General features: G+C 40.9%; 1 protein-coding gene and 1 long non-coding RNA gene across 3 annotated transcripts; one reads left to right on the top strand and one right to left on the bottom strand.

Annotated features, from left to right (window-relative positions):
* Positions 1 to 18,835: 18,835 nt before the first annotated feature.
* LOC139440453 (uncharacterized) lies at positions 18,836 to 25,267 on the bottom strand. Of its 2 annotated transcripts, none has more exons than XR_011650699.1 (4): positions 24,501 to 25,267; positions 23,511 to 23,802; positions 20,142 to 20,218; positions 18,836 to 19,699 (listed from the first exon to the last, which is right to left on the bottom strand). It is a non-coding gene; the product is annotated as an uncharacterized lncRNA (long non-coding RNA). The 2 variants fall into 2 exon arrangements; XR_011650698.1 differs by having other exon boundaries at positions 18,836 to 19,124; positions 24,501 to 25,261.
* On the top strand, positions 23,945 to 60,928 carry SLC16A1 (solute carrier family 16 member 1). The gene is made up of 5 exons (XM_045203745.3): positions 23,945 to 24,131; positions 46,550 to 46,810; positions 51,986 to 52,129; positions 56,043 to 56,909; positions 59,043 to 60,928. Exons 2-5 carry the CDS (start codon positions 46,594 to 46,596, stop codon positions 59,312 to 59,314), a joined length of 1,500 nt encoding a protein of 499 aa, XP_045059680.1. The 5' UTR covers positions 23,945 to 24,131; positions 46,550 to 46,593; the 3' UTR covers positions 59,315 to 60,928.
* The last annotated feature ends 11,161 nt before the right edge of the window (positions 60,929 to 72,089 follow it).

Genomic DNA, 72,089 nt, shown 5'->3' with positions numbered 1-72,089 from the left:
ACAAAGCTAGGCTACCACTTTGGCAAGGCTTGCCTGACTGACTGACTTCACGTTTGTTGAGCACTTGATGATATAGAGGGAAATGGATGGGTCAGAAAACAGATTCGCGCCCTGAGGAGGCTACATGCTAATTGAGACATAGGAGCAAATGCAAATCACTGTAATTTACGGTGGGGATAGAAGGGCAGGCCGCGATTATACTCTCCAAACCTAGAAAAGTTGAAGGAGAGCATTTTCATCTACAGGCCAGCAGGCAGATGCCTGTTGATCTCTCTGCTGGGGTAGTCTGATTCTGTTTTTGCCTAAGAAGCCAAAGCAAGGTTAAAAACCAAACAAACAACCGTAACATATTAAGCACCAAAAATGCTTTGTAATGTCCTGTGTGCATATAACAGGAGCTCCGTGTGTTACCACTCTCTTTTAAATTAATACAATGCGTTGACTGCCATTCATTTCCCTTTCATAGCCAAAGAAACAGAAACTGCACATCCCTTCCCTGTTCCTCAGGCCAACTAACTGGAGGACAGGGTTCAGTACCAGGAATAAAGTTGACTCATACTCTTAGGCTCTCTCTCCTTTTAGAACATACTGATTGAAGACCTGGAATACGATAACATTCATTCTCACAGGGAAACAGATGAAGCTGCCAAGGGAGAGAAGTTAGGAAGGGATCAGGGAAAATGAGGTGAGGGAATAGGAAGCAGTCGCTAGTGCACTGCTTTTGACAAAGTCCCTTAATCTCAGAAGAAAAAGCTGTTTAAGAAAGATTATATTTTTCAGGCAGAATGGTGGAGATGAGTAGAAATCCTATATATATCCTGGGGAATTAGAGTAGATCTTGTGACAGCATGAATAAATATATATTTGTGGCCTAGTACCAGTCCAAGGAACGTAGGTTCAGAAAACTTAAAACAAAATCTACAAGAGCATGGGCTCTAACAAACAGAGTTAGTAGTAAAGACAGGAAGAGGACTTTTCCCCAGGCCACTGAGTAACCTCAGGTCAAGAGGTGAGAACCCAAAACTGAGGAGATGGTCCAAGGTACATGAGAGATTTGTATGGGACAAGGACATCGTATCTTTCCCACAGGTGCACTTCAGAATGACTCGAAGGAAAGCAGCTCCCGCACTGGGCACTCTCGGTTTTCTAGGTAGAAGGAGTAGGAATGCCATCTCACCCTCTAGTGAATTCTTCAAGACATTTTTTGGTAACAGTGCCCTTCTACTATTTATAACTGCGAGCTGTCTTTACCTACGATTTAAGTACTCATGCTTGCTCTTACAGAAGCTCGCCTATAAACTAGGTGAGGGCAGCGATCAAACCCTTAAACAATAAGACCTCAGTGCTATTGCAGGTTCAGTTCTAGACCACCACAATAAAGCAAGTATTACAATAAAGTGAGTTACCTTTTGGATGGTACAGGGTCTTGCCTTCAATTTGTAAAAAATACAACGTCCTGTGAAGCCCAATAAAGCAAAGCACACTAAAACAAGGTATGCTTGTACCTTCAACACCAACTAGCCCAGTGTCTTACTTAAGAAATGTTGTTTGATTTGATGTTACAGGCACATTGGACTTCAAGGGCCAACAACTGCAAGGGCTGGCAATCCATAGGTCTGGCCAAGAATTTCCATGAGGCAAGGCAACATTGGGCAATTACAAGGGCTTTCCAGTACAGTAAAGAGGAGTGTCAGACTTTGCAACAGTTTGTAAGTAAGATCGATTTTTCTGGAGTGGCTGAGTTCGCAGAAAAGCATGTGTTGGAGTGGCAAAAAGTCACCTGTGTTTTCACCTTTGTAATCATGTAAGATATAATCCTGGCCAGATTTAAATAGGAAGAGGTGACATTAATAAATTTTCTTAGCACTACTTTAGCATTATGCTAGATATAGCACATGCAGAATATTAAAAAAAGTAAGTATTACTACCCTCAAGTTTAAAATCTTAATAGGAAGTCAATGTGTGTTATACATAAAATTAATCAGAGAATATGAGTTTTACATTAACTTACAAATTGAATATTACAACAACGCTATTGGGGAAGGTGTCCTAAAGAAGGTGGCCTTGGGATACCAGGTCTGGGAGCCTCCCAATTTTGTGGGTCTTTGTCTCTCTAAAGCTTCACAAAGTCCTCTATCCTGCAGATATCTGAAATGTAATACAGTTTACTGCTTTAATAGCCCCCTCTTCACTCATTAGTATCTCAAGATATCACTGCAGATACCTCAGTATGATAATGTGCTTAGCTCTTAATCTCATATCCCTCTAGCCTTTGGGCCTGAATCAATATCTCTAACTTGTAGATTAAGCTCAACTCCCATTTAAAAACTCCCAATTCTTCCTGCTAGAAGAATGTGAGATTAGGTTATTACTTCAAAAAGTCAGTCTCAAAAGCAATCAGTCTTTGGGGAGGTTTCTGCCTTATACTCTATTCCCCAGAACTAGATTACTTGCTGGTAACTTGTCCTTCCATGAATAGAGTTACAGGTCCCAAAACTATATCCTTGTCACTGGGGCCTCTGACTTCTATGTTTAGATGCCAACTTTCTGTGCACCTAAATCTATTTAAATTATCTAGTGCTTATTTAGATTAACACCCTGACTGTGGGATTCATTTTGGACTTAAAACTTTCTGCATGGTCCTCAGGGGATAGTTTTGACACCAGAGTCACAGAGCGGGCAATACACAGGTAACCGAAGGGTCTCTTATTTTAAAGATTTCTGGCTACAAGGCAAAAACAATTAAGAGGGTGCAGCTCTCTTATGAGCTCATAGTCATCAACTTGTTTGTGATCCAAACAGTTACCATAGGAGATTTCTTTAGGGAGTGAGGCAATGAAAGGGGTAGTTTGTGAAAACGATTTAATACAGTATAAAATGAAGACAGCAAGGTGACGAGCTCAAGACACTATAAGCCTTCGAATTTATATCAGATAAAATAAGACACTGCATGCAAAGTGCCAAGCACAGGTCCTGCCACTCAACAAGTCGTAGTTCTCTTCCTTTCACACAGAGATTTCACAGTTCACAAAGTGATTTTGCACACACGAAACCCTCCCTAAAACCTTCTGAATGAGACATTTACCCCAGAGCAGTGACCTGGCCCCCAGAGTAGCCCATCAGAAAAACAGCAGGGCTGAGAGTCAGGCTCAGGTCTTCAGGCTCCAGAGCCAGTCCCCTTGCCCCTAAACTACAGGCCCTTCTCACTGTGTTGTCTCAGATTAAAGATTGTGATGGCCTGGACTGGAGAGCTAACAATGGCATCGAGGTCAAGGAATGATCGGTGAGATCCCAGGTAGCTGAGCTTAGGGGCTTGCTACATATGCTTATTTGTAAAAATCAAAGCACCAATACTTTATCTAGTCCAAATACGCATATTTTCGCATTTTAACATATCTGAAATTGAGACAGTTGATGGTGTTTTTAGTTGGTCCACTGCTCACCCGTTGACACGGCTGCTATCGTCTGCTCGTCTGTAAGTCTGGTTGTCGGTCCTGGTGGCATCACTGAACAATTGAAACCCACGGACATTTCAGTCAAAAGGATCACTTCAGCACCATTGATGCAAGGAGTCAATTCCAGCTGATGCCTGAAAACCTCCCACTGACACCTTCTAGTAAGATCAAGAAAGCACCAGCCTCAAAACTTGCCGAACCAATGATGGAAGCTTGGAAGGACATCTCAGGAAAAAGTGATGGCGCCCTCCGTAAGGAAAGGTGCATCACTAGTGTGCCCTGATGGCGCAGAGGGTGACCCTGTACTGAAAACAGACATCTGAGACTCAGTTCGAAAGTGGTTCAGAAGACAGACTCTGAATGTGAAGACATTTTGGACTACCTTACCTTAACTATTTCCCTTTCATTAACGCACAAGTGTGATATATGATAAAAAAAATCATTTAAACCTAAATAAGTCTTTTAATAAGGGCTGAGTGATAAGAAAGCACTGTGCCATGGATTAACTTGCTGCATTATTTTCTTTCTCAGTGGCATACAAAATACTGGTGGGCCCTACAACTGGTAGTCTCTTAGGTTCAATAAGAATGGTCATGCTGTATTTGTATAAATGCTTCACAGCTCAAATAGTTAACACGTTTTAGTCATTATCATAACCTTGTAATATTAGGAGCAAAATATTAGCCCGTGACTGTGGGAGCAGGGGGTGGGTGGGGCAGGGGAGAGCAACAGGGGAAAAATTGGGACAGCTGTAATTGAACAACAATAAAAAAAATTAGTCCAAATGTTATCTATGGGAAAAGTAAAGCAGATTAAATAACCCACTCAAATAGCCAGAGTCAGAGTAAGGACTGAGACCTCTAGAATATAACTAAAATCCTCTTTTCCCTCTAAGATTTCAAGGTTTGTATCAATCCTAGTGCTACTGTTGAGAGAGAGAGAGAGAGAGAGAGAGAGAGAGAGAGGGAGGGAGGGAGGGAGAGAGAAAAGATCTGGCGAAAATGAAAACAGTAGTTCAGGATGAATACTGAAAATGCCTCCCTTTTGGCAAGAATTGTCAGGGCTTTACCACAATAAATCACTATTACAAACAGCCTAGTATTACACCTAGCACATAAAAGGTGTCAAATAAATAGTAGTTGTTGTATTACTCAGAGTAGTTAATGATGGCTTTCCCAGTAGTCTAACCTGAATTCTTCTTTTTTTGTTTTTAATCCTCACCTGAGGACATTTTTTTTCATTGCTTTCAGAGAGAGAAAAGGGGAGAGAGAATAAACCAATTGGGTGCCTTCTTGTATGCGCCCCAACAGGGGATCAATACCATGACCCTTCAGTGTAGGGATGGCGCTCCAGCCAACTGAGCCACACTGACCAGGGCACAAACCTCGAAATCTTAGTGGCTTAACCAACAAAATGTATGTCTCCCACATCATATATCTAGCACATGTTGGCAGGTGGTGAAGGTTGGAATGTTCTACTCCACACCTTCACTCGGTAGCCAAGAAGACTCAGGATCCACAATCTTTTAGATGTATCATGTGGAACATGGAAACTTCAAGGTTGCTGTGAGGGGGAAAGAAGGGAGGCACATCAGTTCCTCAGCTTGAAAGTGATGCAAGTCATTTCCTTCACAAACCATTAGCTAGAAGTAATCACATGACCTCAACCTTACTGAACAGAGGCTGGAAAAAGCAGAGGAGCAGTGGAATATTTGATGAGTACCGTCTATACCACAGTGGTCCTATAACTATTCCCTTGAGGGCAAGAATTTACTGATATTCCCAATTATCTACAATTGTGTCTGGCTTATGTGTTCACTAATAATTATCCAATCAATACACCAATGAATAAATGGCATCTGAAGCTGGTTTTCCTCATTTCAACAATGAATCTACTCCGAAAAGTTTCTAGATCAAATTAGATACTCAATCCCTGGCTGGTGTGGCTCAGTGGATTGAGCGCCAGCCTGAGAACCAAATGGTCACTGGTTTGATTCCCAGTCAGGGTAAATGCTTCAGTTGCAGGCCAAGTCCCCAGTAGGAAGCGCATGAGAGGCAACCACATATTGATGTTTCTTTCCCTCTCTTTCTACCTCCCTTCCACTCTCTCTAAAAATAAATAAATACAACCTTTAAAAATTAAAAAAACCCTTAGATACTCAAGTTCAGGTTAGTATTTCAGAAATATCTAGAGTTTACAAGAAGGTATTTTGGTAAAAATTTATTTGACGTTGGTAAACTCATTCTCAAATGTAGTTAGATTACATGAAATCTTTTCTCTAGGAGCTTAATGATTTTTAAAATTGACTAAAATATGAGAGCACAAAACACTCAACACAAAAGCCAGTTTTGATTTTTGCTTTCATTTAAAAATGAAAACAGGCTGCAATCTTCAGAGAAATAGTTGCACAATTTTCCATGATGATAAGAATTTAGGCTGTGGTGATATGAAAAGGCAAGCACTAGTAAGGTATGGGGAACTGTACAGTAAATTACTACCTGAGGGATGAGGGAGACACAGAAAGTTCAATATTGGGTTTTCACAGAGGAATCTCAAAGTGATTATAAGATGTAATTCATCATTGATTCATTCATTCATTCAACAAATGTTTATTAAGCACCAAAAATGTGCAAAGCACAATGCTTGGTGCTAGAGATTCAGACAAGAGGAAATAATTCCTACCCTAATGGAACTTAGGGAAGACAGACACTTAACAACCAGCAGAATAAGCACGACATAGGGAAGTACCAGGTGCTATGGTATGATGAACTGGGGACTTCCTGGTTTGGAGTGGTACAAAAGTAGGGTCAGGGAAAATCTTAATAAATTGACGTTTCAACTTAAATCCAAAGGATAAGGAGGATTTGTCAATGGACAAGTGATGGGTAGAGAATTCCGGGGCAGGGAAGAGCTTGCACTCGCAACCCCTACTATGGAGTCACACAGGATTACATAATCATATAGCTAGAGAAGTGGTACAGGAAAGTGTTCAAAGGATGTTACCAAGTGGCTTAATTAGGACCATAGGCCATATTCCTTACCTTTTAGGGCAGGACACACCATTGTCTTAAGGTAGACTCTTTCCTGACCCAAAGAGTAGCTGAGGCCATCACTCCCAGAGCCCCTCAGGCACATCAAACAGCTAGACTGAGTGCAGAAGTGCAGAGCCCTAAATGGCTTTCATGAAGGAGAGGGCAGGGTGTAGGGTAGAGGAAGCTCATTGCTGAAAGCCAAGTGCTAAAAGCAGCTGCGTGTGACATTTCCATCAGCAGTCCTCCCTCCCTCATTGTGCATGAGACACACATCAGATGTTCTGGTTTATGATTTCAGCTTCAGAGTACATACTTTTGATATCCAAGCTCATGTATCTCTTTCTGGTATGGTGCCTGCTCATTAGCTGAACTCTAAAACTCTTCTGAGAATGGTAACAAAATGCTAAGAATATTAGCACCCCTTTCTCATACCCTAAAGTAAGTATGGAATCTTGAGGATTGGTTTAGTCCTAGGCCCAGATGCCTGGTCTCTGTACTTTCTAGAAGACAAAGCACAGGCTGCCAAAATCTGTCCAGATGCCAGAACTTTGTCAGGACACAAGGGCACATCCATGTAGCTACTGTCTTCCCCCATTCATATCAGCCCAGAGGACAATCTATTTTCTTTCCTTTGGAAGACAGTAGAGGCTATCTCATGGAGACCTCAGGTAAGGGCCACTTTATCCATTAGGTAGTCCCAACCTAGGCAAGGCCAAGCCTTTGCCTGTTCATACTGTGTTTGCCTCCCCAGGTAAATTAAGGTCGAAAAATCCATCATTCACAAGGGAGATAACAGAGGAAAGCCATGATGAACTTTTGCTTCTTTGATTCAAGAGCAGAGATCTTGATTTGATTGAGATTTCAGCAGTTGAATACACCATTGCATAACAATGAACAATCTCCAGCTCTGGCTGGCCTGCAAAACCAGCTGGGGGCGGGCAAGAGGCAACTTGATGTACCGGTGTCTCTGGCGCATTGAGGTATCCCCCTCTTTCCCCCCCTTCCCCTCTCTCTAAAGGTAAATATATAAAACTAAAATCTTTTTTAAAATCTCCCCCAAATTAAAAGTTCCTGCTGTTCTGATCATTTAAAAATATATTACTTTGGAGATTTCCATTAAGTACTGGTGCTGAAGTGTGTAACTTGCTTCTAAAAATGCTGGGTCATTTAACCTCTCAGATTACATCCCCAAATTATCTCATGCAACTATGAAAACCATTATAAAACCAATGTCAACGCGTTTTTCTTTTTAAAGAACAAAATTACAATAAAAAAGTCTGCTCTAGTCTAAATGACAGCAGTCTGTGAGCAGCACCAAGGCTACTTGCTTTATCATTTGCAACCACATTTATTTTATTTTATTTTTTTGTCAGAAATCTCTTCATAATCAGGCATTACACCCACTTTTGGGTGATGTGAATGATTGGCTGGCTTTGGAAGGAGCATGCTAAAATTAGTAGTGAGGTTATTTCAGGGCTTCTTAGTCCACTTATTCCTCAACTCCCACAAGTTTATGCCTGTTACATTTAGGGCATGTTTAGTTATGTTTAGGGCGAAGAAATCCCTGGTAAATTCAGTCTACAATATTTAAAGAAAATCTACTATATTCATTGTACTGATAAATAAGTCATGATTCCTGCCTTATAATATATAATTTTGTAGAGATTATTATACAGTAGACTGTGAGCTCCAAGGTCAAGTTTTGGGTGTGTTTCGATTACCACTTTATACCCAGGGATAACACAGTGTGTCTCACGGTAGAAGTTCAATAAATATTGATTAAATGTATGACTGTATGAACAAATACGTATCTGATCTTACCCTTCTAATACAAGTGTGCACTACATTCACTGACAACCACATTTTACTTGTAGATTAAAATTGCATCAAGCACTTCAACATCAGCCATCGATAACTCAGATTTTAGCTGGGCCCACAGTAAGAGTTGATTTAATTTTCACTTTTTATAATCAGTCTGTGGCCTTGAAGAAAGTTAATGGAACTGGCTGGGGGAAAAGAAAAGATGTAAAAGGAAAAAGTATTTAAATCAGCATCATAAAGTTGTATTTAAAGGTTTCACTTCAAATGGGCTATATTGAAAATAAGTACAAAGTATGTATTTGGGGGAAGGAGGGCAAATGCTAATTCAAAATAAGGGGAAAAAAGCTATGTGACCATGTTATGTAACACATAGTTTTCCTCTGTATCCTAAAAATTTTCCACGTCTCTTTTCAGACTTAAAAGAATACAGTTGCCAACTACTTTATTATCTATAAGGAGAAAGAAAGATGAGATAAAAACCCTAGAAATTAGAAAATCCTATTATTGCTTCAATTTTAGACACTATTTATGTGGCCTTGGGTAAGTTTGGACTATAATTTTTCATTAGTAATAAAAGGGAATTGGATTGAATTATTTCTAACCCATCCTTCAGTTTGGATAGTCTATGATTTCATCTGAAAGGCAAACCTTCCCCTTTGTTCCCTTATTGTTGTCTACAGAATGCTCAATCTTCTCCATTTTACTTTTTTAAGGCACTTACCACGTATGTTTAAAGTAAAATAGCTCTCTCTATATAGCATGCCCGCCTTATTATTTTTTTTCAGGTGGTCATGGTACCACTTAAAAATTATAAAAATATCCAAATATAAAGATATAAAGAAAACAAATGCTACCCTATAATCCTAACTGTAAAGGATAAACATTCTTACATTGAGTTATATCCTTCTAATATTACTTTTATGCCCATATTTTTATGCATATTTACTTAAAAATAAAATTGTGATCATTTTGTACTTAGTGTTTTGAAACCCACATTCTTTAATGTTACATCATATTTCCCATTTTCTAAAGCATGATTTTTTTCAAGGCTGCATTTGTAATTCCATCGTCTAGAAATACCAGAAAAGCTCACCTATTAGTACTAGACATCTAGGTTATTTATAGTTTTTGTTATAAACAATACTACAGTAAACAAACTTGTACAAGAATAGCTGATTATTTCCTTGGGATAACTTCTCATAAGAAAAATTACTCCTGCCCTGGCTGGTGTGGCTCAGTGGATTGAGCGCTGGACTGAGAACCAGAGGGTTGCTGGTTCGATTCCCAGTCAGGGCACATGCCTGGGTTGTGGGCCAGGTCTCCAGAAGGAGGTGCGTGAGAGGCAACCACACACTTATGTTTCTATCCCTCTCTTTCTCCTTCCCTTTCCTCTGTCTAAAAATAAACAAACAAACAAATAAAATCTTTTAAAAAAAAGGAAAAGAAAAATTACTCCTACAATGAATGTATGACAGAGATGGTTTCCAGACACCTTGAGGGTAATAAAACTGGCTTTATAATTTAAAGAAACTCCACATGAAAAACTCCTAAGGTTCTGGACTTTATAATTCAGAGAAACCTTTGTCGATATCCATGTTTGAATAATAATGAATATTTTCCTGTATTTTGCTTTGGTCGCCTGCACTCCTTTTTTGGTTAAATATCAACTCCATTCTTTTGCCCATTTCCTATCTGTTTACTCCCTTCTTTTTGAGATGCCTCAAATGCCTTATTATTTTTGATGGAGTATATTTTACAAGGTATCCTGCAGGTTTAGGGAGATTCAGTTGTATTTGAAGATCAAGATTACTGTACTGTAATTATGGTCCCAGACCAAAACTTCAATTAATGTCTTTTTAAAAAATTTTCCTTTAGCCTATCCACAAATTATTTTATGAATTTGTTTTGCTTTTTCAATCCTAAACCTACTAGTAAAATCATTTTAGAGCTCTATTCTAGAACACCTTTTCCATCAATAGTTTAATAATGAAATATTTTTATTATTTTTTTTAATTTTAATTTTGTATTGTTATTCAATTATAGTTGTGTGCCTTTTCTCCCCATCCCTCCACCCCACCCCAGTTAATAATGAAATATTTTTAATAAAACATTAAGACTTCACTAATTTTATGCCTGGAAACATGAATAAATCTTGAACATTGGTAGGCCAATATTGGATACATTGGATGAACATGAGCACACTGCAGGAATTCAATTTTTTTTCAATTTTTAAATGTACAGCCTACTAGGGTATATATATGAAACTTAGCAGCAAGAGAACAAAGCATTTACATTTAGTTATGTCCCTACAGTTTGATTCATCAGATTCTGGGGGGTAGACTAGCTAGGTAAATAAAAGGTAAACACCTTGGAAGTGGCTACCTTCATTAGAACTTTTTAACAAACAAAAAGCTTTTGTTCTGACAAACAGGATGCTCTTTAGAGCCTTTAGAAGAAATGCTAAGCTGAAATCCATGCAAACCCACAGAAGCCCCCCTCACTAGACTCTGGAACTACTGACTGGGTGGGTTATTATTGATAATTGATCATCAAAAGAGCAACTTTTAACATGCTGGCCATGTATAAAATAACAAAAGCACATCTTTTTCTTTTTAAAGGTTTTTTTAAACTAATTTTTAGAGAGAAGGGAAGGGAGGGAGAAAGAGAGGAAGAGAAACATCAACGTGAGAGAGAAACATTGATCGGTTGCCTCTCGCATGCCTCGAACTGGGGACCTGGCTGCAACCCAGGCATGTGCTCAGACTGGGAATCAAACCAGCAACCCTTTGGTTCATAGGCTGGCACTCAATCCAGTCAGCCACACCAGCCAGGGCACAAAGCACATTTCACATAGCTTATTTCCCCTTTACCTGAGCTTGTATCTATTCGTTTCTGAGCATGTTTCTATTATTTTCCCTTTAATTTTTTTCTTTACCTTTTGTTGTTGGGTTTTTTGTTTTTTTGGGGGGGTTGTTTCATGTGTACAACTATTTTTAGAATTTGTTTTTTTGAAAAGGTAAAAGTTGTGGTAACTCTTCAACTCTGTAACACTGTCCTTATTGATTTCCAGGAAATCACTTCTGGGTCTTTTCTGGGGAATGGTTTTAATTTTTTTAATTTTTAAAAATCCTCACCCAACAATATCTTTATTGATTTTGGGGAAAGGAGGCAGAGAGAGAGAGATAGGAGAGAGAAACATCGACCAGCTGCCTCTTGTATGCACCCTGACCAGGGATCGAATCTATAACCTTTTGGTTTATAGGATAATGCTCCAACTGAGCCACCCAGCCAGGGTGGGGAATATTATTTTAATTAACATTTTAATAATATTGAAATGTGTTGCTTATTACATTGAAATGTATGTAATATACCAAAAGAGCAATAAATATTAACTACTAGAAACAGTTAAGTGAAATAGTAAGAGGTACAGAATAGCATATACAGTATGCTAGCATTGCATAAAAAATCTATGTATGTATTTATACAATGCCTTGCGAAGGATATAACAGTAACATATAAACATGCTACTAGTAATATTTAGTTGACTCTGGAGAAGTGAGGTAAATGGCTGCGGAACTGGGATGCAAGATTTCCTTTTCAGTGTATATTCCTTTGTACCTTTAAATTTCTGTTCCATGTACAGGAATTAACAATTTAAAAACAGAATTATAAAACTCTTACTACACCTAGTAGGTATTCAATAACATGGACTGAATGGATGAATTAAGTAAAATGAATGAATGTCTTAAACCTGCCCTTGGATTAATAAAGCCTATGGAATCCATAATGTATAGTATGGTGTTGTTAAATGTGCCAAAGGTAGCAAGCTTTCTGTAAATGCCTTCAGAAACAACAGCTAAAGAAAGGGCTTTGACTGACAGAAAAACATTTTTATTATTGGTTCTAGGCTAGTGCTCTAAAAATTCCAAAATAAGCAAAGCCAGATTATCCTCCATCCTCTAAATCTGTGGGAGAATTACTTCTCACTAGCAAAAACACCTCTTGTGGTCTAGAAGAAAATGTACTAACTCTATTATTAAAATGTCAGGTCCCAACCGTACTGCTAAATAGTGAAATTTCATAATTGCATGAGACCAAATGGCTTTTTAAGAACAAACATAGCCTGGCTGCTGTGGCTCATTGGGTTGAACGACAGTCTGTGAACTGAAATGAAAGGCTGGCAGTTCGATTCCCAGTCAGGACACATGCCAGGGTTGTGAGCCAGGTCTCTGGTTGGGGGCATGCAGGAGGCAACTGATTGATGTTTCTCTCCCTCTCTTTCTCCCCCTCTTCCCCTCTCTCTAAAAATAAATAAGTAAAAACTTAAAAAAAAAAAAAAGAACAAAAATAAAGTCTGAATTGGGGGGGAAAACTACTATCACTTTCTTACATTTATAAATTGAACCAATTTATTACTCTTTTTACATGTAAGAGATTGGAAGTTTGAAAAAGATATGAAACTATATATACACACACTCCTATATTTACTGAGGATGCTGATCCTGACCCACATTTTTCTGAAAAAATTATGAAAGGTAGAGCACGCAGACTTGAAATTAACATTTTTATTGCATCTCTTATTTTGGTGAAGCCAATAAGGTTTTTACAAAAGTTACAAAGTGCAAAGTTACTTCAGGCTTCGCCTACCCCTTTAACTCCAAAGACTCCTAAGATAAGCAAAGCAGCTACCTGTCATAGTTTCCAGTCCAGCCTTGGAGACAACATGCATCTCAACAGTCACCGTTTCTTAGAGTCAAAATAATAAAGAGAAGACATTGGAATTCTAGTTATTCTTGTTGGGGAGGTGAAGGCTGAACTGTGGAATTTACTGCAGCGCAAATTCTTAGAGTTTTGCCAGAAAACTAAAGACAACCAGATAAAAGTGGTTTTACATTGAGCAACTCAGTAAAATGCTATGACAGTGCCTGGCATAAATGTATAAATGCCATGCTGGCCATGCTGTATAAATGTTACCTGCTATTTATCATCATTATTACTTTGACACTCACCATTTTGAAATGATCAACAAATTTTTATTAGCCATATATGTACACCTATCAAGCAGTATGCATGATACGAAGAAAAGAAACAATCCCTATTTATAAGTTTTTAGTGATACATTTTGAAGGAGAAAAGATAAAAAGTTAAATTATAAAGAGAAATATATTTAGTTTCTTTGAGGCAATATCCATTGCTAGTTCAGCTGGAGTCCCATATCACAAGTTGAGAAAAGTTCAAAGCCTACTCTTTCCCAATGTACCCTTCACCCCCTCCCCCACTTTCTTTTCTCATGTGGAAAATAAAGGAGAAATTTAATTTGTGGTTTGAACCTGAGGAAATTAGTCTATATGGAAAATGTATAAATTAAACCACGAAAGGTTTATATGGCTACCAATACTCTTAAAGTAATTTCTGAACGGTATGGCTTTTGCATTAACAGTTGACAAGACATTAGGAGTTTGGAATCCTTGAATTTTAAAGTACAGAGATTGCATACATTTTTGCTTGAGGTGCTTACTACTTCAGAAGGTCCACTAACAGCCATTCCCATGGGTTGGTAAGACTTACACATTTGTAATGTTGAGAGAGAGCGGAGCTCTGGTTGGTGTGGTTCAGTGGGCTGTGCGCTGGCCTCTGAACCAATGAGGCTGCAGGTTCCATTCTGGGTCAGGGCATGTGCCTGCATTAAGGGGCCAGTGGGAGTCCTGGTTGGGAGACTGTGAGGCAACCAATCCAATGTTCCTCTCACACACTGATGTTCCTCTCCTTTCTCCCTCCCTTCCCCACTCTAAAAAATAAAACCTTAAAAAAATAAGGGGGTGGGGGGAGAGAAATCTAGGTCTTCCAGAGGAGGTTGGGCAAGATATGGAATTTAATTCATAAACCAATGCTTTTCCCAAAGTAATCATGCACCGCCCCCGTCCCCCCCCTCCCCCCAAGGGAAGAAATAGAAAATGAAACATATTGCATTAAGTTTGGACTTGGAGGTGGCCTTCCTAAGCAATTTACTAAAGTGTAAACAATAATTATGTAGTAGAAAGAACTTTGTTAGTGAATGTGGTATCAGGAAATCTTATTAATTCACATTAGTAAGGAAGCTGAACTGGATTACAAGAGGTCTGAATAATAGGATTACTAAACTGCTCCCTTGTTAGTCTATCTGCTTCTTTCATCTCCGTATTACTCTAAACAGCTCACCAGGTAGAAGTGCTTCCAAGGGCTCAGGGCTGACACTATGAAATCCTGCATTTCTTGCCTCTTATCAATGTCCTCATCCTGATCTTTACTTATCTCAGGATTTTCAACAAAACAAATGAAAATAGTGTAACATTTGGAGAACAGTCTATTGTTGTTAAGTAGACCTAGGTTTAAATCTCTTATGATACTTATAAGCTAAAAGTGACCCAATTTATGACTAAGCATAAAAACTCAGTGACATACCTATAAGTTTGGGGAGATGGAATGGGATTTCCCCAGATTCTTGGTGGAAAACCTGTTTAAGACTGTGGCTGTAGCAACTGGGAGTCCCCCTAGTAACTCCTGGAGGTCACACCTCTCTATTCCTCTCTATTCTGAAGCATAGCTTGGCTGTGCCATGCATGATGTGGTCTCTCCTGGGTCAATCAAAGGAATGACTACTGAACCATAGGGGATACACGTGATGGGGCTATAAAGCTCCTAGATTAATTTTCTTTTCAATGGAAAAATGAGCAAAGACCCATTATTCAGTCTTGACTTGATGGAACATGAGGTGTAGGCCATAGCTAAAGCTAGTCTTCTACCCTGATGTGTTGCCCGTTCGCAATTTACAGCTTTGTGCCTCTTGCTGACCTCGTGTGGCATGTAGCTTTCCTCCAGATCCTGGTTCCTGCTGCCGTGGCTATGTTAAGTATACATAAGATCCAATAATGAGGTGTGTGTACTTGGGGGAATGAGGGAATGGTGTATTCAGAGCTTGGCGAGAATTACTACACTTTTGGCTTTGGGGCACTGAGAAGACCAGCTATCCTGAAGATAGGCAGCATGGAACAAAGAATACTCCTCTACTACAAGATTTTCCAGTTTCTTTCTTGTAACTGGATTATAGATGGTGAACAGTGAGTATATGTGCACCTGGAAGACTTAAAGGGGGCTCTCCGAAAGCAGAATAAAACCAAAGCCCTCAATGACCACAAGTTTGAAGACAGTACAGGCAAGAACTTGTCTATAAGTGGTAGGCTTGTGTCTGGGGCTGAAGTCTGTCTGCTGCAAAGGATGAAGTGGGCCATTTTGGTCACTGTGACCGTGGTGATGAAAAAGAGCCACGGGGTTGGGATGGAAGATAACCATGAATGAAGTTGTAAAGAAACCCACCGGGTCTCTCCAAATTGAATCCTGATCTGCCAAAGTGACAGGGAAGAATATCCACATAGGAACTGCCAGATCTTGTTACTAAGGCCCTCCGTCTGAGATTAAATTTTTCCTTGGGATCTTTCATAGATCACCACTGAGACCATGACGACGACTCAGGAGGGGGACCCCAACCCTTTCGCCTGCTCATTAAATACCATGGCAGACCAGGCTGGACCAGAATAGCCTGCTGCAGTATTTGCTGCCCAACTTCCCATCTGCCTGCTCACTCCTCACTTTCTTACCTCCATGACATTTTCTGCCATTGTTGTTTTTCCCTTTCACATTGATTAAAAAGTGTTGAGTTTAAAGAATTCCATTTTCTTTTGAATTATTGAATAATGTGTTATGTATAAAGTCTGTTAGTGCTGTATGGGGGACATTGGAAACTTGGATGCCTTGATGGGTATGGACTTCCTTTCACCATAATTGCCCATCAATCAATATTATCTTAAACTGGGCTGATTAACTTTTCCAAGTCCTTGAAGACTTTTCAGTTTGAATCCTTGAACTTGACAAATTCAGGGGGTAAATAGAGTGATGCAGCAAAAAACAGACTTATAGAACATGAATATTTACCTTCATTTCTGGGTCTCCAGGAAAACTTCTCTGCTTGTCTCCTACTAGGACAGCTGTGGGGTGATGGCTCCCATGTCAGTGAGGAGGGCTCTCCACACTCAACTCCTGCTAAGTCCAAACAAACCCTTAGAAGGTAAAGTGCCACCTTCCACCTATTACCATGTTCCAAGTTTCTCTGTGTTGAGGATTCTTCTTTGAATTATTGATAATAAGAACATCTACCCTGATTTGCCTAAAAAAGGAAGCAGGCTAGTCTGTTCTAGCTTGGTCTCTGCTGCAGTAAAAACTTTACAGGTTCCCCTAAATAAGGGGTATGGCCTTATTCTATGACAGCAAAAAAAAAAACCCACCCCAATCCTATCAGAGTACAATTCAACAGGCATAGCATCTGAACTTGTGACCTGTGCAAAAGGTAAGGAAGTGGGAGAGGGTGTCACTCTATTAACATATAGAGCTCAGAAGTGGGGTTGATAGCCCCTGGACCTCATCTGGGCATGGGTGTCACAAGTACCAGGTGGTACACACTGTGATAGAGTCAGGGTTTTCACAAGTCACTACAGATTGAGTTCTTCATTTAAGCCCTCCCTTGTTCCCCAGTGCAGCAGTATCAAGGTCCAGTTATAAGACCCAGGTCTGGCTTCCCAAGCAGGTGGATAAGCTAGTCATTATGATCTAAGATGCTTCCTGAGTCACACCAGGCTTGAGGTACAGCTGTTTGTGAGTCCAACTGCTTTGGACCTTATGAAGGTCATAAGGTCCAAAGTCTCACACTGAAAGATCTCACAACATGGAGTACAGACTCCAGAACGCTCAGTGAGCTGTTGGAAAAAGATGTCCCCCAGCTTGGTAGCCTAAGTTCACAACTATCCCATGTTCACATAAGCAGGCGTAGTTCCCTGAAGTGCACCTTTTGGTTAGCGGCAGCTTTCATGGCCAACAGTTTTCATAATGAATGTTTAGCTCTATCAGGGGCAGCAGGAACATAGAAGAGGGTTTTCCTGAGTCAAGATATTCTTCAAAGTCTATGGATTAGTATCCTATGGTATTAATAATTATAAACAATAATTTCTATTCATGTATTTTTGGTGAGAACTAAATGACTCCTTCTTGATGATTCCAGGCAATACTGACAATTTGACATTGGACAAGTTTCTTAACCTTTATGTTAACCTCTGCATCTGTCTGGAATATGAGGTTTATCATAGTGCCTGGTTTATAAAATTTTGAGTTAGTATGTATTAAATGCTTAGATCAATGCCTGACAAATAAGTACTTCCTAAATCCTAGCTATCATCAATTTATCCTTTTTATAAGCACTCCCATCTGCCTAAAATACTAAAGACAGGAAGGGAGGGAAAAAAGAAAGGAGCTCGAGGTTAGCCAAGGTCAAGGAGGTAGACAGGTCTGGCAAATATGTAGGCCCATGCTTAGAAGAAGTACTTGCTAGGAAAGATCCTACAGTGATATAGGTTACAAAAAGCATAGGCCAAACTCTCCCTGTATTAGCAGACAAGAGGCAGGACTCAAGCCACTTCACACTGAGGAATGGACTTGGGGGTATGGCCAAGGACTGTCACAGGTGCAGAGAGCCTCAGGCAATGTGTTTAAAAACAAACTACACCTTTACCCATATAGTCTGTTTTGTAACCTTTAAAGTCTTTAAGCATTACTGTCCGTTTATCATAATTTTTTAGTTCCCCCTCAAAACTTCTGTGCTTTTAAGTCTAAATTCATTTTAGATCTCATTTTTTTCAATCACCACACTGTTGTCCATGTCCATGAGTTCTTTTCCCTCTTACCCAATCCCTTCACCCCTCCTACCCCCCCCCCACGCTGTTGGCCTGCTCTCTATCTATGAGTCTGTCTTTATTTTGCTCGTTAGGTCAGTTTGTTCATTAGATTCCACATTCGAGTGGAATCATATGGTACTTATATGGTACTTGTCTTTCTCTGACTGGCTATTTCACTTAGCATAATGTTCTCTAGGTCCATTCATGCTGTTGCACAGGACAAAGTTTTCTTTTTTTTACGGCCAAGTAGTATACCATTGTGTAAATGTATCATAGTTTTTTTTTGTACTCATCTTCTGATGGACACTGTTGGTAGAAATGCAGACTGATATAGCAGACTGATATAGCCATTGCAGTGAGCAATATAGACTTACTTCAAAAAATTAAAAATGTAACTGCCTTATGACCCAGCAATTATATTTCTGGGAATTTATTGAAGAAACTCGAAACACTAATTCAAAAGAATATATGCACCCCTATGTTCATTGCAGCGTTATTTACAATAGCCAAGATTTGGAAGCAACCCAGATGTCCATCAGTAAATTCATTTTAGATATTTAAAAACCATGTAAATGTGCCTTATTATCAGTATTATAAATATTTTAAAATGTGAACAGTACGTACGGTATGATTCCTTGAAAAATATGTATTTGTACACAAAAATATTCTCAAAAACCCAAAGAAGCAGTAAAGCAAATTCTTGACCACCAAAATTATCAAACACATGAAAAGCTAGTGATTGGAAATAATCATTTTCGACTAATTTGTCATGTTGAAGAATTTTTTATTGCAACCAATTTGTTTTCTACCAAACTCTTCTGCCCATATTATCTCCTGCTAGCAGAAACCCAGAGAAGCCAACTGATTAGGATTATGGTGCAGACTGCAGGCCAGTGAGATTAAGGGAAGAGTCAAAACAGAGCAGGAAGAGGTCAGGGCGGGGCTTGGAGAGCATCACACCAACCCGGAGTGAGCCTTCCCTCAAGGACTGGGAGTTTATCTCAGGTCCAGATCCAGCCATTGGGAAGCAGCAGGACTACACTTGACAGGACATGAAACTAGAGAAAGACGTTCTGAATGAGAGTTCTGGCCTTTAAAGAAAGAATTAGCATTTTTTAGAATCAGCATTATCTTCTTTATCCTAGGTATCTGCTTGGCAATCTTTTTCATGTGAGGGGGGCCCCCAAAAAAAACTGGAATTATCTTCTGGAGGGCGAGCCCCTTGTAATACATGCTTCCCTCGTTAGGCAAGTTTTCTAGGAACGCATCTGTATCAGTGTACCATCTGGCATTGTTGTGAGAGGCTGTGTTTGGCTTCGGTGAATTTTTTTTTTGAAGACTCTTTCAATGCATTTGCCCATTTCATGGGGGGTGATTTTCGAGCGTAACTGCCCACACCATGCTGAGTATTCAACAGTTCTTGACAAAAAATGGCATAACCCCCCACCCTCCCTATTCACCCAATCTCTCTCCTTCCCCAGATGAAAAAAGTCTTTAAAGAGAGATGTTTTGCCGATGTGGAAGAGGTAAAACATAGCAGAAGCACTAAAAAGCATCAAAATTGAAGAGTTCAGAAACTGTTTTGAGCAGTGGAAAAAAGTCTCGATCGGTGTATTGCATCAAATGGAGAGGACTATGAAGGTGGGTAAAGTTTAAACATGTTAGAATACACAATTTTTTACAGATAGATTACTGGTTTTTTTGGTTCCCCCCCATACATGGTACAAAAGCAAATTTCATTTTCATTTCCCTTATTAAATTATTATGAATTGTAAATGGGGGAGTGTTCTTAATTAAGTATTATTGCATTTAAAAAATCCCTTCCTGACTGTTTGGTGATATGGAGATAACAGTACCTTCTTATTTCCTACCTCACAGATATGGTGGAGTAACTGAGAGAATGTAAGTGAAGTAGTTGAGTTCCAGAGTAAGTACTCTGTAACTTTATTATTCTCCTTTTCCACATAAAGCAATTGAGTAACTTTCACAGCTTGAATAGTAACCAGTTATGAATTTTCAAATTTTACATTTGCATTGCTTATCCCATTACTAATTTCTGAAGCTGTAACTCTTACCTTGAAATCTCCAGAAGTTTTGCTCACTGAACAAGCTTGTGAACAGTAGATCACCATGTCTCATCCAGTCTATCAGCCTTTAAAACAAAAAGTGAATCTGGGGAATTTTGTGACAAAGACAAAAGCTACTAGAGCAAGCACCATGCCTTCTCTGATTTTGAAAAGACCCCAAAATAAAATTTGTCTTTTAAAGATTGCACTTGTCACAGTAAGACCTTGGTGCCTGGAGATCTGGTTCTTATGATCATGCCATTTATCAGATGTGTGGCCTTAGAAAATCTTTTAGCTTCTCTGGGCTCGAATTTCCATTTTTATAAAATGTGTCAGTGTTGGGGGTTATGCTAAATGATTTTGAACCTCCTCTCAGCTCTAAATTTCTGATTGTATGCTTAGTAGTTCATTTCTTCACCGTCTCATGGATTAATCAGAAAGAAAACCTGTCAGAAAAGCAAGAATGTTACTTGTATCATTTCATCATTTTTGCCAGCTCACCCCCCTTCTACTTTTTAAAACCTTGGTGTTGCTTTTGATCCTTGCCTCTTATATACTTTATGGGCAAATTATAGTAATATTCATTTGTAAGCATTTGTAGAATGCTGTCCAAGTTTTACTAATCACTTTTGCAAGTACTAATTGACTGATTATCACAACAGCTCAGGCTGGCAGATGTTACCTTTAATTTACTTGGTAAAGAAACTGAGGCCAGAATAGTTCAGTGAATTAACCATCCAAAGTAACAGAGATAGTAAGTTATGGGGGCAAAGCCTATACTCTCTCCACAACAGTACAGTTCCTTCTAGGGGCAGATCCAGATGCTGTGGGGCCTCAGGAATGTATAATTTTGGTGAACATCTTCAAGACAAGGAATAAAAAATTGCAATAAATGCCAAGTAAGATACTATGAGCAGATTGTTAGGGGTCTTATCAAGTGAGGGGCCTTAAGAATTCAGATTCATGGTTTTCCATCACGATACTTTTATTTAGTGCTTACTATATGACAGACACTGAAGTCAATACTAACTTTATTATCATATGAACCCTATGAGGTAGATACTATCCTTGTTTGACAAAGCAGAAAATGAGGCTCAGAGGTAAAAGGAGTTGCCTGAGGACACAGAGCTAGGAAATGCCAAGTTGGAACTGAGGAAACCTGGCTTCCAGGTCCACGTTGTCAATCTACCACACTATGCTTCTCTACGAGCCTTCTTTTGAGGTTTCCTGTGATTCATCTTATTCCCACGACAAGCCACTACATGTTCAGGCCCTGTTAAGTTCTGGTCTGTCCCTGATAAGTCTCCTTAACTCATCTCCCCTACCATCTATCCTAAATGCTGTTGCCACCCTAACAACCCTAAACCACTGCTGTTCTAAGTCCCAGTCACCCCAATGACCTGAGGTGCCTTTAGGCAATTATCACTCATAAGCAGTACTTGGCCCAAGATTCTAAACTGTCTTCTACTAACAAGTTGAACTATCACTGAAAGCTTTTCATTTTTTTTGAAAGAGACCTAGTGGGTGAGAGAAAAGCACACGGGAGCCCTCAGACCTGGGTCCCTCATCCCCATACCACCACAATCTCAGGTTCTTCATTTGCAAAACAAATACTTAAGGCCAACCCCACAGGGCTGTCAGGATTAAACGAGGACAGGGTTGGGGCATACATCAAAAGGTGGTTGATTTCTGTCCCACTCCATCTTCCCAAACAACTCCAAAGCTCTTGGGAGGCAGGGGCCTGGGCTCATACATTTTTGATATTTTCTAAAATCCTGTCCTGGCTGGGTAGCACAGCTAACTTAAGAGCATCGTCCTCATATGTCAAGGTTGCAGATTCAATCTCTAGTCAGGGCACATAAAAGAATTAACCAATGAATGCACAAATAAGTGGAACAACAAATCGGTGTCTCTCTCTCAAATCAACTTTTAAAACAAGTCCTGGACATCAGAGACACTCCGTGATTATACACTTTGGTATCTGAACTTGCTCAAGAACCTACCATGGCTCTTTTGACAGAATCAGATCTTGGACTGGAGTTGCCCACTTACTGTGATCTCTGGAAAGTTACTTAACCTCTCTGAGCCTCAGGTCCCTCATTTGTTAAATGTTAACAGTAGTAGTGAGGCAGGATAGTAAGAAGCTAAGAGAATTCCTTGGAGAGTAGTTTGGGGAAACTGAGACAGACAACTAGCTGAGCAATTTACAGCCAGACAGGTCACCTCCCTAGAGATAACATCCAGGCCTCGGTTATATTTCAGCTCCAGGCCCAGAAAAGCAGCAAAATGAGTCCAGCTGCAGTGAGGAATGACAATCCCCACCCCCACCCCCAGCGCCGATCAATCAGTAGAGACAACGAACCTGAAAGAGCACACCTGGAAAACTGGTGCATATTCTGCTAAAGCCCTAACCCTATACCTCCTGTAAAATTCCCACCTGCAAGAGAACTGAAGGCCTCAAGACCAAGGACCCGGGGCACTCCTCACGTTTCCCTTCCCCTTTTTCTTCCCCCACAGGTACAAGTCTTCTAAGCTCTAAGAGACCTCACGAGACTTGCAACCAGGGGAGCAATGGGCAGCGGCAGCCCATCTGGACTAACCCTCTGAACCTGTTTCCAAAGCCCCCTTTTTCCACTACCCAGTGAGCTAAAGCAGCCCCGCCTAGGCTCTCTCCGGTAGCTTCTCCTATCCTACGCCCTTCCTCGTTTCACTGTCCCCAGCTTTGGGCTCCTATTGTGAAATCTTTCCTGCCTGAAGTCAAGAACCCACATGCTACAGGCCAGGGGGAGGCAGTCCCACTCTGGGTCAGGTCGCCTTTCCAGTAACCGTAGTACCTACCTCATAGGGTTGTGAGGGTAATTCAGGGGAACTGCTAAGCATATAATCAGCCCTTCCAAACTGTTAGCCATTATTATACTTAGTCCCAAACATTCAGTGTCCATAAAAACTATGGCCTCACCCTTCAATTCCATTTGCCCATCCTTCAGATATACACAACCATCCCCTCTTGGGACCAGTGTGGTCACCCTTAGACCCTCTCTGCTTTCCTGACTTCCGTGTTTAATTCCCACCATTCATCAAATGCCACAGGCCAGGCTCTATAGTAAGAAAGTTCCATATATTCTCTCGCCAAAACCACCAAAAGCGCCTACGAGGCCGGTTCTATCACTGCGGCCGGTTTAGAGAACAGGAAACAGGCCCTGAGGATTTCAGCGGCTTCCCCGAGGTCAGGGGACTCCAGGGGCGACGCCACAGCCCGCGCTCTCAACCGCCGCCCCTCCGCCTCTTCCCCAAGGTCCCCGCGCCCATTCCAACCCAGCCCGGTCCCTCCACTGCCGGGCGCCTCCCCGCGCCTCCGCGCGCGCATCGCCCCCACACCTGAGTCAGGCCCCCGGGGACGCGCCACGTCCGGCCGCGGCGGCTTCCCCCTTTCCTACGTCAGAAGCCCGGGGTGAGGCCGACGTCTGTGTGCCACACGCGTGCAGGTCTCCACGACCTCCTCGGACGATGGAGGGGCGACTACCTCCGTGGAGAAAGGGGTCTCTGTCCCCGCCATTGAGCTGGGGACCGGCGCGCGGGTCTCGCCTGGCTGCAGGTCACGTGGCGAGGAGGGGGCGCCGGCGCGCGAGAGCGAGAGCGCGCCCGGGAGCGCGCGCCTGCGCCCGAAACCCTGTGGAGGCGCGAGTGGCAGTTGGAGTGTTAAGTCTGGAGGTGGGGGAGGGGGGGGCGGCGGCCGGGAAGGCTGACTCCGCCCCCCTTGCGCATGCTCCGGCCCCCCCCCCCCCCCATAACCCCGCAGGTTATAAAGCCTCCTCGCCGGCCCGGCCCGACAAAGTGCTGGCGAGCGGCGAGGTGACTAGCCGGCAGCGTGGGTGCTGGAGGGAGTCGAGGAGGCAGCGGGCGAAGGACGCGACCTGGGCCCTGGGCCTCGCGGAGCTCCGGCCGCGCCGCCTCTTCGCCTCGTCACGCACACGCTTGACGCCGGAGCCGCGCATAACGGTTAGTTGGGTAATCGCCCGCGGCGCGGGGTGCGGACCCCGGGGTGCTTTAGCTGCCTCTGGAAGGGAGCCTCGGGCAAGCGGGGACCTTGGTCTCCAGGGAAGGGAGGCGGCCCGGTAGGGGCAAGTGGCCGAGAGCAGCCGCGTGGTCCCGGAGCGCCGCGTTGGGCGAGGAGACCTTGAGGCGCTGGGGACGGCGCCTCTCCCAGCCGAACTGCGGCCCCCGTGGTCAGGTGCCAGCCACCGGCCTGGCCGAGAAGTTGGCTCCTGGTACCGGTGACCTTGGGGAAGTCGTTTCCCCACTAGTCTTCAGGAGGCTCCTTAAGAGATGCTTTTGCTCTGAAAAAGGGACGACGTGGGGGTGACTCACGTGGTGCCTCCAGACTCTCTTGGCCGCACTCTGCTCCGAGGAAAGGGACTCGCTCGGGCGGGAGTTATTTTGGACTCGTGGCATGCCCGTCCCAACCTCCTCGGCCAGCCAATCCTGGTTCCACCTGGTAACTGGCGATAGTGGTTTGGAAATCTGCAGTCCGCGCGGCCAAGGCGTGACTGCAGGGTTCGAGTGGACTTTGCCAGGAGGACACTGCTGACGGGGGCTCTTTGTCATTCAACCTGTGGCTGCAGCACGTCAGCCGCAGCGCGCGCGGTCCTCGGGGCGACCCTGTTGAGGAATCTGAAGGATAGCGTTACACTTGGTTAGATGCGTGCTTTTCGTCCCAAGTACATCCTCTTCTTCCACGTGCATTTTAACGTTTCATTTCTTTGTCTTGACTTATTTGTTGCGACAAACACTTGCTGAAACTAGTGAGTAATTTATCTTAACAAACTCTTGACTGCTTTAGCCGAGTTTCCAGGGTCTGCTTATAAACTAGGCGTCTAACTGATAACAGTGAAATGTTTACAAGCCACTTTATCGCAACTAGTTTTGAAAATTTTTTTCAAACAGCATGGTTTCGAAATAAAACGTGTACATGTCAATGCCCTGGTAAAATAAACGTGGGATTAGTAACTACTGGAATGTTGTGATAGGAATTATGTGAGAGCTTGGGAAGAGTGTGAGTAGGAATTAGCCATTAATAATTTTGATGTCAGCTCTCAGCCTAGTGAGGTGAAGCAGAGTCTGTGTATCTTAAGCTTTTTAGTTAAGCATTCAATAGTACCCATAAGTCCAAGGCTTACACTCTGAGGTAGAGTGCCTTCAAACTGCCTTAGAAATGATAGAGAACTCAAGACATCTAGCCCCTAAAACAGGTACTGGGTATTACTTAAGCAGAAGTTGAGCATACTTAGTAACTGAGGGTATAGCTAGATGCTGTTCTTTCATGGGACTGCAGTGACCCTTGTTAAATATGCAAGTTACTGGTCTGGGGAGCATTTTGTGAGATTTTTATAGCTGAGTAGGTTTAAAGGTTTAGTTGTAAGCTTAACATAATAGGCTATAACATGCCTAACCAGATTAAAAAGGAAGAAAAAGATCATAACCACCATAAGATGAAACCAACAGATTGGTATTTCAATTGTTTACAAATCTTTTGGCCTTTTAAATATTAATGCATATAATATTAACTCTGGAAAAGATCTTAATGAACAGTAGTGAGTTCCCCTTATTTTACAGAATAGGAAACTGAGGTTGGAGAGGGTGTGATTTATCATCCTAGTTCTTGTTAATAGTTGGGTGGGAATTATGTGTTCTGACTCCCATTGGAAAATCAGGTGGCACTCCATAAAACTGGGTGTAAATGATTTTTGATATCTGAAAATTGATATTTTGAGTAATAACTTTTCTCAGCTTAAATCCTTCTTTCCCATTGTGTCTTCAACCCATAGTTTGCATTCCTGTGCAGGATTTAGGTAGTATGTAAATGCCTACATGGCCATTCTGGTTTTGTTGCAGATGAGAAATAGGAAGATGGGACTTGGATATGAGAAAAAACAGACCAGAGAGTTGTGAATTTTTAGGTGTTTAGCAATCTGTTAATAGCTACCAGGCATTATGAAAGACTTAGGATATAATATTTCCTTTCAGAGCTTTATTCTCACTCTAAAAGTTTTTAAACTGTATTTTGAAATATGTATTTCTTCTATCCCTTTTTAGTAAATTCTTGTACACATAGGAATTGTTTAATAAAATCCCTTGAGCAAATCTGCATGTCATTGTTACGCCACCTTTGATCCTCATGTCAAATTAAGAACTAAGTTGTTGTTTAGTAAGGGACAGACTGCAAACATGCATTAAAAGTGAATATTGTTTGTCTAGTACAGTGATTTTCAACCGGTTTTAAAAAAGAATTTTTAAAACATGCAATACCTGACTCTTTAGTCATGGGCACTAACTTGTTTTCCCTTAGATTGCCAAATTAAAAAATGATAACAGCCAAAACAACAATAGCCATCCTATGTAAACGAATCAAAATTACACCAATTTTTTTGTCATATCAGCAAAAAAAATAATTTTTTGGTGTGCCACAGTTTTACTAATTAGTTTATGTGTGCCATGAGTTGAAAGAGATTGAAAATAACTGGCCTAATATTAAAACATTATCCACCATTCACAAGTGTTTACGTATTTTAGAATACATTCATAGACACTAAAGATGGATCAAGAAAAAATGTCAGCATTGCTACCTCAAAATATACTCCAGTTAAAACTTACATAGCCTTTTTCACTGCTGACAGTGTGTATAAATCTTAAGACTATGTTGTCGTTAAGATAATTAATTGTCAATGCCTTTATTAGAAATATGGGTTTGAAATGAGTGCTTTATTTTCTTGGAAAATACTGTAGTTGTTAACCACTCCTCTTTCATCTCCTTCATTAAGTAGTTTTCTAGGTGGCAGAGGAAATACAAACATTATACAACCACAGTAGACTGATAATAAGGATGTGTTATTTCTAATAACAGAGCAAGTATTTCAGACCTGAGGTTCATCGACCTCTTTAGGATTCCCCTAGTTTAGCATAATAAAAGCTTGCATCTAAGGTTGGGAAGCTGTTGAAGACAAGATCTGAAGCAATTTCAAGCATATTTGCTGATGCACCCAAAAGAGGACAAGAAAATCCCACAGGTCAGTGAAGATGCCCATTGTTTTATTTAATTTACTGCACTTAAATAGAACTCCTTTGGAAACAGTAATTTTAAGTTACACAAACGTACACTTTATTAATACAAAGGGAAAATTATTCTGCCTGAACTTGTGATAATCATTGTATTCTCCCTTTTGCATTTTGTTTCCTCTCATCTGTGAGATCAGAATCTATAATGACTTAGTACACAAGAGTCAATGACCAAAGGATTTACATAATGTGTGACATCATGATTACATATGCTGTGACATGATTTGTGTGCCATGTTGCATCACAGGATCTGGCTAACGTGACTCTTACATCAGAAGTGATTGGATATAACAATGTGCTTTTAAAAAACAAATTAGATAAGATCTTGTAATAACCACAGTAATTTTGAAGTAGTGATAATTTTAAGCAATTTCAAGATAGCTGTAAGCATTGTGTCAGGATATGAAAATGTGTTCACAGGTACTCCTAATGCTACTATAGATTGTTGTCTACATTCACAGTTGAAATAAATTCTAAACTTTACTTAGAGATTGATTGAAAGATGTCATTTTTTTACCCCAACCAAGTTCACAAGACTACTTGAATTCCATCTACCATAGAGAATCAATCTGCAGATTCCAGATTAAAAACCCCTGATAGGGGAACAAAAGAGAAAGTTAATAAAATAAAAACTTTGGGTATTCTCAATAAGGCAACTTATAAAAAATGCTATTACTGTCCAAAATAGTTTAAAATACCAGAGCAGTATCATCAGGCTTTTCGTTCATTCAGTAATCAACATCACAGGGGAGAAATTTTTCAGCCAATGATGCAGCCTATATGCCTGTATATTTTGAGGAATTTCTCCTTTATACAAGAGCTAGTCATTGTAATCAAATCAGATTCAACAAAATTATGAGTTGTGATTAGCAATAGGGTAGTGGGGACAACCAATAGAGCTGGGTCCTACTGCTTCTGCATAAATGATCCAGCGGCACTCTGCAAAGGCTCAGCCCTTCCAGCCAGCCTCACTGTTGTAGTAGATGTGAACTCCTGCTGTTATTGTGTATACTGCAACCCCCAACGAGAATCACCGTTTTCATAAGATCATTATTTTGTTTTGATTACTTCACTGCATGATACTGTCAAGTAAAAAAATGTCCAAACTTGTAGAGAAATCTTAAGGAGTTTGAGCACAGGAACAATGGACAGGGCTTGCTTAAGGCAAAGATAAAATCTTCTACTAAAATAGTTATATGCTTGGGGCTTGACCATGACCTGTCCAGTTAGGAATTTATGACCAGATTACCCTGTGAGGTTACTTAGAAGCCTTTTTTCATCCACAACTCCAGGGCTCAAAATTTACCATTTAAGCTAGTCTTCCTGACATATGGACACATTATAAAATGAATCCTACAACCAAAAAGGAAAAGAGGGGAAAAAATGCAGAGAAAAAAGCATGGAAAAAATTTTCAACTCACTAGGGCAAATTAAAGGAAAAATAAACATATACAACTTTAAAAGGTAACTTGGAGCCATAAATTGTGCAATAGCAGACTTAAATTAATCCAGACAAATACTAAATGTGGGTAGGCACTGGAAAGCCTTGAGAAATTTTTGACAGAGAAAGGACACAGTCAGAACTGGCACCATATTACAGTACAGATTGGAGAAAGGTGATGGCAATCCTAAAAGGTAAAAGCCCCCTGGCCAATCGACCAATCGTGGCAGCAACCTAAACTGGGTAGCAGTAATAAGAATGAAAATGGGGGAAGAATGGACATAAGAGATTACAAAGGGGAGATGGGTTTGGCACTTAATTGCATTTGGTAGGGCAGAGGACCCACTGGAGAAGTATTATGATGGCTCAGGTTTTAAGCCTGGCTGTTTGGAAGAATGGTGGACAGAAGACAAGACTAGGGATAGAGGAAAAGGGGAAATTGAGAAGAGGCAGAGATAATGAGCTTTAAAAAGCACTTAAAAAGTTTGAAATGCCCAAGAGGTACCTGGAAAAGAAGATCATTTATTAAAAGTAGTCAATTCTTGTCTTCAAGGAATTTAAAATCTGTAATACTGTTACAGCTAGACATTTAGATTTGGTAGTGATTCTACCAGGAATACTCCCAATAGATAAGGTCTTCAGGGAAAAAACATTACAGATGGCCAACAGAGAAATGCAAATTAAAACCACAATGAGATATCACCTCACACAGTCAGAATGGCCATCATTCATAAATCAACAAATAGCCCCTGCTGGTGTGGCTCTATGGACTGCAAGCCAAAGGGTCGCCTGTTGGATTCCCAGTCAGGGCACATGCCTGGGTTGTAGGCCAGGTCCCCAATAGGGGGCGTGCAAGAGTCAACCACACACTGATGTTTCTCTCCCTCTCTTCTTCCATCCCTCTCTGTCTAAAAATAAATAAATGAAATCTTTTTAAAAAATCATGTTAAAAGAACAAATGAATCAATCAACAAAAAACAAATGTTGGTGAGGATATGGAGAAAGGGAAGCCCTTTTGCACTGTTGTAGGAACACAGATTTGTGCAGCGACTGTGGAAAGCAGTATGGAGATACTGCCTCAAAAAATTAAAAATGTAACTGCTTATGACCTGGTGATTATATTTCGGGGAATTTATCCAAAGAAACCCAAAACACTAATTCGAAAGAATATAAGCACCCCTGTGTTCATTGCAGTGCTATTTACTATCACCAAGATTGGAAGCAGCCCAAGTGTCCATTAGTAGATGAGTGGATAAAACAACTATGGGGCAGTTAAACAATGGACTACTACTCAGCCATAAAAAGGGGAGACAATTTTTACCCTTTGCAACAGCATGGATGGACCTGGTAAACATTATGCTAAGTGAAATAAACCAGAGAAAGACAAATACCATATGATTTCACTCACATGTGGAGTATAATGAACAAACTGAACTAACAAGCAAAATAGAGACAGACTCACAGATAGAGAGCAGGCTGACAGCTCTGGGGGTGGGAGTGGGGGACATTGGTTAGTGGAGGAACGGAGGAAAAAGGACTCATGGACTGCAGGGTGGGGACAAGAGTGGGAATTAAGGAAGATAAATGGTAGTTGGAAAAATAGAGTAAAAAATAAATTTTAACTGTAATAGCATAATCAATAATATAAATAAATTTTTTTTAAAGAATAAACAGAAAAGACCAAAAGAAATCCTATCAATTTAAGAACGAAAATTCTAAATATTACAAATACTGAAAACCTTTTGAAATGTTAATATCAAGTGATAAAACATTTTAACAAAATACTGGCTTTTAAAGAAGAAGTACCCTGAAACTTTTAAATACATTTTCCCAAAAGCATGGTGTTTTAGTCATTTGCATTAAAACACACAAACTTGAACTTGCCCTTCCTATTCCATAGAGAAAGGGGGGTAGCCTTTAGATTAAAAGACATACCAACCAAATGTAATCTGTGACCTTGCTTGTACCCCAAATCAAACATTATTTAAAACAATTTAGGGAAATTTGAACACTGACTGTTTATTTGGTGATGTTAATTTTTAAAGGTGGGATTAATGGTATTGTGTTTATGATTTTTTTAAAGAGTCGTATCTTTTAGAGATACAGTGGTACCTTGGTATTCATCCTTAATTTGTTCTGGAACTCATGATGAGTGCTGGAACCACAGAGTGCCGAAGGATGGAGCATTTTCTTTTGTGGGTGTGGGGGGTGCTGGCGTCATGACTCATGTAAGTACTAACAAATACGACAAGTCCCAAGCAAGCGCTGAGTGCTGAAACATTTTTTTTTTCTTGTCAAAATAAGACAAATACAGAGTTTCACGAGTTCCGAAGCTGACGAGTACCAGGTATGGCTGAAGTAGGTAGGGATATAGATGAAACAGTAGTAGCTCTCAGTTGTGCTTGAAATTTGCCATTATAAATTGTTCAGGGCACGGGAGGGATGGAATTTGGATTCCTATAATAGTGCCAACAATAAAAATAAAAGAAAAAACTTTTTAGAAGGAAAAAATAAGAAAAAACCATCACTATCAGTATAACATCAACAAAAACAGAGAGGTCAGGAATGGATTTGAGTTTTGTTTCCAAGCCTTACAAGCTGAGCAGCCCTAGGCTAGTCACATAACTTCTTAATGTTCCCATTTGGTTAAATGGAAACAAATACCACCTAATAAACTCATAAGCTCCTATTTGCTCAAGCTAGAAGCCTGGGAGCTTTCTTTATTTTTATTTGTTGACTTGAGAGGGAGATTTGTTGCTCCATGCATTCATTGGTTGATTCTTGTATGTCCCCTGACGGAGATTGAACCCATGACCTTCGCATATTGGGATGTCGCTCTAACCAACTGAGCTACTGGGCCAGCACTGAAGATTTTTTGCTAATTTTGCTAATTGTCAGCTGAAGTAAAAATAGGCTAGTTTCTTGAAATCTCTTTATAATAAACATTTTAATAGATATTTCATCACTTTTCATGAAATGTTAACCTTAAAGTTGAATTACTAAAGGGAAAAATATTTTTGTTGGAATTTTGTTTGATTATGCTTATATTCCGCAAATTAGACTTAAAAAGTAAGTTTTTCTTTTCCTTATTTTGAAAACTCTTGTTTTCAATTTAAAATGCATAACCTGTTATTTAGTCTATAGGCTACAAAAAGATTACTTACTTTTGAAAGAAATTGCACTAGTGTGGGAGAAGAAATTAATGAAATATTAAAACTAACTCTCAACAGGAAAACCAGAACATATTACCGTACTTCTTTCTTCCCCCTTGTTATGAAATCATGCGTATCTGGATGAATAGATGCCAAAAATCATTGTCTTACAAGAAGAATTAAAAGTGTTTTTACAGGTTCAGATTATTGAACATGACATTGGCTGAGACTGACAGATAAAATAAGTAAATACATATATGCATATGTATACACATGTACATATATATGCATATTAACTGCCTCTAAGTTTGCATATTAGTTTGATCACTTGCAGATATGATCAGCTTCATCACTTCTCTATATTACTTATGAAACTTTAATCTTCATTTCTAAAACAACTACAAGTAAATTAGGATTGACATTTGTGAAATTGGGGCCACAACAGCAATATCATAGGGCTATTGTAGAGTAGTAAACAACGTTAGTGTAAATTCATTGGAATTGTGCATCAAATATAAGCCCAGTCCAGGAGAAATATAATCAAAAAGTGATTAGTACTTAAGTCTTGGGCATTTGGTATTTTTTTTAATGGAGTTTAGTTGAAGTTGTGAATAGCCAAAATTTCCCATGTGTGTCATTCATTGAAATACCTTGCCTGGCTTTGTTCATGGAACAGCAGAAGCAGCTCTAACTGCTGCTGTGTTGATATACTGATATAAGAGGTGATATACCAACTGCCAGGAAGCCCTATAGGAAAACTTAAACACATTTCACTAACAAGCAGGGAGTATTTCTGATGAATGTCACTAAATTTCATTTTCTGGAAATCTTTCTCAGTGTTGGGTCTGTATGTCTGTGTATCTCCACGTTAGTGGCAATTTTTAAAAAAGATTTTATTTATTTATTTTTAGACAAAAGGGAAGAAAGGGAGAGAAACATCAATGTGCAGTTGCCCCTCACTTGGCCCCCACCGGGGACCTTGCCTGCAGCCCAGGCATGTGCCCTGACTGGGAGTCAAACCAGCAACCCTTTGGTTTGCAGGCTGGTGCTCAATCCACTGAGCCACACCAGCCAGGCCTTTTAGTAGCAAATTTGTGTTTCTGTCTTTTCAAAAAAATTTCAGTCTGAAATTTTGCTCACCCAGGCAAAAGTAGCTGACTAATATTTAGCGAAGATCCTGTACAAAAAGATTTCATTCACAAGGTAGAAAAGTGTCACACTTGAACAATCTGTACAGAAGACTGCAGTGGACGGAGGTGGCAGAAAGGCTGGGAACTAAAGGGCATTGGTTGTTTACTCCTCGACCTCTGACACCCGTTTGCCTTATTTTAAGATGGTGAAAGGGCCCTGAGATCTGACAGACACCATTTCATCACCTGTCCTTTAGCACATGATACATTTATTTGAAACAGAGCAGCCCTTTTCTAGATCACAGCAGAAATGAAGACAGTTACAAATATTAGGTTTCATCTATTTCATGGTGCGCAGGGCTCCTGACAAGTATATATTTGTGAACTTTCTTGTTGAGAAAAACTTTCAACAAATTCCTGGTTTAGGTAGAAAATACTCTCTTAGCAATATATATGGTATGTAAGACTAGAAGAAAATGTCAGGTAGACTATACGGAACTCTTTTTTTTCTTTTTTTTACCCACACCTGAGGATCATTTTTTAATTGCATTTATTTATTTATTTATTTGAGAGAGGGGAAGGGAGGGAGAAAGAGAGAGAAAGAAACAATGTGAGAGAGAAACGCCAAACAGTTGCCTCTTATGTGCACCCCAACCAGGGACCAAACCTACAACCCAGGCATTTGCCCTGACCTGGAATCAAATCCTCAACCTTTTGGTGTATGGGACAACACTACAACCAAGTCAGCCACCTGGCCAGGACTACAGGGAACTATTAAAAGGACAGGAATTATTATATATTTTGTTCTATAATCTTTTTAACTAAGAATGGCAAAATGTGGCATCCTTGATCAAAATTATTTTAATAAGTGAGGTTATACAAATATGTGCAATTTTTATCAAACTAAAATACATATACATGTCATTTAAATAGACTTAAGATTTAGTCCAATCTGCACCATCTCTTGCCACTCTTTCCCGTATTCCTATGCATCAGCCTTTTTGGCAACTAATACATCCACGTTATACATTTAGTCATTTTTGTGGTCAAATAGAGTTAATGATTAAAGCTTCTTGAAGTTTTAAATCTAACTTTGGCACTATGGAATAAGGTATTATTAACTTGATGAGGCAAGTCTTAGTGACTAAAAATTGTTACTGCTTTAACTAACTGGGACAAATCATAGCTGGCAGCTAAGCTCAAAGCTTAATCACGTCCAGCACGTATTAGCTGATCCAGTCAGAGCCTGACGAGTTAAATAGCTCTATCGTCTGTGTGTGGGTGTCTCTTCTCTGTGTAAACATTCTGAAGCAAATTAATCTTTTTAGTGGTTCTTTGATTGAAAAATTTCAAGTGCTTTTCTCTTTATTTATACTTAGATGAAGGAAAAACTCATAAAATTAATGCCTGGAGCACTTGTTTCATATAATTTTAGAATCCAGACTGTTTTCTATAGCAGAATTGAGCTGTTGGCTTTTTATTATATTCATTCCAGAGAAATTTTAGGAAGTTTGAACTTATATTGTTATCCAACTGAATCATAGGTAAGAGAAATGTCCTAGGACAGAGATCTTTAATCTTTAAACTGGGTTGTATTTTAAAGGGAATTCTCCAGATTTTCAGATTCAGATGTACCCTTAACTAAAAATTGTATCTCCTAAAAATGGATGCCCAAGGTTTTCTGCTTCTCCTCTCCCACTTTACTTTATCCAAAAGCCCCTACCTCCACTACAAAATAAAGTTACAGCTCTCATTTATCCTAATTCTTACTGTGGTTCACTGCCCCAATCTAGAAAAAATCTCTGCCCTCTCCCCCACCCCCGCAAAGAAGGGAATATTTCAGAGTGCAATAGTCCCAGAGGGAGAAAGTCCCATAACAGAAATCCAACGAAGGGTTAGGTCAGAAATATTAGGCAAGGCAGTACCTTATTTCATGTAGACAACAATCTCTTTCCTTCTTTACTTTCTAAGTTAGAATTAGATTTAGAAAATAGATAGTTAATCACAGGGATGTGTATCAACACATTTATTTCAATGAAAATGAGGTATGGTGCCCTGGCTGGTGTGGCTCAGTGGATTGAGCGCCAGCCTGCAAACCAAAAGGTCACTGGTTCAATTCCCAGTCAGGGCACATGCCTGGGTTGCAGGCCAGGTCCCCCAGTTGGGGGCATGCAAGAGGCAATTGATTGATGTGTCTCTTGCACTTTGATGATTCTCTCCCTTCCTTCACCTCTAAAAAAAAAAAGTAAATAAAATCTCTCTCTGAAAATAAATTTTAAAAAGTCTTAAAAAAATAAAAAAGAAAATGAGGTATGGCTTTGACAGCAATCAGTTTTGCTTGATTGTTTTAAAAATGGACTGGCCAATTAGGTTACATGGTATTTTCCATAAACTGGGCTAAATCTTTATTTTTTTAATTTTATTTATTGATTTTTAGAGAGAGTCATCAATTTGTTTGTCCCACTTATTTATGTATTCATTCGTTGCTGCTTGTATGTGCCCTGGCTGGAGATCAAACCTGCAACCTTGGCATTTTGGACGACACTCTAGCCAGCTGAGCTACCTGGCCAGGGCTGGGCTAAATCTTTAGGGCAAAAGCTTTGATAAATGCATTGAAAGTACATAGACTACAACATAAAATATGCCAGAAATTACATTTTTTGTAACTATTAGGCTTAATATCAAGATATACTTAAGTAGTTGAATGGATAAGCTGTGGTACATTCAAACAATGGAGTATTATTCAGCCCTAAAAACAAATAAGCTATCAAGTGAGGAAAAGACATGGAAGAAACTTAAATGCATATGTCTAAGTGAAAGAAGTCAATCTAGTAAGACTGCGTACCGTATGATTCCAACTATTTGACATTCTGGAAAAGGCAAAACTATGGAGAGAGTAAAAAGACCAGGGGTTGCCAGGGGTTAAAGAGGAAGGAGGGATGAACAATAGGAGCTCAAAGGATTTTTAGGGGCATAAAACTACTCGTGATACTATAATGGTGGATCCCTGTCATTATAAATTTGTCCAGACCCATAAAATGTACAACACCCGAGAGTGAACCCTAAGGTAAATTTTGACCTCTGAGTAATGATTTGTAATACAGTGATGTGCATACTAGGAGTAAAACTTAATTCAAGACTAGAGTTCCAAGGAAAAGAATATTATTTCACATAGGGAACAAGCTAAGGATCGTTGGATGGGCCAAGTGCCTGAAATCAGGACAAGCCAGCAATTCTAGCTGTGCAAAAGGTATCCTTTGACAAGGGAGAATTATGCTTCAGGAGACTAGGATCAATCTGCAGTGCTGGTGAGGTTGGCAGTAACTTGGAAACATCTGCTCATACTGAGTAAACCTCTTCTAAGGAAGTGGAGTGTATATTCTCTGTTCCTCTAGGAACTTCAGCTTTTCATCAGCCATCTTATGTTTGTATATAGTCACGTGCCACACAAAAACATTTCAGTATGACCTGTGGTCCCATAAGATTATAATGGAGCTGAAAAATTCCTATTACCTAGTGACACCATAGTCTTCATAAGGTCACAATACGTCACTCATGTGTTTGGTGGAACTGGTGTTAACAGGTCTGCTCTACCAGTCTTAGAAAAGTACACCAAGTGTGCTGTAAAGCAGTATGTGTGTCAAGCCTGCAGCAGCATGACACATCCAGTTTGCTGCATTAACTATCACTTTCTCTTGTGTTTGATTTAATCTCATGTTAATTTTGTTCATCATGGCCCCTAAGTGTAGAGAATCCACTGCTAATGTTGCCAGTAAGAAACCAAGCTGAGTGATTGACCTGGAAATGAAATTACTAGTGATTAAAGACTACGAAGGTGCAAAATTAAGTGATGGTTATTGCCCGTCCCATTCCACTACAGATACGATCTTGAAGAACAAGAACAAGGTAATGGAAGCTGTTGAAGGATCTGCTTCATCAAAGGCAATGAGACTAAGAAAATTTGGGAAGGTCGTATGTCAAACAAGAAGAACCTTCTAATCTGGACTGAAGACCAGACACAGAGGTGTATCCCCTCTCAGCACCATGGCGATTATGGCCAAAGCAAAAAGTTTGTTTGAACTGTTCAAAAAAAGGCTGGACCTGACTACAGTGTTGAATTTACTGGTGGTTTAAACAGTTCAGGAGTCATTACTCACTCCATAATGTGAAAGTGAGTGGTAGATCTGCTAATGTTGTGAAGGAAGCTGAGGAATTTTTGGAAAATACAGATAGCTGATAGTGGAAGAAAATTACTTTCCAGGACAAATATACAGTGCAGTTAAAACCTCCCTATTGTGGAAGCAGATGCCTAAAGGGACTCTTATCCATAAGGAAGCCAAGTCAATGCCAGGTTTCAAGGCTTTTAAGGATGGGATAACAGTTTTGCTTGAGGGCAATGTTGCAGACCACCAATTGAATCTTTGTCATCTGGCACAGTGAGAACCTCAGGGCCTTCCAAGCATATCAATAAGGACACACTGCCAGTATTCTACAACAGCTATAAGAAATCAAGGGGGTGACCCCGCTTCTCTTCCAAGATGCTCTCTTGAATTGCAATGCCAGAGAAATGGATAAGTACTAGCTGGAGATTAAAATATCTTTCAAGACTTATTGTTGAGAATGCTCCCAGCCATTCTCCTCTTGGTAATCTTCATCCCAATATCAAAGTGGTGTATCTTCTTCCAAACACCGTCTCATTGATCAACCAATGGATCAAGGAGTTTACAGCAGTGTTTACGACCTTACTACTTGAGGAGGACCTTTTCCCAAGCTACTGCTGCAACTGAGGATGACACTGATGCAATTCTGGAAGGGTTACATCTCTAACTGCATCAAGAACCTTGGTTGGGCTTGGGGTGATGTCACAAAGGAGTGTATGAATGACATATGTAAGAAGACATTCAAGAGATTCATCTTTGACTTAAAAGATTTGCCGAGGATGAAGAGGTTGCAAGATTCCACAAGGCAGTGGTTGATATGGCAAACAACTTTAACCTTGGTGTGGATGAGGATGACCTAGAGGTGGTTCCTGGAAATTGACTGAGGGCTTGTTGGAACTGGAACAGAAATGTATAGCTGAAGGAGAGGCAAGAGACCAGAAAACTGCAGAAGAAAAACAAAAGTCATAAGAAAATTCACAGTGAAGGGTTCAGCATAAGCTTTTGTAGACCTCAATAAGCTCTTTTAAAAGTTTGAAAATAACCCTGGCTGGTGTAGCTCAGTGGATTGAGCTCAAGCCTGCAAACCAAACGGTCACTGGTTTGATTCCCAGTCAGGGCACATGCCTGGGTTTGGGGCCAGGCCCCCAGTAGGGGGTGTACGAAAGACAACCACACATTGATATTTCTCTCCCTCTTCCCCTCTCTCTAAAAATAAATAAATAAAATCTTTAAGAATTAAAAAAGAAAAAAAAAGAAAACACAGACCCAATACTGAAAAGGTTTTCATTGATAGAGAGGACTATTCAGGGTACATTATCTGCTTACAAGTAAGTCTATGATAAAAAAGAAACAAACCAAGCAAACCACCATGGATAGATTTCTGAAAAGGGTGACACCCGCCCAAGCCTCAGGCAGGTCCTTCAGAAGTATTCCAGAAGCACTGTTATAGTAGACAACAGCTCCATGCATGTTATTGCCCCTGAAGACCTTCCAGTGGGGTAAGGTGTGGAGGTGGAAGACAGTAAGTGACAGTGATGATCCTGCCCCATGTAGACCTAGGCAAGTGTCTTTTTTTCTTTTTACAAAAAAAGTTTAAAAAGTAAAAAGTAAATTAAAATTTTAAAAATAGGAAAAGGTTATAGAATAAGGAGATAAAGAAAATACTTTTGTACAGGTGTACAATGTGTTTGTTTTAAACTAAGTATTATGTCAAAAATTTAAAAAAATTAAAATTTGTAAAGGAAAAAGTTATAGTAAGCTAAGGTCAATTTATTGAAAAAAGAAAAAATTTTAATAAATTTAGTATAACGTAAGTGTGCAGTGTTCATAAAGTCTACAGTCGTAGTCCTGACCAGTGTGGCTCATTTGGTTGGGTGTTGTCCCGCAGCGCATAAAGTCTCCAGTTCCATTCCTGGTCAGGGCACATGCCTAAGTTGTAGGTTTGTTCCCCAGTCAGAGCATACGCGGGAGGCAGCCAACTGATGTTTCTTGCTTACATCAATGTATGTCTCCCTCTCTTTATCCCTCCCTTCCCCTCTCTCAAAAACAGAAGTCTGCAATTATGTACGATAATGTTCTAGGTCTTCTCATTTACTCCCCTTTCACTCACTGACTCACCCAAAGCAGCTTCTAGTTCTTCAGCTTCCATTCATAATAAATGCCCCATACAGTTGTACCGCTACCTTTCATACCATATTTTTAATATACCTTTTCTATGTTTAGATATGCTTTAATAGAAAAATACCATGTGTTAAAGTTGCCTATATTATTGAGTGCAGTAACATGGTACACAGGTTTGTAGCCTAGAGGCAGTATGCTATTCAGTACAGCCTAGGTGTGTAGTAGGCTGTACCATCTATTTTTGTGTAAGTGCACTGTGATGCTGGCACAAGGATATCACCTAAGGATGCATTTCTCAGAATGTGTACCCATCATTAAGCAAAGCAACCATGACTTTTACTTAAGTATATGTCTATAAACAACATAATATTGTTTTGCATGAATGAAAAATTTATATAAATGTTATGTTGCATGTGTCTGGATTTTGGAAATAGGGCTCGGCATCTATTACATCTTCTTTTCTAGTGTACTTTGCTATATCGCCCAGGCTTTAAAGCTAAAAACTACAAAGAAAAAAAAGATAAAAACTACATTTCCCAGGTTCCCTTGCAACTATATTTCTGGATTTGATTTGAGTTCTGCTAGTCAGATGCATTTGTGTGGCATTTGTAAGGCAGAAGTAGAAAAGATGTCTCCATGTCTAGGCACTGGCTTTGAGATCTTGAGACACCCAGGACACGTGGGATCCATTTTGATGGTGCTGCCATAGGAGGCAAATGTGGTTTTAGAGCTTTGGAGCTAACAGCAGACATTAACACCCTCTAATTGTGGTGACTTCCTGATTTTGATGATTGTCTGATTTTGGCAGCTTCTTACCTTGCTGGTTCCCTAATTATGGCAATAGTGGTATGACACTGGAATCAAAGGCTTTCTGGTTATAGGAGGAGGACCAATGGCTTGAGTAGTGCTCCAATGGCTTGAGTAGTGCTTTGGAAAGCTTCAAGGGGAAAATGTTAACAGTCAAGGACCTCAAGAGTGAGAGCTCTGATAAACACCCTGCTCTTCTGGGCTAGGATTCTAAAGGGCTGTGCTGTAGGACAAAGGGTGAATAGGAGACAAACTGGTCCTCAAACAAACTGCAACCTCTAAAACATCTTGATCCTGGGAATGATGTTCTTAAAGAGATTTTGGGTTTACATAGCCTAGGTGAATGAAGATCTTCTCTGGGGAAAGATAATATCATAGGCCTGGAATTCTTAGTGCAGAGGAACAAAAGGATGGAAAACACAGAAGAGAAAGAGTAGATACCATGGGAAGGTCCCACCCACATCCTATTGGAGTCTCAGAAGAGTGGAAAGAGGGAATGGGGAAGAACCAATATTTGAAGACACAGTGGCTGAGTTTTTCAACATCGATGAGAATTCTGTTTTGTCACTGTGATTATTTTTGTAGTCTGTGTTTTCTCAATAGTTGTTTTTTAAGATTGTTCTCTTTATCTTGTTGGGTTTCTTCATACTGTATGTTAATATTTTTCAAGTCTGTATCTTTAGCCATTAACCATTGAAAAAATTGCCTCTTTCCATTTTCTTTTTCCAAAGTCCCATTAGATGTATGCTTGATCCCCCCATTCTCTAAACTCTGTTTCCAAACCTTTTTCTCATCACTTTATAATAGAGCGCTCCATTGAATTCTGACTTTTTTCTTCAAACCTATCCTGCACGTTCACTGTCTCCTTCCAGCTGTATTCAGCTGCTGATTAACCTATTAATTTCATTGAGTATACTTTTCTAGAAATTTTGTTTCAAATCAATTAGTAAAATTAATTTTTGTACCGTTTCTACTACCTTACTTCATGCTTTTAGCCATTGTAAATATCCATATCTAATGTCTGTAGTTCTTGAGTATCTAATCCAGCCATGTTGGATTGGCTTTACTTCACTTACAGTTACTTACTGTATTTTGCTGTGTATAATGTGCCTCCGTATATAAGGCGCACCCATGTTTTTGGCCCAAACTTTCAGTGGGGGAAAAGCCTTTTAATTTTTTAATTAATTCTTATTTATATTTAGATACTTGTTTTTTGTATTGTAAAGGAATTTCAGCATTTATTTTGAACATATTATGGTACAGGAAATTTGATGTAACAAATAATTTAATTACAAAACACAAGAATAGATACAAGACATTATTCATGTATAATGCACATCCTTATTTTTCCCTCAAAAATTTGGGCTAAAAAGTGCACATTATACATGGCAAAATATGGTAATTGGTTCTTGATGTGTTGTGAAATTTTAGATTGTCAGTTTATACTTGGCAGGGTTTTTCCCTGCGAGAAATCTTTGCTAGCAAAATCAAATGTAATATATCCTTGGAAGAACAGAGGTTTTCCAGACATTGCCCTGCCAAGTATAAGCTCACACAGGCCTGTAGATGAGAGTTTTCTGTCCTCTTCTTCACCCTCTTTCTTTTCTTCTTTCTTTCAACCGCCCAGACAGCCCAGATGAAGAAATTCACCTGCCATCTCCTTTTGCTTCTCTATTGTCTCCTTGTGCCACTGAAGAGATTTTATCCCTTGTTATTGCCCTTGCACTAATTTTGTTTTTAATTAGCTTTATTGAGGTATGATTTACATAACAGTAAAAATCACCAATTTTAAATATACAGAATGATGAGTAACTATTTCCACAGTCATAATAGAGCATTTATATCACCAAGAGTTCTCTAATGCCCCTCTGCAGTTAGTCTCCCCTCTGCAAGCCCTGATCTGTTTTCTATTACTAGAATTTTGCCTTTTCTAGAACTTCATATAAATGTAACCATATAGAATATAGTATTACATCTAGCTTTTTACACTTAACATAATGCTTTAAAAAAAAAATTCTCACCCAAGTATATGTTTATTGATTTTAGAGATAGAGGAAGGGGGAGAAAGAATGGGAAGGAGGGAGAAACATCTTTTGGTTGCTTCCCGTACATGCCCTGACTGGTGATTGAACATGCAACTTTTGGTGCACAGGACGACGCTTCAACCAGCTGGACCACCTGGCCAGGGCTTAATGTAATACTTTTGTGATTCATCCGTGTTCTTGCATGCACAAAGAGTTCCTTTTATTGCTGAGTAGTATTCCATTGTATGGCTATACCACGATTTGTTTATCAGTTAACTTGGTGAGTATTTGATTTGTTTTCAGCTTGGGCTAATAGGAATAAAGCTAGTAAAGAATTCTCATTTAAATCTTCGAAGGTATATGTTTTCGTAGCTCTTGGATAATACCTGGACGTGTAATGGCTGGGTCATATGTTAAACATATATATAAATTTATAAGGAACTGCCAAAATGTTTTCCAACATGGCTGTACCATTTTGCTTTATCACTAGCAATATGAGAGTACCATTTGCTTTACATGCTCACCAACTCTTGGTATTATCACTCTTAAATTCAGTCATTCTAGTAGATGTGTATGGTATCTCATTATGATTTCAATTTGCATTTCACAAATGACTAATAATTTTGAGCACTTTTTATGTGCTTACCACCTGTGAATCTTCTTTGGTTAAGTATCTGTTCAGATCTCTTGCCCATTTTTTAATTAGGTGGTTAATCTTTTAGTTGTTGAGCCATAGAAGTTCTTTTATGTTACTGACGTGTTTTGTTTGATATATGTTTTATACATACTTTCTCCCAATCTGTAGCTTGAAATCCAATTTGTAAATTTATTTTTAAATCTTCACTCGAGGATATGTTTATTGATTTTAGAGAGAGAAGAGGAAGAGAGAGAGAGAGAGAAATATCAATGTAAGAGAAATATCACTCCATTACCTCCTGTAAACCCACAACCTTACAGTGTACAGGATAATGTTCCAACCAACTGAACCACCCAGCCAGAGCGCAATTTATAAACTTTTGATAAAAGTGGTTCTATGTGCCTTCAGGAACCTTTGCCTAATTTAAATATTTAGTCTTTCAAACCATAAGGATGGGTATCTATTTAATTTTTAAATTTCTTGGTAATACTGGACTTCTGGACAAGATGGAGATGTAGGTAGATACACTTTGCCTCCTTGCAAAACCAAAAGAAGGACAACAACAAATTTAAAAACAAAAATTAACCACAAATGCCAGAAAATTGAACTGTATGGAAGTCTGACAACCAAGGAGTTAAAGAAGAAACATTGACTCAGACTGGTAGGAGGGACAGAGGAAGGACACACAGCAAGGCAGCAGCTAGCAGACTGGGTGGCCTCTCATTCACGTACAGATAACTGGGAAGAACAACTGGGGAGTTAGACAGTCCTCGCAACCCAGGGTTCCACCACTGGGAAATAAGCCTCAAAACCTCTGACTGAAAAAATCTGTGGGGGTTGCAGCAGTGGGAGAGACTTCCAGCCTCACAGGAGTTTGTTGGAGAGATCCACAGGGTCCTAGAACATACACAAACCCACCTACCTGGGAATCAGTGCCAGAAGGGCCCAATTTGCTTGAGGGTAGTGGGGGAAGTGGCTGAAAGCCTGTAGAAAGCGGAGCAAGCGGCACTGTTCCCTCTCAGACCCCTTCCCCGCAGACAGCACCACAATGCAGCCACATGGGTTGCCCCACCCTGGCATATTCCTAAGGTTCCACCCCTTAAAATGTAATTAGGGGAGCTGAGACCAAAAATATATGGCCCTAATGAAAGAACAGATCAAAGCTCCAGAAGAAATACAACTAAGCAACAAAGAGATAGCCAGCCTATCAGATGCAGAGTTCAAAACATTGGTAATCAGGATGCTCACAGAAATGGTTAAGTATGCTCGCAAACTGGAGGAAAAAGTGAAGGCTATGAAGAGTGAAATGAAGAGAAATGTACAGGGAACCAACAGTGATGGGAAGGAAACCAGGACTCTCATCAACAATTTGGAGCAGAAGGAAGAAATAAACATTCAACCAGAACAGAATGAAGAAACAAGAATTCAAAAAAATGAGGAGAGGCTTAGGAACCTCAGGGAAATCTTTAAACGTCCCAACATCCAAATCATAGGGGTGCCAGAAGGAGAAGAGGAAGAGCAAGAAACGGAAAACTTATTTGAACAAATAATGAAGGAGAACTTCCCCAATCTGGCAAGGGAAACAGACTTCCAGGAAGTCCAGGAAGCTCAGAGAGTCCCAAGGAAGCACACACCAAGGCACATCATGATTACATTACGCAAGATTAAAGATAAGGAGAGAATCTTAAAAGCATCAAGAGAAAAGGAGACAGTTACCTACAAAGGAGCTCCCATAAAGCTATCAGCTGATTTCTCAAAAGAAACCTTACAGGCAAGAAGGGGCTGGAAAGAAGTATTTGAAGTCATGAAAGGCAAGGACCTACATTCAAGATTACTTTGTCCAGCAAAGCTTTCATTTAGAATTGAAGGGCAGATAAAGTGCTTCTCAGATAAGATCAGGTTAAAGGAGTTCATCATCACCAAGCCCTTATTATATGAAATGGACTTACCTAAGAAAAAGAAGATCAAAAATATGAGCAATAAAATGACAACAAACTCACAACTATCAATAACTGAGCCTTAAAACAAAACTAAGCCAACTAGAATAGGAACAGAATCGCAGAAATGGAGATCACATGGAGGGTTATCAGTGGGAAGGGGGAGGGGTGAATGGGGGAAAAGGTACAGGGAATAAGAAGCATAATTGGTAGGTACAAATAGACAGGGGGAGGTTAAGAATCATATAGGAAATGTAGAAGCCAAAGAACTTATATGTACGACCCATGGACATGAACTAAGAGGGGTGGGGTGTGGGTGGGAGGGCAGTTGTAGGGCAGAGGGGAATAAAGGGGGAGGGGAATGGAACAACTGCAATAGCATAATCAATAAAATATATTTAAAAATGAATAAATTTATTGGTAATATTTTGTGATTTTCAGTGCAGATATCTTATACATCATCTGTCAGATTTACCCCTATTCAGTTTCTTAATACTATTATAAGTGGCATTTTTTAAAATTTCAAATTCCAGTTGTTACTGGTTTATAGAAAGTTGATTTTATTGATCTTGTAGGATGAGATCTAGTTAAGTTCACTTTTAGTTCTGTGCCTTTTTTGTATATTCCTTAGCATTGCCTACATAGACAATTATGTCATTTGTAAATAAAGACAACTTCACTTCTTCTTTCTAGTCTTTATGCCTTTTATTTCTTTTTCTTGCCTGCAAACACTGGCTAGAACCTCGACCACAATGTTGAGTAGAAGTGGTAAAGCTATATCGTTGTTTTTAGGGAAACTTCCCCTACAGGCTCTTTCCTTCCTACCTCTACAGCGTCCATTGTACTAAATTGTTTGAAGTGTTCAGATGGGTTGCAAGGAACAGTAGTTAGGAGTTGACTACTACACAACTTCTACATTGTGGAGCTGGGATTGTGTTTTTAGACTGAAGAATGTTGTAGCCAAGAGTGTGCTTGTCATCTGTGACCTATGTATGTAGTGACCTATAATAAACCTGCATGGAGATCATTTGAAATGAACATGCTAACATACCACTGTACGATGAGTTACGATATAGGGTGGATGCTGGCTTTGAACAAATTAAAGGAGACCTCTTTGAGAAAACAGGTAGACCTATCACCAAACACTGCCATCTTCTCCTTATTCGTAACATAACAGAAAGTTTCATTTTCTAAACATGCTATTCATTACTAGGTGGCTTCAAAAAAAGGGATAATCTTTTATTTGAAACTACCATCTTTTCACATAATCTTCCAACCCATTATATGAAATGTTTGTGTTCAAAATGATCTATTTTGGAAATTGTTATGTATCTACTGAGTCAGGTACCTACTTCTTGATACTTTGTCAGCATATGAATAAGAGAAGGTAAAAGGAAAGTATTGAAGAATACATTTTGGCAAAGGGAAAAACTTACAAAGCCTATATTGAACTGCAGAAGTTTTGTAGGATGTTACGTGAATTTTGCAAGCAACTAAGTTAAAGGAGGCATTTAGTTTATTCCTCAAATTGTCAAATTGAATAATTTGAGGAATTATTAACTACAAAAACAAGTAGGCTTGAAATACAAAGGCTACATTTATTGAAAAGGATTTATTTTAGCTATGGTTTCTTACACAGTGAGGAGCTATCTTCCTTTAAGCTACTAAAAACTATGGGCAGTACCATGGCACTAAGACTTTTTGTGATAATGTCCTCAGAAGACAATGTCTTTTGGACAGGTAACATTGAAGAACAATTCAGTTACTTGAGAGCTTGGTGTAATGGGTGGATTGTTTGTTGTCGGCAATGCTAGGTGGGAGTGCTTTATTGCTGACATATTTTTATTTTTTTAAATGAAAAATAAATATTTTTATTTTAATTTTCTTTACTTCAGATACTTGGATTTGAACTGCATTTTGGAATTCATCTACTCTTAAAATGCCACCAGCAGTTGGAGGTCCAGTTGGATACACCCCCCCAGATGGAGGCTGGGGGTGGGCAGTGGTAATTGGAGCTTTCATTTCCATCGGCTTCTCTTATGCATTCCCCAAGTCTATTACTGTGTTCTTCAAAGAAATTGAAGGCATATTCAACGCCACCACCAGTGAAGTGTCGTGGATATCCTCCATCATGTTGGCTGTCATGTATGCTGGAGGTAAGTATCCCTGAGGCCTGCATTTTTAGTGGTCATTTTATGTCTCATTCGGGTGTTTTGAAATGTTATTTCTTGAAGCTTTGTGTTTAGAGTCACATTTTTCATTACCATTACAATGACAGCTTTTGCTCTATTTGTCCCACTATATTATTAGCCTGAAACAGAAATGAGAAACTGATTTGCTCTATCATTGAGCTTTAAAAAGCTCTCAGAAAAATTACACACGCACAACTGATTTTTCTTACTGTTCTCTGCCAGACTTTTGAGATGTAAACATAAAGATTTTTTTAAATCAATGTTGGGAGAATTAAAGTAAATCAGGTCAACCTGAATAGCTAATGCAAAGTCTTAGATAAAAACTTTTCATGGTGTTAGAATTAAAGAAATGAGTAAAATCTCCCCCTTGTTCCTTGTGATATTATTGGTTGTAAAAGCATTTCATCTGCACCTTAAACTTAAGTTTTATCATTTTTTCCCCTTCTGCGTTGGCATAAGAAGGAAATGTGGAGAGTTTAGTTAGTGCTTAATAACATCATTTTATTTTTCCCCCCAACGTCTAAAATACTATTTTCTAGCCCTTTACAGAAAAAAGTTTCTGACCCCTGCTCTAGCTCTTTATTTCCTTCTTTTTTTAAAGTATCTTTTATTGATTATGCTATTGCAGTTATCCCAATTTTAACCACTTTGCCTCCCTCCGCCTGGTACCCTCCTTCCCCCCAGCATTCCTCCCTTTAGTTCATGTCCATGGGTTGTACATTGAAGTTCTTTGGCTTCTCTATTTCCTATACTATTCTTAACCTCCTCGTTTATTTTTTACCTACCAATTAATGCTTCTTATGCCCTGTACCTTTCCCCATTCTCCTGCCTCCCCCTCCCCACTGATAACCCTCCAAAGGATCTCCACATCCTTTTCTAGTTGCTTGCTGAGTTTTTGTTTTTTAGACTCAGTTGGTGATAGTTATGAATTTGTTGTCACCTTATTGTTCATAAATTTGATATTCTTCTTTTTCTTAGGTATCTAAGTCCCTTTAACATTTCATACAATAAGGGCTTGGTGATGATGAACTCCTTCAACTTGACCTTATCTGGAAAGCACTTTATCTGCCCTCCCATTCTAAGTGATAGCTTTGCTGGATATAGTAATCTTAGACGTAGGTCCTTGCCTTTCCTGACTTGGAATACTTCTTTCCAGCCCTTTCTTACCTGTAAGGTTTCTTTTGAGAAATCAGCTGATAGTCTTATGGGAACTCCTTTGTAGGTAACTGTCTCCTTTTCTCTTGATGCTTTTAAGATTCTCTCCTTATCTTTAACCTTTGGCATTTTAAGTATGATGTGTCTTGGTGTGTTCCTCTTTGGGTCCAACTTATTTGGGACTCTGTGTTCTTCCTGGACATGTATGTCTATTTCCTTTGCCAAATTGCTGAGGTGGGGCAACCTGCTCCACCACTTTGTGGCTTTGTGTGTGGAAGAGGGGTCAGAGAGGGGATAATGCTGCTGTCTGGCTGCTGGAGCCTTGCTTGGCACTTGCCCTGTTTCCAGTCACTTCAACCCCTTCCCGTATGCTGGCGTTCCCCTAGCTCCTTCCCCGGTGGTAGTTGCCAGAGTGGATGAATTTGCATTATTAGTTCTAGGACCATGCGGGCCCTTTAAATGGAATTTCCTGAGACACTGGCAATTTTTTCTATAGCCCCAAACCCCACTGGTTTTTACAGCCAGAAGTTGTGAGGCTTCATTTTCCTGGTGCTGGAACCCTGGGCTGCACAGTCTGGCGTGGGGCAGGGATCACTGTCTCCCAAGGTTTCCCTCCTGATTTTATCCACCACATGTGAATGTGGGACCACCCATTCTGCCCGCTGCTGTCGCCACACCACGTCCTCTCCATCCTGGCTGTCTGTCTCTACCCCTCCTACCCATTTGGATGAATTTGGCTTCTTTAAATCCTTAGTTGTCGGTCCTCCATACAGTTCGATTTTCTGGCAATTCTGGGTGTTTTGTTTTGATGTCGTGATCCTTCTTATGGTTGTTCAAGGAGGTGAAACGTGTACCTTTGCCTCCATTTTGACCGGAAGTCTATGAATAACATTTTAAATACTGCTTGTTTTTGCACATGATACTTTCTTTTGGGAAAATTGTTCCTTCTTTGTCCTCTCCCAGAGATAACTAGCACATTTCTCCGAATTTTGTATAATAGGCCTATGAACTATATCCCTCCCTATTTTTAATGATAGCTAATTAGGGCCATCCTTCCTGAAATAACTCTGAAAGACAAATTGCCTGTCATGAGCCTTGTGGCAGAATTTTTACTAAATGGGTTATTTTGTTTTGATCGGTTCCCAAATAGTATGTCCCCTAAGAATGATCACTTTTACAACGACCATAATCCTTTAACTTGTGCATTAGGGCCACACCCTCAACACTAGTATGCTTAGGGCTGTGAGTGATTTAGGCTTTCTTTTTTAGAGCTTTGGTTCATAGATACATACTGATGCTCGTTAGAGTACTTTTTAGGGGAGGAGGTCTTAGTTGCCTACTGATGGTTTGCTTATTGGCTTGAGTTGTTTCCTTTTTTTTAACATGAAAGTGTAAATCTGTATATGTTTTCAGTTCTACAGTGATGGCATCTTAACTTTTCCTATCTAAAATACTGGAAACTTTACAACATTAACTTACACATCAGAGAGTCAACAGTGTGGTGATATTTTGATCTTTGTAATTCTGACTATACAAAATTTGCTTCATGAGTAATTTAGGTGGAGATATTTCATTCTTTCACCTTACACAAGCTATCAATCCAAATTGTTTCCAAACCAGCTGTGGTCTAATATTTGGAGGAAGTGACTTAGAAGGGTGATGAAAACTTCTTTATGCATGTACTTGGGTGAGCCTGAAGCCTGCCCTGGCAGCTGGTTATTGACTCAGCACCTCAGAGAGAATTGGTCCTCTGAAACACTAGGGTATCAAAAGCATTAATTCCTTCTTGCACGTTTATTATATGTATGCATGTACACACACACGTAGGTACATACATACTATAATTTAATTTTGGGTTCCCTGCGGCCAGAGCCTGTTCTTTAAAACACCATAGTGCCATTCTTAATATTACTATTAGAGTATAATTAACTGCAGGATTTTCCATAGTATTTATGGAGATAGAACATGTCAACATATGACCAACAATATATTCTGATTCTACACATTCTATATATGTTTTTAAAAATAGTCTTACCATCTTCTAGGAAGCTAAGTATATAGTAAACCAAATAAAGTCGTAATTTACTGTGCTGATAGAAGAGAAATATGATTTGTATGTCTTCTGCTTTACAACGTAGTTCCAAAAATATAGAATGCATGTAATGGGAAGAACATGGGCTGCACCTGAAATTTGGGTCTCACCAGCTTTGTGACCACGCACGCCCTTCCTTAATGCTGCATTGTAGTGACCCTTTCTTATTTATAGTTCTCTGTTGGGTTGGCCAAAAAGTGCATATGTTTTTTTCCATAAAATAAAAGACACATTTTCATTTTCACCAAGAACTTCATTGATTTGGATATATTGAGTATGTCGGCTCTCTCCCGCATAGTATAACAGTGATTGTTCTCAATTAATGTCTTGATTTGATTGCTATCAACTTCACCTGGTCTACCTGACCGTGGAGCATCATCCAGCAAGAAATCTCCAGTACAAAACTTTGCAAACCACTTTTGACACATTTGATCATTCACAGCACCTTCTCCACACACTGCACAAAACTTTTTTTGCATTTTGGTTGTCTTTTTACCTTTCTTGAAATAATAAAGCATTATATGCTGAAAATGTGTACATATTTTTTCCGTCTTCAATATTAAAATGGCTACATAAAAATTCACCAATTTTGATAAGTTCTTTTTAAATGTACACTGATATGACAGCTGTCACAATACAATCTAACAAAACTATTTCTAATGAAGTTAAAAGATACCTAAGTGCTACTAAAGCCATCTTATAGAAAAAACCAAATGAACTTTTTGGCCAACCCAATACCTTAACCAGGCAGACAAATTATGGTGTGATGTAAACAAAGTTATCATTTCCACAAGTTAATATTCATGAATTAGAGACATAAGTATTATAAACAAATGAAACTCAGTGAATGTGATTTAATTTGTAATCAGCAAATATTATTAGTCTGTGTAAGAATTGTGTTGTGTTACAGCTTTTAAATCATTGTTCGCTTTGGGTAAGACTTTCTTATAATTAAGACAAATTTGGAAATGTCCTCTTATTTGCTACAATAGGTACAATAGGTACCTTATTTGCTACAGTAGGTAGCAAATAAGAGGACATGTGAAATGCATTGAATCTTTTTCTTCTTGACCCTTAATAATTCGTTTTTTATTTGGTTCCTTCTCTCGCATTCAAGATAAACCTTTTTTTTTTTGTATGCATCTATTTAGCTGAAGGAATTTAATCTGGTTTTCTTAGATAACACTCCATTTCCTACCCTCTTGAGGCATTAGACCCAAGGATATTTTGACTACTATTTGACTTAATCTTCTACAAGCATGTTTTTTCACAGTATTAGCTAACACAAAGTAGTAGTATAGGCATGGAACCAGGTTAGCTCTAAAAGACACACCTAATTCAGTTCAATACCTGAGACATATAGATGTAACTGCAAAACTAAACTTGGAAAACATAATTATGTATTTTTATCTTTTTTTCTTTAAAGAAAATATAACACAAACATCATTTATGACAGTGTAAATAAACCATGTAGGATATGATGGTTTAATTTTGGACAGACACACTAGAATATATCATCATATCAGTGTGTCTGTCCAAACATTAAACCAACATATCCTAGATACATCAAGAAGCCTATGAACATCCATTACCAGTATATTTTCAGCCTATCGTGCCTTATAAGAGGAAGATTAAGGGTCTAGTCTTTTATATTTTAGTAAAATTCCATCCACTATATCTAGATATACAAGATACACAATTTATGACATTTTTTAACCTCTTTATTTTCCAGTACACAAACCTCTGACTATGAAAGAATTACAGAAAGCAATTGGCTTCTGTTGTACCATTTATTTTGGAGGACTTGTCATTTAGTGTCACTAATGCCTTGTGTAGATCTGAGGGGGTAGGTGCTTTTCCTCTATACCACTAAATTTTGGGTTCTTTCTTAGGTCCTATCAGCAGTATCCTTGTGAATAAATACGGCAGCCGTCCAGTGATGATTGTTGGTGGCTGCCTGTCAGGCTGCGGCTTGGTCGCGGCCTCTTTCTGTAACAGTGTAAAGGAGCTGTACTTGTGCATCGGAGTCATTGGCGGTGAGTTGCTGTTGGTTCATTTTCAAGCACTAACTTACTGCTGGCCATTTGGTGTTCCCCTGCAACTGTCTTTTAGGTCTCTTGTCAAATTCTTTCCTTATAGAAATTACTTGATTATTATTTTAAAGAGCTGTAAATACATTAAAGGTATTACAAACAGTTTTTTAAAAAGTTACTATGATACGGTAGGTGTTCATTGTTGAATGAATGAATGAATTGAAAGAGATGATTGCATCCCTGGTCCTAAAAATAGTCCGGTAGTAGATAGAATGTGTCTGGCAACTTGTTGCTGGGGTGGTCACTGGTTATTTTTCTCTCTCATTACCTCTTCCTCTCATGGGGAATGGGCTTCTATTGGAGGATATAAAGCAAGAATTATCTTGTAGAATGTCCACATATATTTCTAAGAGACAGAGGATCATCTTGATAATCCCTCCCCCCCTTTTTAATAGCCAATTTCACAATCCAGAAAATATGACTGTTAACATTTTGATGTGTATCCTTGCAAACTTTCTTCTATGCACAAACATACCTTTTTGAGAACAAAAAAGGATCAGATTACATGTTTTGTAGCCAGTCTCCTCCCACTTGATAGATCACGCACACCTGTGTCATAAATATTCTGATAGAAAACACTTTTAATCTCTGTTATCTCCGTAGAATAGATATGTGCTGTAATTTTATTTAACCAGTCTCTTAATTACTTATTGAATATTTAGGCTTTTGGGGGTTTTTTGCCCTCTATTATTAGTAAATAGTATTGTTGATAGTCCTTTGTGAATATGAATATTTTCTTGGGATAGATTTGTGAAAGTGGAACTGCTATGTTTTTTGAATACATATAAGCTAAATTCCCATCCAGAAAGGTTGTATTTATTTATTTATAAAAGTTTCACTGTAATATATGAAACAGGGTATATACCCTTGACAATAATGGGATATTATCTCTCTCAATCATTGCCATTTTAACAGATGAATAGTATCTCTCAGTTTTAATTTTCATCTCTTTATTAGGAAAGTACTTTTATGTTTGTGTCTGTATTTTTTTAAAGAAATACTTATTGACCACTTAAAATAATAATACTGAACACTTAAGATTTAATTACTCATTTTTACAGCAGGGGAGAGAGGGAGAAAGAGTGGGAAACATCAATGTGTGGTTGCCTCTTGCATGCCCTCCGACGGGGACCTGGCCCACAACACAGGCACGTGCCCTGACTGGGAATCGTGTGGTTCGCGGGCCTGCACGTATTCTACTGGGCTGCACCAGCCCAGCTCAGTTCAGTACTGTTACGTATATTCACATTGCCACCATCCATCTCCAGAACACTTTCCATCTTGTAAAACTGAAACTGTACCCACTAAGTAACTCCTTATCCTCCTGCCCTCCCCGCCCGCCCCAATCTCCTGGTAAACACCTTTTTTTTCTGTCTCTGAATTTGGCAATTCAAAGTACCTCTTATAGGTAGAATCAAACAGGGTGGGGTTTTTTTATACTCAATATTATTTTATATTAGTTTCAGGTGTACAGCATAGTGGTTAGACAATCGTAGTTTATAAAGTGATTACCTGATATTTCAAGTACCCATCTGGCACCATACATGGTTATTACAATATTATTGACTATATTCCCTGTACTGTATTTTACGTTCCAGTGACTGTTCATAACTCCCAATTTGTACTTAATCCCTTTGCCTTTTTCCACTAAGAACCCCAGCTCCCCTCCCCTCTGGCAACCATCAGTTTGTTCTCTGTATCTGTGATTACATTTCTATTTTGTTTGTTTGTTCTTTAGATTCCGCCTGTAAGTAAAATCATATGATTTTTTTTTCTCTGACTTACATCACTTAGCATAATATCCTCTAGGTCCATCCATGTTGTTGAAAATGGTAAGATTTCGTTCTCATGTCCAAGTAATAGTCCATTGTACATACAGGGGCTGGCAAAACTAGGTTTACAGCTGTTTGAATGAAAAAACATGCAAAAAATGCAATTAAAAAAAGACATACAAGTTATGATTACAACAGCTGTATTAACTCAAAAGAATGTAAAAATGATACCTACAAGACTATACCCAAGTGCACTGTGCTGTTGTCACATTCTTTTGAATGAATAGAGCTAATGTAATAATCATACATGCTTGTCTTTTTCCATGCAAACAACTGTAAGTCTACTTTTGCCCACCCCTGTATGTACCACAACTTTCTGATCCACTCATCTTCTGTTGGGCACTGGGGCTGCTTCCATATCTCGGCTGTCGTAAATAATGCTGCACTGAACACAGGGGTGCATTTATCTTTCTGAATTAGTGTTTTGGGTTTCTTTGGGTAAACATCCAGAAGTGGAATTGCTGGATCATAAGGCAGTTCTACATTTAATTTTTTTGAGGAAATTTCCTACTGTTTTCCATAGTGTTTGTACCAATTTGTATTCTCACCAATACTGCACAAGGGTTCCCTTTTCTCCACATCCTCATAAACACTTGCTATTTGATAATAGCCATTCTGACAGGTGTGAGGTGGTATCTCATTGTTGTTTTAATTTGCATTTCTCTGATGATTATGGATATTTGGCATCTTTTCATATGTCCTCTTAGAAGAGTCTTTTCAGATCCTTTGCCCATTTTTATTTTTTTAAAGATTTTATTTATTTTTAGAAAGAGGGGAAGGGAAGGAGGAGAGAAACATCAATGTGTGGTTGCCTCTTTACACACCCCCTACTGGGTACCTGGCCTGCAACCCAGGCTTGTGCCCTGACTGGGAATTGAACCAGGGACCTTTTGGTTTGCAGGCCGCCACTCAATCCACTGAGCCACACTAGTCAGGTCTCTGCCTATTTTTTAATTGGATTATTTAAGTTGTCTTTTTGTTTGTTTTTTTGGTGTTGTATGTTTTTTGTAAATTTTGGATACTAACCCCTTATTGGATGTGTCATGGGCGAATTATCTTCTCCCAGAATCATACAGTTTTTCTTTATGTTTGAGTTGTTAACTCATTTATTAACATAATGTTGTAAAAGGTCATCCACTCTGTCACAGCATGTATCCAAATGATCTTTTTAAGGCTGAACAACATTCCATTGTATTAAAGTATTGAAAGTTTTCAGCCTGTGATTTCTATCTTATATATTATTTTTAAAATATACCCTTTTTAAAAAATAAGTAAGTAAAAACATGCCCCCCATTTTTTTACATTTAAAACTTGTGGATGAAAAACATTTAACATAAAATAAGAGGAACAAAATATTTTGTTCCCACATGGTTTTAGTCAGTTTATTCATTTAGTCTTAAAATATTCTGAGCAAACCACCATATTATGTCAGGCACTGTTCTAGATGCTTTGGGGATAGAGCAACACATTAGGCAACGCCATGGTCTCTAATGGGAGGAGGCAGGCAGTACCACTCGCAAACATGTGGGTAAATAAGGACAGTATCAGGCAGTGACGAATGCTATATGCAGCCTCAACGCAAAGTGTTCTAACAGGGAGTACCGAGTAGTCAGAGAACGGAAGGGCTCACTTTAGAGATGACCTTAATGGAGACCTGAGTCACAGCATGGAACTAGCTTTGTGAAAATCTAGGGGAAGAGAGGCCCTAAGTCAACTGCATGCTTATTAGCACAGATAAGAATGGTCTGGTATGAGGTCAGGGAGGGAGGAAGTGCCAGGGTAAAGGTTATGGATAGAAGGCCATTAGCAGGTTTGAAACAGCGGAGTGACCCGCTCTGGTGTATTGGTTTAAGCCTGTGTGAATAGCTCAAACACAAATGGTAGCAAGAGGGGCAGGAAGAGCATGTAGAAGTTATTTGTTTATACTAGCACTGTTTATTGAATTATTTGTCTGGGTAAGTAATTCCAAGTATCTCTTTGACACTGATTACAGTATGTGATTCTTTTTTTCTGCTCCTCTCCAGGTCTCGGGCTTGCCTTCAACTTGAATCCAGCTCTGACCATGATTGGCAAGTATTTCTATAAGAGGCGGCCACTAGCAAATGGACTGGCCATGGCAGGCAGCCCCGTGTTCCTCTGTACCCTGGCCCCCCTCAATCAGGCTTTCTTTGGTATCTTTGGCTGGAGAGGGAGCTTCCTAATTCTTGGAGGCCTCCTCCTGAACTGCTGTGTGGCCGGGGCCCTGATGCGACCAATAGGGCCCCCACCGGCCAGATCGGAGAAATATAAGTCTAAAGAAACCCTTCAGGAAGCTGGAAAATCTGATGCGAAACAAGTGGCAGGTGATGCAAACACAGACCTCATTGGAGGAAACCCCAAAACGGAGAAGCCGTCAGTCTTCCAAACAATTAATAAATTCCTGGACTTCTCCCTGTTCACTCACAGAGGCTTTCTGCTATACCTCTCTGGAAACATGATCATGTTTTTTGGACTATTTACTCCTCTGGTCTTTCTTAGTAATTATGGCAAGAGTAAGCATTTCTCTAGTGAGAAGGCTGCCTTCCTTCTTTCCATCCTAGCTTTTGTTGACATGGTAGCCAGACCATCTATGGGACTTCTAGCCAATACAAAGTGGATAAGACCTCGAGTTCAGTATTTTTTTGCTGCTTCTATTTTTGCAAATGGAGTGTGTCATCTGCTAGCACCTTTGTCTACCACCTATATTGGGTTCTGTATCTATGCAGGAGTTTTTGGGTTTGCATTTGGGTGGCTCAGCTCAGTGTTGTTTGAAACACTGATGGACCTTGTTGGAGCCCAGAAGTTTTCCAGCGCTGTGGGATTGGTGACCATTGTGGAATGCTGCCCTGTCCTCCTAGGGCCACCGCTTCTAGGTATAGTACTTCTCCTTATCTCCATGTTAACATAAAGCAGGCAGAGATTGGGATGGTGATAGAAAGCAGAGACCAGTAAGCCTCTTGCTGGAGGAGAGCAGGTCTTGCGGGTTTTCGTACCCCCAGTGCCTGGCACAGTGTGACTGCTCAAATACTTACTGAGTTGAATTAAACTGAACCATCAAGCTAAAAGGGGACTAAAATAGTTTTACAAGTGACATTGTTTCTTAAAACGTTTCTTCTTTGTAAAACATACATGATTATAAGAAAACATGTAAAATACAACTCTACCTCTAAAGCACTGGTGGTAATTGCATTTTAATAATAATGGTGTTTATTTTAGTAGTAATAATAATAGCTACCATGTAAACTCACCGTGTACTGGCCTATCTTCTTGTACCTTGTAAGACTATGAGAGTTCCTACTTCATAAGTGAAGAAATAGAGGATTTGCAAAGTGAAATAAGAGCTTTTGAGATCTTGCTCCCTGGTACATATCATCAGGTTGGCTCCAATAGACTCTCATAAAAATTCAAACGACAAAAAAAATGAAAAGTGAAATAATTTGCCTTATATCACACAGCTAGTAATTGGGTAATTTGGGGACTTTTTCCTAAGGTTATAAATACTTCATCTTTTATATTGCTACCTCAATAGATAACACATAGTGAAAAAATAATTTGGCTCCCCTTGTGGATGTAACTCAAACCTTCTCCTGCCATACCCAGTGAGTTGCCAAATTTGTCAGCTTCCACTTCCTAAATCTCTTTCTAACAACACATTTCTCCATTGCAATACCTCCCTTATCCATGCTTTCTACCTCTAACTGGTCTGCCTTTATCCACTCTAGGTAGCCTTTAATCTGTTTCCTACTCTACAGACAAAACTATCCCTGCAAATGCAAATCTGATATTTCAGCTCATGAAAACTCTCAAGTTGCTTCCCAGAGTTGTTTCCTGTCATTCTTAGGATGAAGGTCAAATACTCTAATGTGGCCTTCGGGGCCCACCTCTCTCTCCAGCCTCATTTCCCCCCACCGCCAGTGTGTCCTCTCCTCCAACAGCCCAGCCCTTCTCCCTTCCTCCCTCACCCCCTGGCCTGCCTCCTACCACCTGCCTTTGCACTCCCTATTCTCTGCCTGGATCCCTGACCCATCCCCTCTCTCCCAAGTAGCTCCTTCCTCCTGTAAGTCTGGGCCTCAGTTTACTCTTGAGAAGCCTTCCTGACCCTGCTTACTGATCCCAACACTGCTTTCTGCTTTCAAACCCTCCTGGTCACACTTGGTGTAATTATTTGAGTAACACTTCTCTCCTCTACTAAACTGTAGGTGTATCCTTTACTCACCTTTCTCCTCAGGGCCCAGCAGACCCAGTGTCTGGTGTATGGAGAGGCTCAATAAATACTCTGAGCAAATGATGCTCTGAGTTAGAGGCACCTGGAATCATATTTGAGTTGGTTCTATGAATAGTGTAGAGTAGAGTTGTCCAGAGTTAATTCCATGAGATGCCAATCTGATGAGATGCTAATGAATTTTACTATAACAAGGATTTCATGGCAAAAAAAAACCCCTTGGAATCACCAAGTTAAATAGATTTCTTTACTACAGGACCTTGCAAAGCCCTTGACATGCTAATGTGCATTGTGACTCTGTAATAGAAAAGAATAAGCTATACGATTTCCTCAAAATATTTGACTTGGGGAACATTAGGGAGGAGGTATCCTGTAGCACAGAGGTTACAGTTGCAGCTTTAGAGCCAGCCTGTTACTAACTTTGTGACCTTGGACAAGTTACTTAAGGCCCCTGCACAATAATGATAGAATCTGCCTGTTGTGAGGATTAAGCGCTCTGGACGCTGCAAAGGTATTGTTGTTAGGTAGTTTTTAACACAGGACAAGTGAAGTTGTTAAAAATAACAATATGCAAGGCCATCCAAAATCCAGTGTGACATAAAGAAAAGGGCAAATCACTTTTAGCAGTTCCTTTGTAAACTAATTTGTTTACAGTTTGTTGTCATTTGAGAATTAGGTTGACATCTTTCCAAGGAGATCTTTGAGCTTCATTTGGGAATGGGTATTACTTTTATCCACATAACTACTTATTGGTGGTTGTTTTTTCGCTTTTGGACATCTTTAGGTCGCCTCAATGACATGTACGGAGACTACAAATACACATACTGGACCTGTGGCGTCATCCTCATCACCGCAGGCATCTACCTCTTCATTGGCATGGGCATCAATTATCGGCTTGTGGAAAAAGAACAGAAAGCAGAGAGGCAGCAGACAAAGGAAAGAGAGGAAGAGGCCAGTGTTGATGTTGAGAAGCCAAGAGAAGTTACCAAAGCAGCAGAAGCTCCAGAGCAGAGGGGCACAGAGGGGAGCCCCACAGAGGAGGAGAGTCCAGTCTGAACCATGGGGCTGAAGGGTGAATGGGGCAGCTCGTGACCCAAGATACCGGAAAATGTTCTACTGGCCTGCAACCTCCCAGTGGTGCTCAGTGCAAATAGTGGGCATTTGCGAGGAAACCCTACCAGGTGTTCCCTGATGGAATTTTTGTTTCACTCCTTACCATTATCCCAAATTTAAACGCCATATCCTTTGGGGAGGGAGTGGTTGGGAAAGAAGCTGGATTTTTTTTTTCAATCTTAGCTTTTAACAGTGTCATGAAGATTATAATATGTGCCTTAAGTTTTAGTCTTTAGAATGTTTAGGGAGCCTTAACTTTTTAAACCATTCTGCTGAATTATCTGCATTCCATTACAAAGAAAAATAACTTGTTTGAAGCAAATCTAAAATTTAAAATTCATCTTGGTTCAGTGTTATTTGTAACATATTGTCAGGCATTACCACTGAAAGATTGACTAGAAACAGTGGTTGAAAGTTTTATAAAATCCTGGCGAAGGTATTTTCCTCGCATCAGTAGTTGCCTGGCATATGTGCCTGCCTGCTATATATTTAGGAAACTTAAGGCATAAAACTTTGGAAATATCTTGGCTATTCCAGACACATCGTACTCATCAACACCCTTCTGGTATCTTTTCTTAGGATGCTTATTAGAAACCCAGTTCTTGAGTTCATTAAATTACTATTTTTGCACCCCTTTCAAAGACATTTTTTTTTTAGTGTTTATAGATCATTGTCCCTTTTGAGATCACTAAGTATTGTTTTTTCACTGTAAAATTAGTATTAAAATATACAAAACTATATATTTGTGCCTCCTTAGTAAATACAACATATGTCTAATTAAATATAGACAGATATTTCAAACAGCAGCTGAATTCAACTTAGGTTTTTCTAAAACCTCAGTTAAACTGTGAGACTTAGAATCTTTTTGTTGTTGTTTTTCCTGGAATTTTTCCCCTTTGATTCATAGTGGTTCCATTTATATCTGTGTCTAGCTTAGAGCTGTGTGAAATATTCAGTCTTGGAGTGTTTAGGGTTTTTGTTTTTGTTTTTAATGTCTGCTAATTAAAGATAGATTTGGCCTCAGGCAAACATATAAGGATAGGATTGGGAGGGAAGCTGGTAAGTATTTTTAGTTCAATAAATAGCTCCTTTTTTCTGAGACGTTCTTAAAGAAAATTATGTTTTGGTTAGAATTACTTGGACACATTCTTAATCTCCCCACAAATATTTTGACCCTTTTTCATTTATTTGAAAAGTAGAGAAATGGATTTAGTATAAAGATAGGAGGGAAGATGGACCAGAAGGGAAAGTAAATTTTTTAACCTAATATCTTTTAAATTGAGGTAGAACAGTAATAGACATTCAGTGAATTATATATTGTATTCAATGTATTTTAAAGTATTGTAATTGACAGAGTGAAAGTATAGATAAAAATCTTTGTATGAGAAGAGGCTTGCTTTTCCAAATAAACTTCTTTTCCTTTTTTTAGAAATGCTTTTTCCTCCAAATGTTTTATTTGAGGAAAATATTACTGTTTATTTTCATTACTAAGATTCAGTTTGACCCTTGCTAATATTAAATTAAATCATCCAGCTTATCTGCTCTGGGCTTTGTGTATATATGGCTTATTTTATTTTGATTTTCTCCTTTCCTCTTTACTTAAAGGCAAGCAAGAGGGTAATTTTGAAACAATCTCTCTGAAAGCATCCCGTAAGGACACAATGAAAACTCCCTTCCTATGCCTGACTGCCATGGCAGAGGGAGGGGCGTTTAGGGGAGAAGCCTGCCGTGACTACTGGCAGGCTTCGCTCCAGTTTGGATTCTGCCATTTTCCATGGACCCAAGTCCATATCCTACCTTGTACCTCTTTCCCCTTATATAGAAATTAGGATCACTGTCGGTGAGGGAATATAAGTAAAGGAAATGAGGGAGGGGAGGAGAAAAGAATAAAGCACATGTGTAGTTATTTTCCTCTGTCCCATTTGTTGAGCTATGTTGGTCTTTGGTCAATAACCGAATCTTGTTAGTGAAGGGAGGGGTTCGTGATGCAGATTAATTACCACTTACTAGAAGGAAAGTTTCTGAAGTGCTGTATTTGGAAGCAAAGGTTACAAACTGGCTCAAAGCTGGGACTAAACTGTTTATTGCCCACTCTAACCCTGACTTTCTTCCACCAGAAGATACAGGCTTAAGGGATTTATTGAGATCAGTCTTGGTAACAGAGCCAACACTGAAGCCCAACATAGGTCTACTCTGTGCCATCTATTCTTGCTGACAAGCAGCTAATCCACTGTGTTACAGTGTTGCGTTCAACAATGAAGCCCTTGAGGCTTTCTGATCCAGTCTGGTGTCCTTTGCTCCACATGAGAACTAAGTTTTATTTTAGTTCACACAGTTTCTAGTGGCTGCTTTGGGAAAATAGATGTACGCAGAGTACCCGCCTTTCTTTTCTCTGCCCTATGCCCCTCTGAAAGTCCGAGAGAACACACACAGCTCTTACACACTACACATTGTTGTAATGCCCCAAAAGGCTTCAAGAGTAACACGCTGGAACAGGCTCCCAAGTCGGAGCTGGAAGGTGAGAAACTGGCGGGTCAGACAACTGAGGAAGCTCATGGCACCAAACGCACCCACGTGCTACACTCAGTCTGTGGAGAGCCTGAATGACCTTAACTAGCCAAGACAAATTATGGAAGATTCAGAGAGGTATTTTATCCCTGATCTAATCACATTGATGGATAACCCTCTGGATTCTTGGGTTGTCTGAACTTTGAATTTATGTTTGTACCACAGATATATATGTTAGTACAGAGTATTAATCCTGTACTTCAATAAGGAAAAAATTAATAGCCATTTAATATTTTTTGTATAAGCCAATGTTTTATTGTATTGAATTTCAGGTTGATAAACTGGGTGTTGGTTTGTCTGAAAAATCTAAACGTCTGGGTCTTACCTTCCCTATCAAATGGCTCACAGTATAATAACCTTAATAACCGATCATGTCCCCTTCCCCCCACCTTTGGTTGGAAAGATGAGGAAAGGTTAACGCCAAATTGCCATCTTTGCAAATGGCTTGCCTTGAGAGGTCGATGTTAGACTGTTACTGAAAATTCTTTCAATCCCTGGCAGGAGCAGACAAAGATTACCTGATTTGTCCAAATGTGAGCAATTAAGCCAAGCAACTTCAGAGAAGCATCTAAGCTACATCAGCCTCATGGTTGCCTTCAAAGGGCCGAATGTAATGTTAGGACTGTATAAATGTAACTACTCCTTAACAGTTAAGCGCGAGCTCGGCGCTACTGCCAGCTAGAAGCAAGGTGCCGGGCCGGATGCGGTCCACAGGCCTTGTGTTTGCCACCTGTGATCTAAGGGGATTCCAAGTACATCATCGTTCCTGGAATGTGTTCCAGCTTTAGAGTTTAAGATTCGGTCACCCTTTCCTCCATTCAGCCTGGGCTGTGGTGCCAGAAGCATTCATTTAAGAATGACTGGTGGGGTATCTTTCTCCTTGGTGCGACAGCAGTGATTTACTTATTTTGCCGGCTTTCCCCGGACTCGCCAGGGAAGGCTGGGATAGCTAGCACAGGAATCACAGCCTGCTGGCTGCTTAACAGTGTAGGCGCATAAGGTTCAAAGAGGCTGGCCGTATGACCTCAGGTTACTTAGCCTCCCTAGGCCTCAGGTTTTTTCTTCTGTGAGAAAAGGATGATTTATAATTATTACTACAAATATAATAATAAATAGTATTAACCTCCCTAGGCTTGTCATGAAGGTTAGTTATCTGTGACATCACATGTTAAGCAAGGGCTGAATAATAAGTGTGAGCATCTCACTTTTAAAAATCAAAGTAATAATAATAGCAGCAGCCCTGGCTGGGCAGCTCACTTGGTTAGAGCGCTGTCCTGACATACCAAGGCTGCTGGTTTGATCCCTGGTCAGGGCACATGCAAGAAGCAACCAGGGAATGCACGCCTAAGTGGAACAACAAACTGATGTGTCTTTCTGTCTGTCTGTCTGTCTCTCTCTCTCCCCACCCCCTCCTTCCCTTCCTCTCTCCCTCCTTCCCTTATTCTCTCTCTCTCAAAAAGTCAATTAAAAAATGTTTGGTTAAAAAAAATTAATACTTGAGAAAAAAAAAAGAGCTCTTCTAATTCTTAAAAATGGACCCGTACTTGCAGAGGGGCGTGTGCAAGTGACTCTTGAAGATAATGTTAGCTAAGTGGTCGGATTCTCCCTTTTGGTCAGACCCTCCCTTTCGTCTACATGAACAGAAGAAACGTAACAACTCACAAGACTAGTGCACACACGTCCAGCTCTTTCAGGATTACTCAGCCTCACAGCGAAGGGACAGGGGCCCAGCTAGCAGACAGACTTTCCCCCTCAATGTCTGATGATTCTAGAAGAGCATCCTCTAAAATATAACTAGTAAAACCAATCATGATTCAAGTTCTCTTCCCCTAGTGATGTTCTTAAATGCAAACTGAAAGACTGATGAGGTTTTTATTTTCCATACTATGTTGATAACATTTAAATTATAATCAGTTGGCTGAATAAATTGGCATAACATTGGCAAAGCTACTGCACAATCTGTGTCAAGTTACCATTACTTCACATTTTTTACTTAGAATTCCAGGCCAGGAATTTATATAGGGAAACTACGCCTGGCCATGGCTGGTGTGGCTCATTGGATTGAGTGCCAGCCTGCGAACCGAAAGGTCACTGGTTCAATTCCCAGTCAGGGCATCTCCTTGGGTTGCCGGCCGAGTCCCTAGTTAGAGGGGTGCAAGAGGCAGCCAACTGATGTTTGTTTCTCTCCCTTCCCCTCTCTAGAAGTAAATAAAATCTTTAGAAAAGAAAATTATGCCTGTCTTTGAAATTACCTATTTGAAAAAACCCTAAAAATGTGTATCCGTAACTCCTACAGTGGATCCTCACGCGGTGAACACCGCACAGTGCCAAATGAAAGGAAGGACATGGACCACCGCGCTGGGTGTCCGCCTGCTTACGCGCAGCACGTCCCTGCGCAACCACAGGGACAGGAGGCCACGTGCAGACACGCTGGTCATTCTGTGAGCCTAGTGAAGGGGGGTGGCTTTTCCCCTGTAATTTCTCCACGTTCCAAATTTGATTAATATGACGGTTACTTGTATACCAAAAGAAAACATTTAATGCAGCACATACTACTGGTTTACAAAGGAAATAAAACACCACATTTGATCTAGAAAATGAAGCTGATGACTACAAGCAGGTTATTTTTTTCTATTTCTTCAAGAGTTGTATCTGATGAAAGGGAGGTGGACTCAGGCACAGTAGTCTCAAGTTGTGATTTCATCATTCGGCTACACGTGAACGCTGACCTCGGGAAGCCAGCATGTCCAGCAGTTACCCAAGTTACAGTGCTGCAGTCCTCAACATTGTCTCACTGAAGTCAGCGTCAGGGAAGTACACACTGATGTCACACGCAGAAAAACCAGGAGTGGAAACTGCCTGTCTGCCCGTCTGTCACCTGCTTACCAAGCATTTATTGGACCCTTACTGTGCCCTAAGCACCAGCCAAGGCTTTGAGAAGCCAGCCATGGAGAAAACACTGTCTTCCCATTGTTAAAGAGCAAGCCAAGTGGGAGTCACTTTTAGGCCACGTCACCACACCAAACTCAATCACCTAATCACCGTTCCAGCTTCTCCCCAGTGTGGAATTTTAACCCAACCAGCCTGGAATTTCCTGATCAACGCTTGCAAGGGAATCGGCCTGAAAAGACCCCTGGTGTCCCACGAAGAGGTGTCCTTGCCTGAAATCCAGTCTGTTAACTTCTCAGTTCCACCCTCTTTCTCCCTATAAAACCTTTCATTTTGTACAACTCATCCGAGCACCCATCCAGTTGTTAGATGGGAGGAACAGCTTGCTAAAGCCAATTAGACGTTCAAATTTACTTGGCTGAATTTTGTTTTTTAACGCCACGCACCTTACATTCTGGAAGGGGAAGACGGTGCACGGTCGGTTACCAGGCAACAGCAGTGTTCAGGACAGAAAGGTGGCTATGAGGTCAGCCTTCATTCATTCATTCATTCATTCATTCACTCATCTAAACAGTGGTGGTGGAGTAAGTCTGATGTGCCTACTTGCTGGGCAGAGGAGACGTAACAGTGAACAAAACCCAGCCCCTGGCACCCACGGCTTCCAGGGTAGTGCGGAAGGGTATGGAGTAGGTGCTGTGAGGGGCAGCACACGCGCAAGTCTCTAACACGGCACCAGGAGTGCCTAAAAGGGAGATTCCTGAGCAGGTTAATTTCTGTGAGCCTCCTTGGTAAACAAATTATTGTGAGGATTAAACATGGAAGTACATAGCATACTGTAGACCACACAGTAGCAGTATCCTGAGCAGACAGTAGTTTTAAAAATAAAATCTGAATCTACTTGAATATTCTGAAATGCAGTATAGCAAGTGTCAGTTAAATCATTAACCAGAACGAGACAGAAGAACTGGTAATGTTAGTATAGCTCATCAGAGTTTACAAAGGCCTGTCAAATATATTCATCTGATTCATGCAAAACCCCAGGTGGGTGGGTAGAAAGAAAAACACTGACGCCTCATCGTCGCAGGCCATCTCCCCGCTGCCATCAGAGGAGTGAGAAGCAAGACTGCAGGCAGCTTGGTGGCTAGAGCTGCCGGCTGTCGCGGATGCAAGTTGGACATACAGGAATGGAAGAGGCTGAGTCCTGGGTAATCTTGGAGGGTGAATAATAACCAAACGAATCACTGGGGTGCCTCACCAAAACGAGTAAGATGGTGCTGTCCCCCACAAATTCACAATCTTACAATCCTCCTCCTTGGCTTTGGAATTCCTAACGTGATTTCTTCACTTGGGGATTTCCTCTCCTAATATACTTTACTGATTCCAGAATTAAAAGTTTGCATTTCCTGAGCTTACTCTGGCCCGGTGCCAAGAGGAAGTGGCCAGTAGCCATTAAGAGGCCAGGAGGGGAACTGGGCTGGGATTTAAAAATCACCTGGTGTGCGAACAATCTGTACATGCGTAATTACCAAGAGAAGGCTCAAGATGTTTGTTATTGTGGTTTGTCCTTCTTTTCCTTTCTCCACATTGCTTTCTTTCCCCTGAGCCTGGCCGCTTCGGGGTCTGGCCCCATGTATACACCTCTTCAGAATGGGAGCTGTAGAGGCTTTTTGACAACAACCCTGTCCCTTTTAAATTCCAAGTGCCATCTTGTTTCTCAGATGCTAAGAATGCACAAGAACAGGCCTGCAGCAGGTTTTCTGAGCGAGGCACTTCAGAGGGCCCCTAAACCTCCACCTGGGCCCCAGCCTTCCCCCAAACCCATGTCCTTCAGCAGCTGCCCAAATGTGTAGATGAAACTGCTGTACTGTTCCTCCTTTCCACCCCCTCCTGTTCTTTTCCCTGCCATGGGCTTGGTTTCTTTTCTTTTTGAAAGATTTTATTTATTCATTTTAAGAGAGATGGGAAGGGAGGGAGAAAGAGAGGGAGAGAAATATCGATGTGTGAGAGATACCGACCAGCTGCCTCTTGAACGCCCGGACCTGGCCCGCAGTCACACCAGGCAGGGCCAGGCTTGGTTTCTAACAGCCTCCCTGCCTCCGTTTTCACCAGCTCCAGTCCTGCCTCAATAATGCTGCCAAAGTGATTTCTCTACAAAGGCCAAATCTCACCTGTGGTCAGTGTCGCCCAGTGGGTTGGACCATCGTCCCATAACCAAAGGGTTTCAGATTTGATTCCCAGCCAGGGCACATACCTAGGTTGTGGGTTCGATCCCCAGTCTGGGCATGTACAATCTCTGGTCCGGGCATGTACGGGAGGCAACCCATCGATGCTTCTCTCTTGCACTGAAGTTTCTCTCTCTCCCTTCCTCTCTAAATGCAATGAAAAAATGTCCCTGGGTAAGATTTTAAAAATAAAAATAAAAAGGCCAAGTCTCAGCCCTGGCCAGGTAGCTCAGTTGGTTAGAATGTCGTCCCAAAGAATGCATAAATAAGTAGAACAACAAAGTGATGCTTCTCTCTCTCTAAAAATATCAATAAATTGAACAAATTTTAAAGGCCAAATCTCTTAGTTGCTTCTATAACTCTATTAAAAGCAGTAAAGATAAAAATAATGAAACTCATCTAATCATGTCACTCCTCTCCTTAAAATCCTATAGTTTGAGGAGGGTAAAGTCCAAACTCCTCAGTTTGGCCCGCAGTGCCCTCTGGATCAGCTGCTGCGCATCTCTGCGGTCTTATCTCTGCCGCCCTCCGCCCACGCCCTGCTCTCCTGGCCACTGAACGTCTTTGTTCCTCAAGCGCAGGGCCTCTCTGCCTTCCCACACACTAACTTGTGCCCCGAAACCCCTCCCTCCCTTCTCCTCCACATCAGCTCGTCCATCCTTTGAGACGTGGCTCACGTGTCCTCCTGCAGCAGGCCTGACCTGAAGCCCCAGTCTGTTTTTGTTGCCTTTCTGTCTACAGCATGGGCAGAGTGTGGATCTCTGCATCAAATCCCAGGTCTCCGGGCACAAATTCCAGACCGGTTACTAACTCTGAGTCAGGCGAGTTACTTCCCCTGCAGGACTCAGTTTCTACACGTGTGCAATGAGCCCAGTAATAGAAGGCCTTACGGCGTTGCCATGAGAATTAAATTAAGCAAAGCCCATAAACCTTTACAATAGCCCCTGACACAGAATAAATGCTCAGTATTACCAACACCTCTGCCACAGACAGCTCTGACCACTATTAAAGGATAACTTTCAAAATGGTACAATCGTGACTCTCAAATAGATAAAATGAACATATAAGTTTATACAACTAATTAAGGAGGGGACCAGTAAGATTTTACAACTGTTTCAAATGAAAATTGGACTTACTCTCTTCTGGCCAAAATTCATCCACACTGACACAAACCAAAACAATTGCATCACAAGAAAGACAGGAAACATCTGCGCGGCCACCGGTCCTCCACACGCCAACATCCACCTCTGCAGTCATAAAACAGCCCAGCAAAAGGCAGCCCAGTGTGCAGACCCTGAAGAAGCGGGTCCCCTGGGGCCCTGGGCAGTGGACACGCCGCTCTCCGCCGAAAGAGGGCCCAGTGATCCTCTGCCCGTTTTTAGGTCTTTCGCTGTTTGTTCTAGCACCACAGTGGACTGTACTCAGTCATTGCGTTTGTAAACCCCTACCGGACAGCGAGCTTCTTGAGATGAGGGGAAATGACATGCACAGTGAGAGATCGCTTTTGAGTTCAGGGACTGGGGAAGCTTCTGTAGCAACCGGGTAGAGAAAGAAAAGGCTACATTTCTCTTGGAAAGGGACATCCAGAGAGAGCTGTGTGGGACCACGGCAGATCCGACTGGCAGGACTGAATTAGACACAGACATGTGCCAGGCCCTGGGCTTGGCTGGGGGAAAAAAGATGAAGTCTGGTCTTTGTTTTCAAGAAGCTCTGTCTGTTCCAGCAATAAAAAGATAACAACGCTAACAAACATGGTGTGATGAGGGCCCGAAAAATCCAGAAGCCAAATGTCAAGGGTTTGAGGACAGAGTTATTCCCAAACTCAGGTTGACGAAGACACAGGAGAGGCCTGTGAGCCCATGGGCAGCCCCGGAGAAATGAATGAAAAGTGTCTGTTCCACACCCATCGGCAGACTCATTCCCCTTCCTTCCTGTTGGCTGGACTTCTGTTGGCAGATGGGTAGCAGTGAGAATTAATGGCTGATTTCCCTCAAATCTCTTGGAATGGAAGTCCTCATTATAGTCAGAGGCAACCCTGAAGCATTCCCAAAGAGTCACTTTGGGAACCAGCACACGAAGTTATTGCAAAGAAAATGGCACTTATGTGCCGAAAGGTAGTATTCCAAAAGGAGGACTGATCAACAATGTAACTGAGGAAAACGTGTTCTCCCCTGGAATGAAAATTCTGTGAGGCAGGGAGTATGTCTGAATATGCTTGTCAGGGACAGCACTCATTTGCTGAATATATGAATGAATGAATGAATGAATGAATGAGAGACAGAGGACAGGCGCACTGGCTGCCCTGCTCGGCCTGAACACTGGTGTCCTTTAAATACTTGAGGCACCAAACAATTCCCTTGGCTTCCTTTGCTCCTCACTAGACAGTCCCCTGGCCTCCCCTGTACTTTCACCTGGCCGACAGAAAAGAATATGCTCAGCACCCTGGCAGGAACGTTTCGGCCCGAGTGCCGGGCACAGCCACCCACAAGTTCTGCTACACACACCGGCCTCAGACGTGTGTCAGAGTCCCAGGCTCTGTTCCACCCTGACAAACTGACCAGACCACACCTCTGCTGGTTCACCAACAGGGTGCCACCCAAGCTGGCCTCCAGGCCCATGGGCCACCTCACCTCACCATCCACCTCTTTTTGACCCCACACTGATCACCGAAGTGTCTCTCCAAACACTGCTGATCTGGGTTGGCAAACCCTGGCCCAACCACGGCAGGTACTGGTGTGGTACCAAGACACCTGGGCTGTCTCAGCTGCCTCCCCGCCCCACACACCCCATCTGGGTCAGCCCCAGCCCTGAGGACAGCCGCCAGGAGCCTGAGCTGCTTGTGCTTCAGGAAGGGGCAGACACCTTGGGAACCTGCTCAGGCCCCACCCTGGATCAGACCAGCCCAGGGCCTGAGAGCCCACTGGGTCACCTCCCACACCCAGCACTCACCACACCTTCCCCAAAGCAAGACAGGTCCGAGGCTCTGGGTGCACAAAGACCTGGCTTCACAGCCTGGCTCTACCGCTCACTGGCTGTGGCTCTGCGCCTGTTTGCTCATCTGTGACATAAGGAGAGTAACAGTTGTAGCAGCCAGAGCACAGTGCAGGAAACAGTGATGATGTGATACAGAGGGTTAGGTGCTTGTGGAATGGTTGGAGTGACTAGATGGGGAAGGGGAGGCGGGGAGGCTGAGTCTCTAGAGGACCTGCTCCCTGGACCTGGGCAGGAAAGGAAGCTGGGCACCTGGAGGTTGCCACTGGCACCACTGAGTTCCGGGGTGTGCTGGCATGGCTGTGATCTGGGGAGTGGCCAGGGGTGAGGGTGCACGCTGGGCACGCTGCAGGAAAAGATGCACGTCTGCGTGACCCTGCTTGCCAGGAGGAGCAGCCAAAGCAGGAGGAAGGGGCCACTGACTCCTCCCACCTTCCAAATCCCAGGGGAGGGTCTAAGCCTTGGATCCCAATGTGCACCCAGCCCACTAGCAGCCCTTCTGGAAAATGCAGCTTCAGCTTTCTGCCCTCAAAGCACAGGACATGGGTGGGAATGGATCCCGGGTGCCACAGGAGGGTCCGTGGCATTGGTGCAGGAAGAGCACTCTCACAGTTCCTGGCTCGCGGCGCCTGCGCAGGGCGGGGCGGGCTCCCAGAGCGCTGCAGTGGTCAGGGCTCCATGCCTGCCACGGGCCAGCACCAGGCCAGGCCCCAGGATGTACAGCAGCGGGCATGACAGGGTGCTCCCCTGGAGAAGTGAGGAGACTGTGGGGAGCGTAAAGCGGAATCACAAAGAAAAGTGGTCAGTGTGAGTGTGTCACACAAGCCTGGGGAGCTCAGAGAGCTGGGACGGCAGAGGGGGGCTCGCGGGCCAGTCTTGAGGAGGTCAGTGATGGCTTTCCAGCAGTACCCTGGATATCCAGTAGTATGGCATCATCAGAGGCTTGAAGGAAGAACTAGAAATTAACCAAACTAAGCGGGGGAAACAAGGGGTGTGCGTGTGTGTGACGATGCTAAATACCACCTTGAGGGGGCCCACACTTACACAGAACCCTGGCAGATGAAGGGCGCTTGACATTTGCCACAAGTGGACAGTTCAGCCTGACCAGTACACACGGCTGTGAGTAAGAAATGGCCCTGGTGAGCAAGGCAGGGCCATGGAGATCTTGAGGGACATCACATGCCACTGTGGGCCATGGGGAGCTATAGCAGGTATTTGGCAGAGAGAAGAATCACCACCACTCTGCTTTCAGAAATACCACTTTAAGGCAGTCTGTGTGATGGGCTAAAAGAGGGCGCACCGGAGGGGCGGGGACCCTCTCCACTCCTGGCACTTGGTCCTAGGGTGGCGCCCACCCCCAGGTTCCCTGCTTGTAGACTGAATTCACAAAAAGCCCCTTCCCTCCCATCAACTTTAGAGCCAGCACACACTGAGGTCCTCCAACATTTATTAAGCAGCTATCCTGTGCCAGGAACAGAGGCTTCTCACCTAAGTGAGTTTTAACTGGGTGGCTAGAGGAGGCTTCGGAGCAGGGACGGGATGTCACAGGTGCACAAAGAGAAGGTAAAAGCTATGGACACACAGCCTACATTCAGGCCTCCTCTCCTCCCCAAGCACTGGAAGAACGTGACCCCTAACCCGTCACCCCCATCATAGGCAAGGTACAAGGGACACGAGCAGAGCCTTAGACAAAGCCCCTCAGCCCCTACCTCTACGGGAACAGGCAGCCTCCCCTGGTCTGCTTCTGCTGTGCAAGTTCTGCATTCCTTCCTCTTGAGACCCCAGAGGAAGGAAGACACCCATCTCTGCGTTCCCCCACAGGACCTGCTCGGCCCCCTAGCAGATTTAGTCCCTGGGGTCAAGGCCCAGAGGCTCTTGTCCTTACTGCCTGGGTCGCATATTGACTTCCTGCCCATTCACTCTGACGGTGGTGCTGGCAAACAACAGGCCTGCTCTTGTCCGGGCTGAGAAGAGGGGCTGGGCCAGCCCAAGGGGGTCTGGGCATTGGAAGATGGTGACAGGAACAGCATTCCTACTGACGGAGTGCT

This window comes from Desmodus rotundus, chromosome 12, assembly GCF_022682495.2.
Source record: "Desmodus rotundus isolate HL8 chromosome 12, HLdesRot8A.1, whole genome shotgun sequence".
Lineage (NCBI taxonomy): Eukaryota > Metazoa > Chordata > Mammalia > Chiroptera > Phyllostomidae > Desmodus > Desmodus rotundus.
The sequence above is the reverse complement of the archived record's forward strand: the minus strand, read 5'-3'. Positions and strand labels throughout refer to the sequence as shown.

Coding starts and splice junctions, on each gene's coding strand:
- SLC16A1 (XM_045203745.3), top strand. CDS start 46,594: ATGCCACCAGCAGTTGGAGGTCCAGTTGGATACACCCCCCCAGATGGA. Junction 52,130..56,042: donor GTGCATCGGAGTCATTGGCG/GTGAGTTGCTGT, acceptor GCTCCTCTCCAG/GTCTCGGGCTTGCCTTCAAC. Junction 56,910..59,042: donor CCTAGGGCCACCGCTTCTAG/GTATAGTACTTC, acceptor GGACATCTTTAG/GTCGCCTCAATGACATGTAC.